General features: G+C 37.8%; 2 protein-coding genes across 3 annotated transcripts; both read left to right on the top strand.

Annotated features, from left to right (window-relative positions):
- The first annotated feature begins 10,175 nt into the window (after positions 1 to 10,175).
- Positions 10,176 to 11,334, top strand: LOC133296128 (protein ALP1-like). Its single transcript, XM_061495075.1, has 3 exons — positions 10,176 to 10,706; positions 10,802 to 11,027; positions 11,129 to 11,334. Exons 1-3 carry the CDS (start codon positions 10,176 to 10,178, stop codon positions 11,332 to 11,334), a joined length of 963 nt encoding a protein of 320 aa, XP_061351059.1.
- Positions 11,335 to 18,977: 7,643 nt separating this feature from the next.
- LOC133296129 (uncharacterized) lies at positions 18,978 to 59,410 on the top strand. Of its 2 annotated transcripts, XM_061495077.1 has the most exons (9): positions 18,978 to 19,114; positions 25,243 to 25,368; positions 28,074 to 28,101; positions 29,701 to 29,945; positions 42,460 to 42,615; positions 42,725 to 42,881; positions 50,243 to 50,382; positions 56,581 to 56,616; positions 58,396 to 59,410. In XM_061495077.1, the coding sequence occupies exons 2-9, from the start codon at positions 25,282 to 25,284 to the stop codon at positions 59,239 to 59,241; spliced, it is 1,695 nt and encodes a 564-aa protein (XP_061351061.1). In that variant the 5' UTR covers positions 18,978 to 19,114; positions 25,243 to 25,281; the 3' UTR covers positions 59,242 to 59,410. The 2 variants fall into 2 exon arrangements, with proteins under 2 accessions (XP_061351061.1, XP_061351060.1); XM_061495076.1 differs by lacking the exon at positions 28,074 to 28,101 and having other exon boundaries at positions 25,243 to 25,360.
- Positions 59,411 to 68,526: the final 9,116 nt, after the last annotated feature.

Raw genomic sequence — 68,526 nt, forward strand, 5'->3', positions numbered from 1 at the left:
AGTGGACCAATAAGGTGCAAGAGTGTGTTGACAAAGTGATAAACTTTAAGAAAAATCTAGAATGATGGAAACTTGTAAGTAACTTAGGATATTTCTATAAAACCAATCAGCCACCTATTTCCTTAAGACTTTCACAAAATTTTCTCTCTTTTCCCTTTTCTTTGTGCTCTTTCATGGCTGAACATGGTTCTTGAAAAAGGGCCAAGTCATATCTCACAAACTAAACACTTTTAAGTTAAAGTTTCTAGATGAATCTTGTAGTTTAAGAACTTGTAAACATAACCATGTAATTAGTTTCTCAAGAGGGGCTGAGTAAAGGTTTTATGCTCTCAAAAGTCATGAAGGTGTGGCTGACTTGGTGTGTAAATTTGATGGTTTCAAGGGTTTAAAGTGTGGAGATTAACCTATTGTTGCTTTGGAAGCTATCTAAGATAACCTACTTGAATTCTAGTGGTTTAATCTTGCGGTTTCATCTTTGTTCTTTCTATTTGATGTCTGAAAAGATGATGTCTTAACCTTGAATATTTTATAAGGTTTTGATGGGGATTGATGTTTAAGATTGATGTCTTAACCCAGGAAAGTTTAAAACGTTAGGCATAACAGCCAGCAATGATGATAACGTCTCGGTTATTTCAAGCTATGCCCAAATTTTTCTCTGGGCTAGCAGAGACTCTCATGCTTATTTCTCTTTGGGAATCTAATAATTGTATTAGATATATTTTAAGTTAAACCTTACATTATAGTTTTACTCTTTGAATTTTAATAGTTATGTTAAATATATTTTTGGTATGAGAGTATGATAAGTTTAGATTTGCACTTGTCCTTGTTACATGTGAGCCAGTAACATTTCTCCAAATTGGCTTTAAATCAACTTATGCAATATTTATGTGATTATAATAAATAATTCAATGTGATTTTTGGCGATTTCGTTACTATAGAAATATTTTAATATATATATATATATATATATATATATATATATGTATATATAGATATATATATTAGAAATTTGAGGGTATTACGAATCTAAATTTCTATACTCCTAGATCATGCGTTGAAGAATTTAGGTACCAAGTCCAAGATTTACCTCAGCCGCCATCAAATGTTGAAAACTACAAATTGTACACATAAAAGGTCATCTTACCCTACTAAGGTACACACATGAAGGATTGTCAATACCTTACAAGTCAAACTCATCTCGACCCTGTAAGTGGAGTGAAAAATGCCTAAGTATTATCCTAGGGGCCGTTTGGTACGGGAGAATTTTTTTTTTATCCGGAAATCATGATATTCAGGAATACAATAGAAAAGTGAGTTTTCCGGGAATGTTAAGAAAAAGTTGTTTGGTAAATCAAAATATTACCAGGAATATTTACTTAAAATTCCTGAATCTATGTTTGGTTGATTGTATTAAATTAATGGGAAAATATAGTGATTTTACGAAATTAACCTTGTGATTCATTTTTTTATAATGTTTTTTGTTTTATCATCCCCCACCTCTCTCTATGTCGTCCAGGTCCGGCACGGTGTGGTTTTCATATTTTGAAGGGACTCAAGTTTATAACCAAAACTGATGGTGGTGCAGGATAGGTTGAGGTTGTGAAACAATTTGAAGTGCTGACTGCTTCCACTGATGGGTATCTTCATCGTTCTTTCTTTGGAAAATGCATTGGTATTATAGAATTCAAACCCAATCTTAGTTCAAATGTTTGTTGAAGTTTAAAGTATGGTTTATGGAGTAGTTTCTGAAGATATGTTTGGATTTAGCGATGAACAAGGAATCTGAGGCCTTTGCAGGGGAGCTTTTTGATGCTCTTGGTCGGAGGAGAGATATTCATGGGATGCAAGGGCACGATAAACGAAAGGGTAAAAAAGTCCAAAAAATTGTTAATAATTTTCCCAACAAACCTGATTATGGAAATACTACCCTTTTTTTTGGTATTTTTAGTTGGTATTTTGGTTCAGAATTTGCACTACAATGAAAATCCTCAGGAAATTGGAATCATGGGAAAAAATATGGATCTCTTTTTTTTGTATATCAAAAAAAAAAAAAATATATATATATATATGGATCTCTTGTACCAAACATAGGTATATTACAATCCTAATAACACTTTTCCAGTATTCTAAAAAAAATACCCCTACCAAACAGCCCCTAAAGGCCTTTAACACCTTGACCAAGGTACTCACTATAAGGCAAACCTAAAATTCATCAAGGATCAAACACATCCCAACTAAAGAAATGAACACACCATAACCATCGATGGATCACCACAAATCCATACAAAAACACAGAGTCCTCAAGGATAATCCTAAAATGCCAGCAAGCTCAACTAAGGCACACATCGGACGATCTTCACCCTAAGGCTATTGATTTTTTTTTGGATAAATCACATGTATCTTCCTCGACAGATAATTCTGTTCGTGGCATGTTCAAGATTAAGGCTTTACCCCTCCCAAAAATGGTACTGGAGAGGATAGAACACATGCTCTCACCTTACCTGCTCATCTCTCATACACTAACTAAACTACCATCATTTGGTATACCATACGGCTATTGATGATTGGGCCTTTTACAACTCAGCTAGGAAACAAAACTTAGAACAGGTGAACTGTTTGAAGATGGGCATACATTAGACAAAGTCAATAGACCCCAAGAAAAAAACTCATGATAGTAACAAACATCAATTCGATGTATCAACGCCTCTAGTGTCAAACCTGGAAAAGGGCGTTGAACCTCAAACCAAGTTGTAGAGGATATAAAACATCTCCTACAACTCAACACCCCAAGTCTTCAACTCAGGCTTGCCAGAGGATAAACATTCTAAACCGTATTGGGTCGCGCCGTCTGGGGTCAATTGCTTCTTGCAACTTGGCACTCCAACATAGCATAGCATGAGCTAGGGGCAATTATTCTTGATTTGAATGATATACTTATTAAATCCCAATTAAGTGCCCATTTAATGGGCTTTTATTTTTAGAGTAAATACCTTTTTTCGCCCTAGGTAAAAAAAAGTCACATTTCAGTGTCTAAATTTTGAAAAAAAGGGACACGTTTGTCCTTCTGTTACTGGGAATGTGACGGCCCACTTGACGGAGGCCAACTGGAACGTTAAGTGGCTGAGTCACTAACGTCACAACCACGTGGACATAATACGATGTCGTTCAGATAGATGCCTTGTGTCTAGTTGGATGTTTGGACAAGTGACCCTTGCATGAAAGGGTTAGTGACCCAATATAGTCCCTGTCAAATTAGGAACCCTAAATCAACCTAAACCATGAAAAAAACCCCAAAAGCTCCCCACGATGAAGATTGAAAAGAGTGTCAAGTAGAAGGTGTTTACTGGCTATTTTCTGGTGCGTAGAAGAAGATGAGTATGTCATCTGGCTTGGGGGGATCAAGCGGGAGTACGTCTTTTGGGTGTAGAACAACCTCACGGATTGGCGGTCGAAGGTGCAAATGTGGGAGGCAAACAATCGTCTATACCTCCAAAACAGAGAGAAACCCAAATAGGGCATTCTTTGGGTGCCCTAATTTCAAGGTATACATTTCTAAATTGAGTTTTGATAAATTGGAATATTTGCTTACCGTGGTTTGCAATTTTGGCAGGATAAGAAACCCTTTTGTAATTTTTTTAGATGGGTAGATGACGTATGTAATGAAAGGCTGGAGCTTGAAGATGGAAGAATCAACAAGGTGGAGTTGGATGTTGCTGAAATGAAATTCAAGCTGAAGTATGTGGACATGATGATGAGTGAGCAATTGCAAGCTAAGTTGAATGACCAAGCTGTGAAGATTAGTGAGCAAGAACTGAGTATCAAGGTGCAGGAAAGAAAGCTGAATGACCTATACCTGAAGATGGTGGAGGAGTTAGATAGGATGGACAAGGAAATTAGGCATGTTGGTAGGGCAGCTAGGGTCTTGGTTGCTGATTGTGTAGGGTTTTTGATGATTTGTTTTTTGATTGCAATTGTTGTAACAATGAAATGTAGTGTACGAAATGTGTTTTTTCTTCAATGAAATGTAATGACAATGTAGTTCTGTTTTTTGATGATTAAAGTTCACAAGATGCTATGATTATATGGCAATGTAGTTTTGTTTTTTGTGCTATAAAATGTGTTTTTGTGTATACTGCTAACTTCATGATATAATACAGTAAATGTCAATAGCAATTGAACAAAGTTATGGAGTAATACAGCCCATTCCCATACATCATATAAAGTTTATTCCTATTATGATTCCACTGTCATGATGGGGCATAACCATTTTTATCTGCACAGTGAGGGTGGACAGATGTTATGTGGTGGTACATGGTCATTACAGATAAATGACAGTTGGATGTAGTGAAATATCCAGTCAAATGGTATGTTGCAAATGGGAATTTGAGAGGTGGACATTGGTACGTAATGATGAAAACTAAACCCCAATTTGGTCCCTGACAATATGTATCGGGGGCCAATTTGGTCCTGAGCAAATGCTATCGGGGCCCTATTTGGTCCCTGACAGTTTAAAAATGGACATGAGCTGTTTAGAGAAAAGAGGTATTGCCAGTAACACAAACATTTAAAAATCTCATTTTAAAAGCTGCATTTTAACCTATGACACATTGGATTGCAGCATATGACAGATTGTAGCAAATGACAGTACATAAATGAATTCAGCACAGGAACTTGTAGTTAAAAATGTAGAAAATATTTAAGAACCGAATTCCCAATGTAGCAAACATGACCTGAAGGAAATTATAGTAAAAAATTTGACAGTACACAAACATAATGCAGGAAAAATTGGACATGGTAGCAATGGAACTCAAACCACATATGTAACTTCAAACCAGCAAATACCAAACCCAACATTTAACACCTGCATTGTAACTCATTGAATCACAAACTTTTTCCAAAAACATATACACAGAATCAAAAAGACTCATACAGAGATTCAAAAAGCACCATACAGAGACATATTGCAGCAAAGGGAAGAAAATGATATAAAAAAAGGAACTTGTAGTCATTTACAATTCGAAACCCTTCCTTCAAAATTACAAGCCTGCCAAAAAGAGAACTTGTAGTTCACATAATCCATTCTAAAACATCCTTCAAACTATTCCCCTATTGTTTTTTTTTTTGCTTCAAAATACACCCATATAGAGACATATTGTGATTCAAAAAAAAGCAAGTACTTCACCTAAAGGCCTTAAATACAAAAAAGTAATGGGGGTACAGCTGACAGTTCATACAATTCAAAAAATTGGGTACTAAGGACCATTGTTGCCTATACAACAAAAATTGAACCCCTATACAAAAAGCTGATCATGTTCATTCAAGCTGGTCTTGGTGGCCTAAACCCAGGTGTGGCCACGAATGCCATAAGCCTGCTCCTTGTGCCACTGCTTGTTGCATTGGCAGTTTCAGTTGACAATTGTTGTGCTGGTGGTGGGGCAGTAGGTGGTGGGCTGTTGCCCCTAATGGCTTCCTCAGCTGCCTGGGACTGCCTTGAAGGTCTTCCTTGACTCAGAGGGATCTCCTCTTCATGTCTTGCTGCTATGTTGACATTAATTGCATGTGAAGGTGCTGCTGCTCTCCTCCCTCTCTTGCTTGCAGCTGGTCCCTTACAGGTCTTGGCATAGTGACCAGACTGCCCACATTTAGCACACTTTGCAGCACGTGTCCTCTTTAATTTTTTGGTTTTGCTGTCATGCTCTTCAGTTTGATCCTTCTTCCTATGCTTTTTGGGACGGCCAATTGGCCTTTTCAGTGGTGGAGGAATGAGTTTAGGCTCAGATGATGCAGGCCAATACTGATCAGAATTGACAGGGTTCAAGGTATGTGCATAAGTGGCATGCAAAGCATCCACTGTCAGCCATTGATGGACATAAAGCTCTGCTGGTTCATTCTTGTGACATATTGCAGCAATTGCATGCTCATATGACAATCCAGTGAGCTGCCACACATTACATGCACAAGTCTTGTACGTTAGATTGACTCCAACCCTTTCACCTTTTCCAGTCACTTCGTATAAATCTTGCTCCAAGTTCCCTATCCAAAATCTCAGGAACTGCAATGCAACCATCAAAATATATGTCTATTTTGTTCCCATTACTTGAGGCAGCCTTGACCATTTGCAAAACATCTGAATCCTTTTCAAGAAGATGCAACCCAACCTCTAAATCACTCTCACCAGGCTTCAACCACCACATCTGCCTACATTTGTGGTAACCATACCCCTTGAACAGAGCTTCAAGGTCACGAAGGTTTACATAGTCTGAATTCATTTCAGGTAAATCATTCACTCTGCCATTCACATAATTCAGCTTTCCTTCATCATTCCTAACCAACACACCCCCATGATGATATTTTATCACTATATATTCATTCATCTGCATAGAAAACAGAACATAATCATTTTTTACACTACCTTAATATTATTTTACAGTATCATACAACCAATCAATTATTTTCAATATTACTATAATACTGTAACAGTCACGATTATTTTAAATGGCTGCATTGCTAAAAATTTGGGGTTTTTTTTGTAATCACTACACATGGCAACTTAAAATAACAACAGGGGGACCACATGCAACAAGTTCCAAAAATATTCTACCAAAGGGGACCCCATAAAAAAACCCTAACCATCTCTTGCCCTAAACCGCACATGGGGGACCACATTAAGCAAAAACACAATGACCAAAAAGGATAGAGGGACCACAGAAAATAAAGAAATGGTTTCTCTCACGTACCTTGCACGAATGTCACCACAGTCACAACCGTTTTAAGGATCTTCACCCTAAACCACACTACTTCCAAAAGCTTGCAACTGCAGAAGACACGTACAGCAACAAAGCACCGTAGGTCACCAACCTTCACCGAAAACGAAGCTCACGAGCTGAGGAAATGGCAGGTATGGACAAGTTACTTGTTGTCTGATTGTGTTAACTGAGTCAACAACAAAGGTTCAATAAGTCTATCTTCATCAAACGACGTCGTCCCCTTCTACACACCTGATACAGCCTTCCAATGTAAGACGACGTCGTTCCTTTCTCCTCCACGTGGTTGTGACGTTAGTGACTCAGCCACTTAACGTTCTAGCTGGCCTCCGTCAAGTGGGTCGTCACATTCCCAGTGACAGAAGGACAAACGTGTCCCTTTTTTCAAAAATTAGACACTGAAATGTGACTTTTTTTTACCTAGGGACTAAATTGTGCCGCGTGAAAATTTCCAGGGACGAAAAATGGTATTTACTCTTATTTTTAAAAAAGTTACTTTTTTAAAAAATAATTTTTTTTTGAGAATTTTTAGATATTTGGATAACAACTTTTAAAAAAAGCAAAATTTAAAATAAAAGTTAAAATGCTGCTTTTTTTATAGCCAGTAGTTGGTTGCTTTTGAAAAAAGCAGAAATTAAAAGAGAATATAAATTTGTTTTTTGGAAAAAAGAGAATATAAATTTTTAAAATATAATTTTAACCTTATCCTATCATACCTATTTTATCTCTCATTATACCACGATCATGCTATTTTATCTCTCTTTTATTGTAATTATATATATAAAAGTGCTTTTTTTATTTTAATGTCCAAACAACTTTTTTATGTAAAAGTAATTTTCAGATCATATATCCAAACATAAAATAACTTTACCTTTTAAAAAAAACAAAGCATAAAAAATTATTTTTTTAAAAGCTCATCCAAACGAGCCCAGTTTGCTTTATTCAAAATCTTAATCCCTAGTGATTATAATGCCGTTCATTAAATACGTAACAAGCTACAATTATGATATTTGTTACCTCTACAATCTCTGTAAAGATCATCTCCACAATCCTTCGCTTACAATCATTATAATTTCCACTATCTCTGTCAAGATTCTCTCAATGATCTTTGGAAATGGATGATCTTCTCTCTTCTATAAGGTGGTGTTTGGTTCAGGGGAACCAAACATTTCCCCATGCAAATGAACATGGTGATCTAGGAATTACACGTTTGGTAGAGGGATTCAAGCAAGTTCCATAGCTTTAGCAAATGCATAGCATTCTAGCATTTGGTCATACTTAGCCAGGCAACGTCACTGTTTGCAAAGCGAAGTTGGGGGTGGGTTTGTTGAGAAAGCCGTGTAAGTTGCAATTTGCACAAATTTTGCAGACGAAAATACCCTCTGAAACTTGAGAAGATATTTTTATCATCCTTGTGTGGTCAGCAAAGCCCGTGTGTATTTCTTAGTGCAGAAGCTAAAAATTCCTTGTGATGGGTTGAAGAGCAAATCTTCAGACGGTGAGGCTTGATCGGCACAAACATTGCATGTTGGTTCTGACGAGACTCTTGCTTTTTGTGGTTGACAGTGTCCAAAGGTAAGCATCGTTGAACAATGGTTCCTTGTATTTGGGAACCATTTCCCGAACTATCGACCTGACCCTTTCCCTCTTTGTTTATGTTGAGGTGACAAAATGCATGGACGATCGAACCAGTGGTTTTGTCAGACCGGAGTTTGACGTTTGTATCTTGCTATTTTGTAGATCCTGCATCCTTAGTTAACCGTATCTAGTTGCACAGGGGAGACTCGTGAGACACATACCATTACTGACCGTTTTTACTTGCTGTCCACCGTAGATTTGTTTGTGGTTAACTCCGATCGGGTAAGTATTTCACGGGTCATTACCTATGAGAACCAGTTTGGGTTTTATTTAGATACAGGGGATTGGTAAGGTAATGTTTATATCAGTTATGGTCTGTTAGTTTTGTATGTGTGCTTTCTCTCTTTGACATTTTATATGTCACTTGTCTGTCTTTACATGTCTTGTTGCTACTAATAAACTTCGAACTTTGTTTTCGTTGTATACTGCTGAGATAACCACATTGCTTCTGTACCATTTGACTACCACCGCATATACAGGAACTTTGTCTGTATTTTATTGCCCTTGATTAAGTTACCTAAACCCACTAACCTTACCGTCTCTTTATTGGGATGTAAAGAGTCAGTTTAAAGATTCTTGATCTGTGGTGTGTTTCAGTTTTTGTTTTTTTGTTTTTAAGTTATGGAATGTTATTGCAATCTTGAAGTGGATGTATTGGTATGGTAAGACAAAAGATGTCATTACTTTTCCTGATCGTTCACAAATGTCATCCCAATCTAAAATGAATACTGTTATCTTTCCTACTCCCACCATCTTTTTTTGTACGTCAAATCTTCATATTTGAAGTAAAAACCAACAAGTGAAATCATCATAATCTTCATATTCAGCAAGCATGTTTTACTGTATTTGATTGAATTAATCCTCACAAGTGAAATCATCATCCTCTTATGTATATAATATAAGAGTACATATATATTAGTTGAATTACCTGATCCTTATGTATGTATGTATATATATATATATATATATATATATATATATATATATATATATATATATAAAGTTGATTCCCAAGTCCTGCCCAAGCAACTGACCTGCATTCTACAAGGAAAAACTAGTCACTTCAGCAGGCATGTTACTAATACATAAGGATGTGATGTTTGTATATTGTATTGTATGTACATAATCTAAATTTGGTGTACATCAAAGACAGTTAAACTACATAACAACACGAACAACTATATTAGACTATCTTAAGAAAGCAAGTAACAACATAATAGGGATGATTCTCATGTTTAAAAAAAAAAATAATGGACATGATTCTATGGTCCTGCTTTAGGCAAGTGCCAATTGCCACAAATAAGTGACTACTAAATAAAAGGATTTCAAAGAGAAACTCAGAAGCCATGAACTGCCCCTACTTGTCTGGACCTGGAATATATATTGATGCTTTATGTTTGAAAATAATTTTTAAAGTGTTTTTTGGAAATATTTATTTGTTACAGTTTAAAATGAAAGTAAAATGTATAATTAACTCTTAAATGTCATATTTTCTGTTTTGATTAAGGCTCATGTTTGATTGTTGACAAAAACGTATTACTTTGGTTAGAATTGTTATTCCCACTTCTTTGTTTGGTTGTTGTTCTGGTGCGTGTGTGCGTGTCTGCTTATATTTTTTTTATTTAGCCGAAAACGTTGTTGGATTGGTTATTGCGATGGAATAGGAGAATCTTACATAATTTTGACAACCTTGTGACTTATTTCCGCCGTACATTTGTAATATTTTATGTTTACTGACTAATCTTAATGTTTTTATCCTTCACGTGTTAGATAATGGCAAACGACAATGGAATGGAGTTTAGTGTCATTCTCATACTGATTACTCATTTGGAGTGTTTGAGTCAACTGACTAACATGTTTGTCAGTATATGTGCCGTGTTGTTACGCATTGCTGAAAATCGGAGAAATAGACGCAGGGCAGTGGCATACAATTTTTGTGGTAGGGCTAGGGTCAGGGAAGTAAACTTCCTTAGGATTGTTCATATAAGTGACACGGCTTGTATCGAGAATACAAGGATGGATAGGAGGTGCTTTCATAACTTGTGTGGGTTGCTTAAAACTGTTGGCCAACTTCAACCGACACGACATATGGGTGTTGAGGAGATGGTTGCAATTTTTCTCCACATCTTGGCTCACGATGTCAAGAACAGGATAATTAAAAGACAATTCATGCGGTCAGGGGAAACCATCAGTAGACAGTTCTCTAATGTGTTGCTGGCAGTGTTACGTTGTCATAATGTTCTGCTTAAGCGACCAGAGCCAATCCCGGAAAACTCAACTGATGAAAAGTGGAAGTGGTTCAAGGTAAGACAGTTGTGGCTGTACAGTTATACCCCTTGCTATAAGATTCACTCATCTAGCGTATGACTATCTTATTAATTTTGTGATACGTATTATAGAATTGTTTAGGAGCTCTTGATGGGACACACATAAAGATTAATCCCTTACAAGCAGATAAGGCCAGATACCGGACTCGAAAGGGTGAAATTGCAACTAATGTTTTAGGGGTTTGTTCTCAAGATGGTCAATTTATATTCGTCTTGCCTGGTTGGGAGGGTTCAGCTGCAGATTCTAGGGTGCTAAGAGATGACATAGCTCGTACAAACGGTTTGAAGGTTCCTAAAGGTATTCCCTATGACTCTTTGTAATTCCTGATTATATTGACAAAAAACTTAACTTACGATATGGCCCGAATTGATATATGTTCATCGTATCTTTTGTTGTAGGGTATTATTACCTATGTGATGCTGGTTACATGAATGGGGAAGGTTTCCTTGCGCCGTATAGAGGACAACGATATCATCTTAGCGAATGGAGGCACGATGCCCAACCAAGAACAGCTCAAGAATTTTTTAATATGAAACACTCCTCTGCAAGGAACGTCATTGAACGAGTCTTTGGAATGCTAAAAGGGCGTTGGGCAATTGTTTGATCGAAATCATTCTATCCCGTTAAAACGCAATGTAGGATTATCAGCGCATGTTGCTTGCTTCACAACCATATAAGGAGAGAGATGTCAGTGGACCCATTGGAAGCTGAAGAAGTCGACATGAATACTGCTGAAGATGACCTGGGAGGTGTTGATTTGATTACTCATGTGGAGTCATCTAATGCATGGACAGCCAGAAGGGATGAAATGGCACATACCATGTTTAACACGTGGAGGAATCGTGCTTGATTTGCAGCACATAATTGCATGATGTGTTCAATTTGTGTTTTATTAGTGTTGTCTGGCTTGTAAACTTTAATGAATTTGCGGTGGATGGTTGTAATATCACTGAAACCTTAAAAACTGCTTCAACCTGTATTTGTCATGTATGCTGCTATGGATGTTTGTTTAGTTTGTGGTGTTTACTCTTTTGTCGACATTTGTTATTACTTCATATTCTTAACCTCATGTCATACAATTCATCAATATATGTTCCCTAATTTTATTGACTTATGGCAGATCTTGTGTTTGTTGGATTCAAGTTATGGGTGAGGACAACCAGAATTCAAAAACCAAACGTAATCACACTTGGACTGCCGAGGAGGATAAGATCCTCATTGATTGTCTAACTGAGGTGGCTGGATGTTTTAGAGGTGAGAACGGGTTTAAACCAGGCTTCTCTAATGCAATAGAGAAGATGATGCATGGTAAGATACCTAACTGTACACTGAAAGCTATCCCGCACGTCACCTCCAGGGTGAAATTGTTGAAAAAACAATACAATGTTATTGCTGAAATGACCGGACATGGTGGTGGGAGTGGTTTCGGTTGGAATGACGCCAAGAAGATGGTTGACGTCGAGAAGGACATTTTCGAAGAATGGTTGAAGGTAACATTGATTTTCACTTAAGTTATTAACTTTTACTAACTTTCATTACGCAGTTGCATTCATATTCCATTTATAACAAATATTCTTATTGCGCAGTCTCACCCTTCTGCAAAGGGTCTTTGGAATAAGCCATTCCCGTACTTTGACATATTGGGAACCATATTTGGCAAGGATGCAGCAACAGAAGGTAATTCGGAGTTGATGGGGGAATCGGTCCATGCAATGGAGCAGAATGCTGAATGCAATGCGGAGAATGTGAATGCTTTTGACGACTATCTAAACTTTACAGGGGACTACATACCCACACCATTGGAAGAGCTAGTGATCCCTGAGATCCCAGTTGAAGAAGTTGTGCCATCCTCAGATGTGTCTACTGCTACTGTCAAAAAGGGAAAGAAACGTGATAGACCTGAAGATCCATTGGTTGCTCCTATAGTTGATGTCATGAAAGATATTAATCAAAACTATCGCAAGACTACTGATAGCATTGACAAGTTGGTTGCCTGCTTTCAACATCAAGCTGATGGGAGCATAAGGCGGATGTCAATTATGGAAGAGCTGGAAAAAATTGGAGATCTTACTGATTCACAGATGGTTCAACTTGCTGTCTTGTTGGGAAAGGATACAACTTTGACAGATGTTTTCATGCAATGCAATGATCAGCGAAAGAAGTGTATGCTGGCTGGGTTGTTGTCTAATTCTCTATAAACGGGTTGTGCAGAATTTTTTGGAGTGTATGTGTATATAACCATACAGATTATGGTACCTTTTGGTGTGGTTTGATGTGCTTTTGGGAGAAGCTACATACTTTCAAATATTTAAATTGCAACAAGTCAGAAAAATAGAGCTTGCCTAGTTGGGAGAACATGAACACTGCTACTCAGTTTTTGTGTGGATGCAGGAACACTATTGTCATGTTTGCTCAATTAGGAATCGTATTAATCAATTACTGTTTTAATAATAGGTGCTATTGCTTAAGGATATGCTGGTTAGGTAAATTATGATGCTTTTGGAGAGTGGTTTGTAGGCCTGGCCAAGGGAATATGAGTAACATGTTCATAGTCATGCTTACAGCAACACTTTGGGTATTGCATCACTCAGAATCGGTAGATGCTCTTTAACTCATAATTTTTTGTTTCTGGTTCCAAGAAGGACATAAATGAAAAGGTATGCTAAATTTTGATTGTAGAAGCTCATTCTCTAATTATATTTAAACTGTTTATTAGTTTATGTTATGCACTATGTTTATAAACAGACTGCAAATAACATTGAATTGTTCCTTTCGATTTAACACTCCAATTACTGACTACAAACATTGAATGTTGCGAGTGTATGGTTGGAAAGATACCATTCCTGAATGCTACTGTTTTTGAAGCACAGCTGCTCATGTTACTAAAAACATGATGTTTATATTATTCTGGTGCTACTTTCTAGTCAAATACAACCATGTCATTGGTCCTATGAACATAACAGCATGGTAATTTAAGTGTTTATATATGCAGATACCAGTAAAGAAGGACAACAAATGTGGAGACAGATTGCACAACATGACATTGGCTATCCAGTGGTGTAATTGGCTGTGGATCATTTGTCATGTATGCCATGTGCCACCCCTACGTTGGCTAACTTCAATGTCAAGCTGTTTCAAGAATGGGAGTGCATTGGACTACTGACTACAAGTGTATGTTGTAGACAATGTTCATTGTGCTTTGGAATGAAGCTCATATATTGGGAAATTGATTATGTTGTAATTTAAGTGTTGTTACACATGTCATTGATAATGTTTAACATCTGCACTGTTGTATTATAAGATCAGAAAGCTTAAAGTACCTTTGAATTTATGATGATATCGTATGCTAATCGTGGTGAATCTTTCTCAAATTTTCGATTGCAACCAGCCAAGATGAGCCATATTGTCAATCATTCATTGTTAGTTTATTCTTTCAATGTTTTTTTATAACATATATAGTAAACATATCAACCAACAAGGTTTATAAATCCGGATATGATGTCCTTTATGAGTACCATACCAACTCCCATCCATCGTGATTCACCTCGAGTTGGGAGTGCTTTTGAATTTGATGTTACGCATGTTTTTGTCTAAAAAAATACATCCTTAAGGACATGAGTTTGTCTTAATGAATAAAGTAAACACTTAATAAAATAAGTTGAGATCACAATTTCAGCCACAAACAGAAAAAGGAAAAGAAATCTTCAGTAGTGTGTAACTGGGATCAGCATTAAAGATTGATTTTTCCAGGAAGCAGAGTTCTACATGGGTTCAAAACTGAGGAGTGGAAGAAAGCAAACTGAACCGCCGCACATTAAAACATGAGAGACACAGTCACAAGACAAACTAAAAAAAAATCATTCCACCACTGTAGAACGAAAAATTTTGACATTAAGCTACCACTAGGTGATGTACTACACAATGTCAACCTTGTCCTAATTGTCTCTGTCCTATTTTAACCCCAAATTCTCATTCAGTTTGTAATTAATTGGCCATCATCACCTTAACAAATTCATCATAATTTATTTTGCCATCACCATGAACATCAGCCTCTCGATTCATGTCATCAACATGATCATCAGTGACCTTCTCTCCAAGATTGGTCATCACATGGCGCAGCTCAGAAGCAGAAATTAAACCATTCTGATCCACGTCTTTAACTCTGAATGCCTCTTTCACCTCCTGCTCAGCCACTTGTAGTTTTTCTTGGGATCCCTTTACTGGTTCTTCTGGACCTTTCCTGCACTTGTGGAACCTCAAGCTCAGGATTCTCAATGCCATCACTGACACTCCTTGTCCTAAGTAATGGGTGAGGGGTCAGAAATTGCAAATTTTTTTGGGAGGTCAAAATATGGTGTGTCATTGGTTTCAGCTGAGGGATCAGAAATTGCAACTGTGTTTGGTAACTAAATTTGTTGTGATTTGTCTTGAGAATCCTTCCCTGGTTCTTCTGATTTTTCCTGCACTTCAGCAACTGCAGGCTCAGGCTTAGGCTTGTCTATTTTTTGGGAACATGTTTCCAAATATTCAATTTCTTTCACTAACTTTGCTTCTGATTCTAATACAGGAATATACTCAGTTGGATTGGTTATTTCTTCAATGAATTCAGCAGATGCTTGAGGAATGTTGTCTGGCTTTTGGCTGCATCAGAGGCTGGTGCAATCAAACTTTTCTCCAACACATTGTCTGCACCAGTTGCTTCTGATGACAGAGAACCATAAATCTTTTCTACTGAAATGTTATTACTTCATGTTTAAATAATCAAAGACATATGAGCTACTAATTTTACCACACCTCCAATCAAAAGTGGGAATGTCTCTATATATATAGTTGGTTAGATACCCATTATAGTGTTTGCTTGGATCTTCATCAAACAAAGGAATAATGCTAAAAACTGAAATGCCAACCTGATTGTACAACAACTCAGAATCTGTAATAGCATAAACCCTGCGGATCTTGTTCCCCGTAGCTTCTAGCAAACCATCCATGATCATCAAGTAGTCAATGAGTGGATCCTCTGCATAAAAAGCAAGCCTTTTCTGCACCCGAATAACAGGAAGACTTGATGCTATTTCCATGAACCCTCCAATTCCAGAAAACCCAGAACCAGAATTGACAACCGCAGATATTGACAAGCCCTTTCAGATCAGGGTGTTGAAAATTGATCAAGCTCATCCTTCAAATTTTCCTCCTGAACTTCTTTGCATACTTCATCATAATTGTCAAAACAACTGCAAAGCTCATCTTCCTCTTCCTCTCTTCCAACACCATCTAAAACTGCCTGATCCTCCATTTTCCCAATTTAAAACCACATAACCTGAAACACCATCTCACACACAGTTCAATCCATACAACAAATATAACAAAATCTGGTTCATACCATTCAACAAATTTGACAAAATCTGGCCAAAACAAGGTTGCACATAAACCTCACAAACAGATGGTTCAACTTAAATTAAATAAACTTACATACAAACAAATATAATACTTAACAACCATAGTCATAGAAGGTTCAACAAATATACAACAAACCCTAAACCATTACAACTTGGAAATGCACTTTCACTTTAGCATCCCATACGACTGTTTCACTTCAACCACATTTTATCGCTTTCCACATAATAATCCCAAAAGTTATGACAATTACAATAACCAAAACAACTAATCTTTTATTCATATTTTCATTCTTCACACAAGTCCGGCAGGTGGGTTCTTCAAACCATTCAAAGAAATGACAATCTTGCGTTGTCCTGAAGTTAGGGCATCCAAAAAACTGTCTCTTATAATTTCTGGCCGTATGAGACGTACGCAATGCAGCCGGCACTCCACAGTAGCACATCTTCACCCTCGATGTGTATAACGATGAAGAATGCCCAGAAATTATGCTTTCAGACCCACCAATTCCAGATCCGTTTCCACCCATGCTTCCTTCAAATAATGGTCTCCTCCCTTGCATACTAGTCGCGAACCGAAACTGCGGTCAGTTAGAATAAAGTCACAAATTGACAGTCAGATAATACAAAATATTCATACAAACGAACAACATTGCAAATACAACTCTATCTCTGATATATAATTATTATATCTCAATTGTTACGGTCATCAGACATTGATAGTGCGTAAGGTTCGTTTGACTGCAGTACATTAAAACAATGTATGCAACCCACTTAACATGGTTTTCTCCTTCTTAATGGCTTGTTTTCATATCTTTTTGCTGGTCAATATGTGAAGAAATACAGCTGCAAGAAAACAATAAATAAATCACTGTACCCTGCAAGCGACTTATTTTACTTAAATCGGTCACATGCCAGAAACGAAGATGTAAACGTAACAATCAATTAATATATATATATATATATATATATATATATATGTATATATATATATCAGCAGCTGGGTTTACATAAATCTTAATTTTCAACAGAATCTTTCGATTTCAAAAAGGTTTGACACCCACAACATTCCAACACACAATCAAAACGAAATGCAGACGATTTACAAGCTTAGGGAAGGCAACATGTTTTACATCTATGAGGAAGGATTAACTTGACTTACCAACAAATATGGTGCCAAGAACCAAGTGGAACCCTAACTTGCACAGGAACGTTCACTGAACAACACCACCGTCATGTCCAACCTCGGTTGTGCCTGTTCACAGAGAGTTGAGGACCTCAAGCCGACGAAGCTCCCACTTCACCTCGCCTGGTTTAAGAAATGCACTGAACTTGATGGGGAGTGACGAAACGGTCACGTGGAGGACGTTGCGTTTTTGAACTTGGATGACAAATGGCGAACACACTGGCCACATGTACGCATAATAGCATATTTGTATTGGGGTTATATTTGTCATTTCATTCTATTTACCCATCCAAATTTTATCATCAACCAAACATAGGTTTTATACACTTTCATAAATTTCCCGAGTAAAATTTCGTTCAACCAAACTACTTTTTTTAAACTTCCCTATCTATTTCACTTTCCCTGTAGATCCCTAGTAATTACATTTTCCCGGTGAACCAAAAATATCCCATGAACCAAACACCACCTAAATGCAAAGGTGAAGCCTTCGAATATTGAGCATCAAATTATATGTAGGTGCATTACCACTTCTCGACCATTGGAGCGCATAGAGGAGCCACCTTCAACAACCATCGGATCCCCATCAATAAGACTAGAAGTGGCATCTCAATTGGTTCAAATAACATTGACCGAACAAATATATTAAAAATTATGAAATTACACTAAAACAATAATTTATTTAACGAAATCCTAGCATTTTTCACAAAAAACGAAAAATGAAAATGATTGATCAGACACGAATGTATATTAGATTAATAAAAAATTCTTAAATTTATGCCAATTCTTTTATTTTTATAATAAAAATACATTTATAACTTTCCAAATGAATAAAAAACTCGAGAATATATTTATAATTAAAAAATTGGAAAAGTATTTTTCCAGATCTCCAGTAAGCTTAAAACGACGTCATTTTGAGTTATAAGATTAAAAAATTATAATGATATAGACTAAAATAATCCTGCAATATATTATAATTACAAAAACACTTTGATTTTCGCCTCAAAACGACGTCGTTTTGAGCTCTCTGGAAATAACTTATTTCTATTGATTGAAGAAATCCTTTGTTCTTAAAAAATTACACTTAAATAAAACAATTGATATAAGGAAAAATATTTGTCCTTTTAAATGATATAACTTTGTGTCATTTTAGATCATAACAGTTGATTTTCGTCAATCAACGATTATGATTTATTGGATTTTATTGAGAATTACTAATTAATTAATAAGTTTGACCCAATAAATTTTAACTATTGATTGACGGAAATCTGGTTAGGATTTAAAATGATACAAAATTATATTCTTTAAAAGAAAAAATTAATTAATTAATTAGTAATTCGTAATAAATCTAATAATTTTGTATCATTTTAGATCCTAAATGTTAATTTTCGTCAATCAACAGTTAAAATTTATTAGGTGAAATTTATTAATTAATTAGTAATTCGTAATAAAATTCAATAAATTCTAATAATTGATTGACGAAAATTAATTATTAGAATCTAAAATAACACAAAATTATAACATTTAAAAGGATAAATTTCTCACAAGAACCGTTAACATTTTCTATTTACTCCACAGGTAAAATTGTAATTCTACTTTATGATTTTTTCGTTCTCTTCAATTTTTTTACAACGCAAATAGAAAAACATTTTCTCGTTTCAAAACAGAGCAGATTCTTCTCTATTTCGTTTCATCTTCTTCACTGGTTATTCATCTACACACACTGAAGGAGGAGGAGGAAGAAGAAGAAGCAGAAGGGCAAAAAGACAACTACGAGAGAAGCTCGTGTTCTTCTCTCCTTAACCTTTGTAAGTGGATCTAACCCTATCTCACTACCATGCCTAGCTGCTCCTGTTTGTGCCTCTGAATGTTGTTTCTTTTCAATCTGAAACCTGTTTCATTTTTCTTTTCACAATTTTGAAAAACTTGAGTGTTCTCGGTGTTTATCTTGTTCGAAACCAACAATTTTTAGTATGTGAGTTTATCGTATGTTTTATGAAGGGGTTATACATAGAAATAGAGTAGAAGTGCGCATAAACTTTGTGAGGAAGTATTTTAGATATCATATAACGAACACCTCTGTTGTTAGATGAAGATATAGTAGGTATCTTAAACAGTATTGGTAAGCTATTTATTTGATATTATAGGCTAGTGAAGACAATACTGAAGTATAGACATAGAAATTATGTCACGAATTACGAATAGTGATCCAAAATAAATTAAAACAATTTTGAAAATCTGTTGGACCAATATCCTAAAATGAATTATTTAAAAGCAATAGTTAATAAATTTTTGACAACTCAGTTTGGGTATGGTACTCATTCGGGTAACAAAGCAACTTCATAATATAATGACTACTCTAGTTTGAGGTTTACACTGCTTTTTCTTGGGGAAAGGTGAATTTGTATTTTCTGGTTAATTGATACAGTGTTATCTATGATGAATTCACATAACAAGTGGTATTACGTAGTCTTCTAATTCTAGATACAACAAAGTTATCAAATGCGGATTGCGGCATGTCGCGGCCAACCCTGAAAAACGCTATAGCGCTATAGCGGATTGCAGTTACGGAAATAGCGAAATAGATATATGACAAAAATAATGAGAAAAAGAAACATTTTTTAAAGGCAGATATAGAAGAAGTGATAGAAAGAAACACAGATAGACTAAAAAACCCCTTAAAATTTTTTAGTTACACAATTAAATTTAGGACAAAATTGACATTTTGCTTTATGACAGCAATATGGCCGCGATTTAGCTGCAAATGCGATCGCAATGGCCGTTATTGCGTTCTGGTGCGACGCGACTCGGTTTCTTGCGGCGAGGCACCGCAACGTCCATACGGCGCGACTCATGACGCTATTGTGGTGCAATTAACTACTATGAGATACAATAAGGAAAGGAGATGGGATTTTTATCATTTGCAAGTCACTAGAAGGAACTCACTAATTGGAAATTGCTCACTACTTTTTCCTTTATTATTGATATAATTTACAATGGTCGACTGACTATTGTAAATTGATTATGGAAGTGAAAATCACCTAGATTTGATTTGGTTGATGGAGCTGAATATATGATATCTCTTGGATTTTGTGCTCTGTCTTTCTGAGGATGCTCTTGCACAAGGAAAGGTATAGGGACTAAGGAAGAGTTGTGGTGAGGATTCTTTGTGGGTTTTTTTGGTGTTGGTGTTTCCTCAGTTGAAGTAGCATTATTTTAGCTTTCTTTGCTTGTGGTATGTTTAGAAATATCTTAGGGAGCTTGTGTAACTTTTCATAAGTCCATAAAATTTATTGCTACTACAGTACAACCGTAAGGATTATTGATTGGAAGGGGTTGGTCCTAGGTGGAGGAGGTGGATCTTAGGTTTTCTTTCAATGTTCACTTTCTTTCAATAGTGAACCTAAAATCTTGGTTTGGAGGTCCAAGGAGAGTTTGACAAGGTGATACTGTATTACATTTTTTATTTACTTTAGCTGTGCAGTTGCCTTGTTGGATGATTTGCAGGGTAGTTGATAGAGCTTTATAAGTGGTCTAAGAGTATGATTGGAGGAGGTTGTGGATCCTAATTGCAGTTTGTTGATGACATATTGACAGACTCTTATTGTTGATGGTGTATAATGTTCAATTTTTGAAAAAAATTTCCCTTCTAATTTTTGAAAATATTTTCACAGTTGGGTAGTAATTTGATGAATGGACCAAATGGTGGCTTGGGTAATATTATTCTGGAAACTTTCCCCCTCATGCAACTTTTTCTTGCTTTTGGTCCAGATGGCCCCGTACATATTTTTTAGTTCCTTCAAGGGGAAATACATGAGCCTTTTGATATTTTTTAGTTCCTTCTATAAGAGAGGTTGATGTATTAGCCCTGTTCAGGTGTGCTTGTCCAGAATCTATCTTTATTATCTATCTTATCCTTGTTGGGCCTGAGACTAGGTTATCAATAGCACCAATATCACGTGCTATCCTATGGTGTGGGTAGTGGCACCCAGCTGCTATTTCTACAGTTGGCAAAGTGGATTGAACCTGATGAGTCAACCCACCAACCTGCCTTAACAGGATGGGTTGGGTTGTATATTTCAATCCACCAACCCAACACAATCCGTCCTGCATGTAGGCGGGTCAAAGCGGGTTAGGACCGGTGGGAAGGTTCAATCCGCGGGTTAGTGTTTTTTATTTTATTTTTTTTCATTTCAACTTGTCATCTTCATATATATCATATCGTTTCTTCACCAACATATTCATGACTTTAGTGCTATATATATTATGTACGACACATTTGACTTTTTTATTTGCATATGAAGTAGTTTTGTTGCAAAATTGCAACATCTATGGCTGTCTCCAATGGTGAGTTCACTACCATTACAACTGAAGATCGAACTGAACAAAATAAAAAGACAAGCGTTTCCACGCAACATATTATCATTCAAGGAATTTTATAATAATAATATTTGTAGAAATTTGCACACCGACACACACTTCTTATTTAATCCCACAAGTCATTATCCCAATATAAGTTCTTTATATATATATTTTTAATATTAAATGACACATTAGGAAAAAATGAAACTTTTCATTTTATTTTTTTAGTCAAAACGGTGGACTGGTATTTCCAACAAACTCACCAATGGCGGGTCAACCCACCCCATTTTTGGCAGGTTGAGGGTGGGGAGGGGCGGGTTGACTTGTTTTGCCTACCTTAACTATTTCCCCTGCACGACGCTACGATTGCAGTAGCATCCGCAGTCGCAGGTAGCGGATTGTAGTGCTATGGTGAAGGAAGGGCTAATCCCATTTTTCCTTGTGTAACTGGTGTCCTATCATTCATATTAAGGGGGTATAATCGACTTTTAACCCCCTTTTTAAGTTGGAAACTTCATCTGGACTGTCTCTCTTGACTGGTATTCTGACTCATTTTCTGGTAAGCCCATCAACATCTGGCGACTCCTCTCCTTGACTCTGTTTCCGGCTATCCACTTTCTCCTTTGTTTTGCAAGTATTTTCTCTCCGAGTTGGTATTTTCTGCTCTGTTCGGAACTATTGAGAGTATTTTCTTCTTTGTTCTGTTCAGAATTCCAGCAAGGAAATATGCATTTGACAGTATTTAGATCCTTCCTTTGTGTTCCTTGAATTTATTTAATTTAGTTCCTTGCAATGAATTCCTGTTGCTTCCTTTATGTTCCTTGAATCCTTGTTTGGAATGGAAGTGACAATAGAATTAATTATGAAAGAATGTCTTTAATTTTGGGTAATTTTTATTTTTAAGCATCTATATATATGTAGTATAGTTTAGTATAGAATTTATGTTGATTTCAATGTAGCAGCTACACTGCCACCCGCGCTATACTGCTATAGCATTTTGGGGGGCCCGCTACCTGCAATTGATAGCTATGGCCTGACAGCCTAGATGAGATTATGATGGATTTTTTTGGATTGAAGGGGGGCTGAAGAAAAGAGATCATCTGGTTAGCTGGAAGTCTGTTGTAGAACCAAGAAAGAGAGGACTTTAGGCATTCGCAATTTGGTGTTGAAAGGCATTGCTTTTGCTTGTAAATTTCTTTTGGGTCATTTTTAAAGGCAACTTTTCTATGTTGTATGCCACCAGCCTACTAGAGTTAGTATCATAAACATCAGAATGGGAGAAAATGAGATGCTAACCAAACAATTATGGCAACTCACTCATGTCCTTGGCAAAACATCTTTCAGGGATATTTATTTTATGGTAGGCTATAGCTTTCATGCTATATTTGGGGACAATCATTGGGTAGAGATATTTCTTTTCCTGGGGCATTTGTTAGCTCTTTTGTAGTTTAAATTACATAATTTCCAACTCCAAATTTTTTAACAATATTTATCATCCCAATATATCTTGAAAGTTCCATTTTTTAGGAATCTTGAAGCTAAAGAAACTTCTGACTCTGAGATTTAGATAGTGCACTTGTACAACATTTATAATTTATTATTTGCATTACTATGTTGTTATTATGCATAGAAATTCTTGACCATGATCTTCTTTGTGACATTGCTCAGATGAACTATAATTGCATCTTTTGCTTTTCATAATATTGGATGTTGTTAGTATTGAAAGATGTAAAACAAAGGTTTTTCTGAAAACTGATACATTTGATTTACATTGATAGTGGGTATTTATACAAGAGTAAATGAGAAAAAAATAGATAATGACTCAGCAATGAGTCATCAGCCCTATCCTGTCTATAGAAGCAAATTCAAAAATTCAAATTCCTATTAAAGGAAAAAATCAATCACTAATTAAAATAAAAAATGGAAAGATTTTCTACAGTTAGTCAGTGCTGAAATAGATTTTAGAGGTTAAGGAAACAAATAGGAGGCTGAGTCAAAAGACTAGTATTAAAGGATAGTGTCTATTTGTCCTGATAAGATGTTTTACGTTGAGAGTTTCAAAGAGAAAAGGATATGAGAGGGGAGTTAAAGAAGTTTTGTTTAGCCATTTTATGTTGAATTTTTATTTCTTATTTCCGCTTCTGTGGATGTCTCTGTTTCTACATGTTTTGTCTTGTGGATGATGTTAGATGCATCCCTCTTTACCTTTGCCTCATAAATTATAAATGTGTTAGGATTCTTGAACAAAGACAACCTCAGAGTAGATGTTAAAAAGGAATTTCAGAACAAGAAATAAGAAGGTTGCAGAAAAAATACTCAAGAATGCTTATTGTATTGAAGAGATTGATGAGCAGGGATTAAGATCCGTTACAAGGGTTTCCCCTTCTGAACTTAGCCACACGACTATGTTCACTTTCCAACTAACAAAACTAAAGCTTACACTACTTTCTGTCTTATTTAACCACTCAACATAATATCCCTTAATATCCTCTTTACATTCCTATGCTCTAACTAACTGCCTCAAGCTAACTATCTCAACGAACTACTCCCCTCTTCTCCTGCTTATTTCTTCTTTTATATACTTTCCAATTCTGCCTCTCTTGACCAAGTTCAACAAAATGTATTTAATCTTTGGCTTTATTTTCAAATGAACTTATCATTCTCCAAAAAATGTAAAGAGAGAGAAATGTAAAGAGAGAGAATGCCTGGTGGGTTGACAGTTCTACTTACATCTTTTATTTCAAAAAAAAGAATCAGAGGGTACTTGGTCTTGTGTCAGTGAATTTTGCCTACTGTCATTTCATCCGTTGTTGTGATGATGTCATTATGTACTCTGTTTAATTTGGTGCTGTTTCCATTGAATAAATGCATGATGCTCTACCTCATACACTAGTGGCAAGTTCATGTTGACCTTTACTTGGGCACATGTTAGTATTTTTTCTTTCTTTTAATTCAGGAACAGTTGGACACTTGTTCTTCACTTGTAATAAAAGGTGGCTATTTTCTTAATGGAACGATGTATTTATTTTATTTTATTTGTTGGGGAGCGGTTGGTGAGCACAGGTTTGCATTTATACTTTGGAGCTGTTTTATTAAGGCTTGAAAGCAAGGGGGCTAAAATTATTCTGATAATGTGTAGTTTATGCATTCTTTTTGTGTATTTGGTTGGAATGGAGTGGAATGCTTTCATCTTTGAGGTTGTCGTTTTGACCTCAACTTGCTGTATGAGATAGTATTGTTTTTATGATCTTATCAGTGTTCTTCTAATGGCTGTTTTGAAGGAGTTTCCATTTCAGATATACATCATGCTTACATTCTTGATTTTTCCATTTTCTTTGATGTATTTTGCTTTTTCTGTGCGGAGTATATATTATCCTCCCTATAGCTGTTGTTTCCATTCTTTTTTAGTAATAAAATTTCCTTATCTACCAAACTCCTTATTGAGTTGATATTAAATTTTAGAAGCTCATTGGCTTTTTCATGATGAATTTACATCATTTTGATTATGCGTTTTTGTTTCATTCTATGCATCAACTCCTTTATTTAGTTGATATCCATTTCCTGTGAATTATAGGAAAATCTCTGGGATATGTAAAGCTTGGCAAAAAGCAGAATGGGCAACGACATATTTGATGGGCAGATATTAGCAGAGAAGTTGTTGAAACTCAACAATTCGCAACAAAGCATTGAATGTATCCAGCATTGCTCCCTCTTATTTTTTGTTTGTTTGTTGTTTTAATTACAATACTTCTTTTAGTTATTTCTGCATTATCAAGCTGCCAGTACTTATATTATGGGAATAAATCCTTCCATGGCGCTATTGGTTCATTATAGTGCATTGGGTACTGTTAGAATATCAGATATGATATGATTAGATTTGATTAGATATGATTGGATTCTGTCTTATCCGTAAATAGTCTGACTGTATTCTGACTGTATTAGGATTAGGTTTGGATTAGGTTTGGGCCTTACACTTAAGCCCATTAGGGTCTCTATATATTGTAACTCCCTGACACAGATCAATACACAATGTATTCTTTTACATTTAACTTGGTATCAGAGCTCTTTCGTTCTAGGAACCCTCGCTTCCGCTCAGAAACCTTGTTTTTTGCTTTAAAAACCTAAGCCCACTGCTTAGGAGTCCTCTTTCTTGCCGTGCGTCCTTCCGGCAAGCCTTCTAGGGCTGTAAACAGCCTCTGAGTGATTTTTCCAAACGCGTCAGCACCTTCGACGGCCACCGGAACCACCGCCCGCCGTCAGAATCACTGTTCAGGCAACCGAAGACTTTTTCCGGCGACTTTTCCGACCAAACTTCACGCGATCAGGACCGTCTCTTCCCGGCGACCAGGTCTGTGGTGGTCCGGTCAGCAACGCATCTCCCACGCGCCGTCACGCGCCACCTGTCTTCACTGCGCGTGGGCTTCACGCGGCACCTTCTGCCGGCGCGTGAGCACTATTCCGGCGGTTTTTTCCGGCCGGTCTTGGACAGAGAAGCTCGCCTTCTCCTCCCCTTTCTGGATCTGTGATTGTTTCTTTGTGGGTCTGACCTTAGACGCGTGGTTCTTCTTGATTGGATATCGTTTGCCTTCGTTTACGGCTTTTATATTTTATCTTTAAATGACAGCAGCATCTCCTGATCTCTCGGAGGTTAACTCTCCTTCTATTGTTGCAAATATAGCTCAGTCAGACAAAGCATCATTTGGTTCAGGTTCGGACTGTGCTGCACTCCAAACCCCTCTCAGGAAGGCTTCTCCTCAGTCTCAGCCTTATACTGGTAATCCCGTTGCTTGTGTTTCTCATTCTACATCACTTGGCACTTGGATATTTGACTCCGGTGCTACCGATCATCTCTGTGGTAATAAGGAACTCTTTACATCTCTTACTTATTCTGATCATTTACCGTCTTTTACCCTTGCGGATGGAACCAAAGCCCCAGTTTGTGGGATTGGACAAGCTCGTCCGACCTCTACCTTGGCCCTGACATCTGTCTATTACATTCCTGGCATCCCTTATAACTTAATTTCTATTAGTAAGTTGATCCACTCCCTCACTTGCACCATTACTTTCTCTAACCATTCTGTTTCTGTGCAGGATCTGGGTACGGGGAAAATGATTGGAGTGGGTCGTGAGTCACGGGGGCTTTATTATCTGGATGTGCCTCGTCCTTCAGTAGCATGCTCTCTCACAGAATCTCCACAACTTATCCACAGTCGCCTTGGTCATCCAAGTCTTTCAAAGTTGCAGAAAATGGTTCCTCTTTTGTCCGGTCTTCGGTCTTTAGATTGTGTGTCATGTCAACAAGGGAAGCATACACGCTCCTCTTTTGCCAGTCGAGTCAATAAACGAGCTGATGCCCCTTTCTCTCTTGTTCATTCAGATATCTGGGGTCCAAGTCGTACCTTGTCTGTTTTAGGTTTTCGGTATTTCGTTACCTTTATTGATGATTTTTCCCGTTGCACTTGGACCTATTTAATGAAAAATCGTTCTGAGTTATTTTCCATTTATAAAAAGTTTTCTACTGAGATCCATACTCAATTTGGTGTTTCTATTCGTATTCTACGTAGTGATAATGCTAAGGAATATGTTTCTATTGATTTTTCTAATTTCTTGGCCACGCAAGGTACTTTACATCAAACTACTTGTCCTCACACTCCACAACAAAATGGGGTGGCTGAACGTAAAAACAGACATCTCATTGAAACTGCCCGTACCCTTCTTATTCATATGCAGGTTCCTCTTCACTTCTGGGCAGATGCTGTACTCATCTCTTGTTTTCTCATCAATCGCATGCCTTCATCTGTGCTCCACAATGACATTCCTCATAATCTATTGCTTCCAGATGTTCCTCTTTATCCTCTAACTCCACATGTCTTTGGTTGTACTTGTTTTGTTCATGATCTCACTCCTGGTAAGGATAAGTTAACATCCAAAGCCTTTCAGTGTATCTTTCTTGGTTATTCTCGTCTTCAAAAGGGTTATCGTTGTTATTCTCCCGACCTTAAGCGTTGCTTAGTTTCCGCTGATGTCACTTTTCTTGATCAACAACCCTTTAATTCTATCCCATCTCAGATGTCACAGGTTGATCATGTACTTCCTGTCCCTTTTCTTGACTTGTCTTTGCCAGCTGCAGGTGCTTCTATTCCAGATGAGCAACCTATTGCTTCTATACCTGAGGACCGTCCACTTCTCACCTATCAGCGTCGCAAAACTGTGCCTCCTGTCGACTCGACTCTTGCTGGCTCATCGCCCACTGCTGTTGCTTCTTCCCCTCCGGATCCTTCATCAGAGACTCTTCCCATTGCTCAAAGAAAAGGTACACGTGCTACTCGTAACCCTTATCCTCTTTATACCTTTTTGAGTTATGACCGTCTTTCTTCACCTCATTTCACCTTTGTTTCTAGTCTTTCTTCTATTTCTATTCCTAAGACCACAGGTGAAGCACTTTCCCATCCAGGGTGGCGCCAAGCAATGCTTGATGAGATGACTGCACTTCATTCCAATGGCACTTGGGACCTTGTTTCTGCTCCTCCAGATAAGTCTATAGTTGGTTGTCGCTGGGTTTTTACTGTGAACGTTGGACCTGATGGCCATATTGATCGTCTCAAGGCACGTTTAGTTGCCAAGGGTTTTACTCAAATCTTTGGCCTTGATTATAGCGATACATTTTCTCCGGTCGCTAAGATGGCGTCAGTCCGCCTCTTTCTTGCCCTTGCTGCTGTTCGTCACTGGCCACTCCTTCAACTTGACATCAAAAATGCCTTTCTTCATGGTGATTTACAAGAAGAAGTTTACATGGAGCAACCACCTGGTTTTGTTGCTCAGGGGGAGTCTGGAAAGGTGTGTCGGATCAGGGAAATACAGAAATTTGTGGTTACTCAGATGCCGATTGGGCAGGATCACCCTCGGACAGACGCTCTACTTCTGGTTATTGTGTCTTCTTCGGAGGAAACTTAATCTCATGGAAAAGCAAGAAACAACCTGTTGTTTCCCGATCTAGTGCAGAAGCTGAGTATCGTGCAATGGCAAATACTACCTGTGAGTTGATCTGGTTAAAGCAGTTGATTCAGGAGCTTCATCTTTGTGAACAGAAACAACCCATGACACTCATCTGTGATAATCAAGCTGCGCTACATATATCTTCTAATCCTGTTTTTCATGAGAGGACCAAACATATAGAGATTGATTGTCACTTCATTCGGGAAAAGATTCAGTCAGGAGAAATCAAGACAGCTTTTGTCAACTCGTCTAATCAACTAGCAGATGTTTTTACTAAAGCTCTTAGAGGTCCTCGGGTTGAATACATTTGTAACAAGCTTGGTGCTCATAATATATACGCACCAGCTTGAGGGGGAGTGTTAGAATATTAGATATGATATGATTAGATTTGATTAGATATGATTGGATTCTGTCTTATCCGTAAATAGTCTGACTGTATTCTGACTGTATTAGGATTAGGTTTGGATTAGGTTTGAGCCTTACACTTAAGCCCATTAGGGTCTCTATATATTGTAACTCCCTGACACAGATCAATACACAATGTATTCTTTTACATTTAACTGGTACTGTAACACTGCACTGTGGTTTGGACATAAAAAAGTATATCTAACAAAATGCAGCCTATATCTTCATTCCGTACTTTCTATTTTCTTGATTTTGTGCATGGGTTTACATCACATCATTTGACATGTTTTCATTTCTTAGTATACAAGTAAGATCGTATGTGTATTTTTTACGTTTTTTTTAAGAAATTGAATGCATTGTTTCTATGCCACCTATAGAGGCCAAAACAACTTGTTTAGCACCAGATTTATCAGTATGCCGGTCACATGTTGCATTTAGCAATTGGTAATGGACATTTTTCCCCGCTAGCTAAATAAATTTCTAAAAGTAATATTATTTTCAATATTAATGTGATTTATTTTTTTCAATCTCTTTTTTTTTTTTTTTTTTTTTTCACATGATTTCCCCCTTCCTATTTTTGTTTGAGTTTGATTGTTGTATTGCCATTTGTATTTCTTAAACATCCAATCAGCGTTATCCCGTTTGTGTATTTCTCACCGGAAGAGAGCAAAAGAAATAGTTGAAACGTGGGATAAATTATTCAGCTCTTCCCAGAAAGAGCAGCGTATCTCTTTTCTATACTTGGCTAATGACATCTTGCAAAATAGTAGGCGGAAGGGAAGTGAATTTGTTAATGAATTCTGGAAAGTTCTTCCAGATGCTCTCAGGCGTGTTTATGAAAGTGATGAAAATGGAAAGAAATCAGTAACCAGACTTGTAAGTCCTATTCTCACTTGTCATTAGTTCTGTCAATCAATTGTATTACAATGCACAGTATAGTAATGTTTTCATTCTCTGCTTATATTGTAATGCTACAGACTTATGGGTGCCTGGCTTGGATAATTTTTTGGTGTCTTCATTTTTTTGGTGTTCCCCCCTTTATTAGAACTAATATTGAACTGAACTGCTATGGATGAAAGAATGATTAACTTCTTGGTTAAAGAGCCTACTTCTGTGTATTAGGCTGTATGATTTGTTTTGTTTTTTAATAAGATTTTGTTAATGGTGTAAATTACTGGTGCAGCATATATTGAGCAGAACTCTTGTTCTTCTAGATGTGGAAATATTTCCTGAAAAATTTGAAGTTTATGTTGTCCTAAATATGGCCATTATTTTTTTTTAAGTTCTATTTTTTATTTTGATATAAAGCTTGGGAGAATCTCACTACAAAAGCTAGGCATTGTGGTGGGAGAGTCCAAGACCATATAAAACCTCCATTGGAGTCCCATATTTCTGATGTGCGACTCAAGTCCCATACCTTGCAATTGGATCCTTACAATCCACCTTGCAATTGTCTCTAGTCCTTTGACTAGTTCCCATCGAACACTACAATACCTGTGTTACCACCTGCGCCCACTTGTTTGCCACAAGAGACATGGTGGAAGGCTCTAATACCAGCGGATGGTTACTGATATTAACAAAGGAAAATAATCAAAAATTTAGTAAGCAAGCTCCAATTACCGTGATAGGAAATAGAAAATGGAGAGTATTGAAAAGAAGTTTCTGTATATTGATCTTGAATAATTTACATGAGTGAGTATTTATACAAGAAAGAATCGCTAAGAATGACTAAGCGATGACTAATCAATCCTAATTACAATCAATTCTAATCAATCACAATCAATCCTAATCAATCATTATCAATCCTAATTAATAGGAAATAAAAACGGAAACATGTTTGAATTCTGATTTTCTACACTCCCCCTCAAGTTGGGAGGTAAATATTGATCATTCCCAACTTGCCAATCAAGTCTTCGAATGCTGGACGGTGTAGGCCCTTGGTAAGGATATCTGCCGTTTGCTCTTTGGTTGGAACATATATCAAACGCACATTTCCATCATCTAATTTTTCTTTGATGAAGTGACGATCAACTTCCACGTGCTTTGTTCGATCATGATGCACAAGATTTTGAGCAATGCTAACAGCTGCCTTGTTGTCACAATATAGTTTTATTGGTAGGGAATATGAAATCTTCAACTCTTGAAGAAGTCTTCTCAACCAGATTCCTTCACAAACTCCATGAGCTAAAGTTCGAAATTCTGCTTCAGCACTACTTCTTGCAACCACTGTTTGCTTTTTGCTTCTCCAAGTAACAAGATTTCCCTACACGTAGGTGCAATAGCCTGAGGTAGATCTCCTGTCTACTGATGAGCCTGCCCAATCTGCATCAGTGTAGATTTCAATTGTCCTTTTATACCCCTTTTTAAAGAATAATCCTCTTCCTGGAGTATTCTTGAGGTATCTAAGCACCCTATAGACTGCACTAAGATGCTTCTCCTTGGGTGAGTGCATGAATTGACTAATCATACTCACCGCAAAGGCAATGTCAGGACGCGTAAGAGATAAGTAGATTAGTTTACCAACCAATCGCTGATATTGTTCTTTATCCACCTCATTCCCATCTTCAATACCTAACTTGGTATTAGGTTCCACAGGTGTCTCAGCAGGTTTACACCCTAACATTCCTGTTTCCAACAAAAGATCTAGAACATATTTCTTTTGTGTTAGAGTGATGCCTGTTTTGCTCCTAGCAACTTCCATACCAATATTTGAGTGCCAAGGTCTTTGAGTTCAAATTGAGCTGCTAGAAATTTCTTCAAGGTGTTCAATTCCTCAATATCATCACCTGTAAGAATTATATCATCTACATATACAATAAGAATAGCAATTTTACCATCCTTAGAGTGTTTGTGGAAGAGAGTATGATCAGTCTGTGCTCTGGGAGATTGTTTCAATCCATATAGAGACTTTTTTAGTTTACACACTGATCCATTTCCCTTTTCAAAACCAGGTGGAGGATCCATATAGACTTCTTCATGTAAGTCACCATTTAGGAATGCATTCTTCACATCTAACTGTTGCAGAGGCCAATCTAGATTGGCAGCAAGAGATAAGAGAACTCAGATGGTATTGACTTTAGCAACCGGAGCAAAAGTCTCATGATAATCTATCCCATGAGTCTGAGTGAAATCCTTTGCAACCAATCTTGCCTTGTATCTGTTGATGCTATTATCTGCATTGAATTTTATTGTAAACACCCATTTGCATCCTACTGCCTATTTTCCTTTGGGTAGGGTCACTATCTCCCAAGTTCCATTTCTTTCTAAAGCATTCATTTCTTCAAAGACAGCATCCCTCCATTTTTTATCATGAGAGCCTCATGTATATTTCTCGGTATCTTTGTACTATCCAACATAGTATTGAAAGCACGAAACCCTGGGGACAACTTTCCATATGAAATATGATTAGAAATAGGATGAGTAGTACAAGATCGAGTACCTTTTTTGAGAGCAATGGGCAAGTGTAGATCATTTTCACCATGACACTCAAGTATTGGGGTGCTGGAACTAGAACATGGTTCAGAATCCTGGCAGTGTAGAGGCTCAAGGTTATTCACACTTTGAGGAGGCTTTTGCCTGCTATAAACTTGTCCCCATTTTGAGGAGGCTCCTGATGGTGAGGATTCTGTAGCTCCCCCTGTTTCCAAAAGTAGAGGTAATACCGTGGCATCAGTAGGTTCCCATGACTGATCTTCATTTACTCCTATAGACTCCCCCTGAAGAGAAGTCGAGGGGAAGAAAGGGTCATTTTCAGAAAAAGTGACATCCATAGAGACAAAGACCTTACGAAGAGAGGGTGAATAACACTTATAGCCACGTTGAGTAGGAGAATAACCAATAAAGACACACTGAAGAGACTTAGGATCAAGCTTAGACCGTTGATGGGAGGGAATATGGACAAATACAACGCAACCAAATAACTTGAGAGGTAAGGAAGAGACACCTCGGAAGGAAGGGAAGATACGAACAAGACTAGAAAGAGGAGACTGAAATTTAGAATGCGAGATGACATTCGATTTATCAGATACGAGGCAGTGAGAACTGCCTCTCCCCAAAGATATTTAGGAACACTCGTGGTAAACATAAGAGCCCGAGCAACTTCAAGGAGATGTCGGTTTTTTCTTTCCGCAACTCCGTTTTGTTGGGGTGTGTCAGGACACGAGCTTTGGTGAAGGATGCCATGTTGGGAAAGATATTCTCCAAGAATAGAGTTAAAATACTCTTTGCCATTATCTGTACGAAGAATTTGTATAGCAACTTGGAATTGGGTTTGAACCATGGCATGAAATTTTTTAAACACGGATGCAGCATCGGACTTATCCTTTAGAAGATACGCCTAACAGACTCGAGAATGGTCATCAATGAAGGTAATGAACCATCGAGTACCTGAAATATTTTTAACACGGGCTGGACCCCATATGTCACTATGAATTAAGGAAAACGGGGACGAGTCATGGTGAACTTTAAAAGGATAATGAGCACGGGTATGCTTGGCAAGTTGACAAATATCACAAGAAAACAAACTTGGACTTTTATTAATAAATAAGTTTGGCAACAACTTCTGAAGATAAATAAAATTTGGATGACCTAGCCTACGATGCCACAGCATAACATCATCACATGAATCAAAAGGAAACATAGAGTTTTTTTCTACGAAACAGCTTCATGAGTCACATCCTCCTCAAAGTAGTAAAGTCCATCATCCTCTCTAGCACTGCCAATCATCCTCTCCGAGTCCTGTTCCTGAAAAACACAACTATATGGAAAGAATTTAGCAAAGCAATGCAACTCAGAGGTGAGCTTGCTAATGGAAATGAGATTACAAGTCAGAGAAGGAACATAAAGAACTGATGTCAAAGTAATCAGCTCAGAAAGTTTAATGGTTCCGTGTCCCGCAATCTGGGAAAAACTGCCATCGGCGATCTTGACCCGAGAAGGTTCAGAATATGGAGTGTATGAACAAAACAAGCCAAGATTACCTGTCATATGATCAGAGGCTCCAGAATCAAGGATCCAATGATTTTGACTATCAACATGGAAAGCTGTGCCTTGCTGGACCACATGACTAGTGGCCTTAGGAGGTTGAGTCAAAAGTCTCTGAAGTTGTTCAAACTGAGTCTTGCTAAGAAAGCACCATCAGAGTCAGAGGATGCATGAGGCTCATCAACCTTGTCATCAGTAGAGACCTGATATGCACGACCTTTATTTTGTCCTTTGGGCTTCCAATTTGCAGGTTTCCCGTGGATTTCCCAACATTTCTCACGGGTATGACCAATTTTATTGCAGTGGGTGCACCATGGACGACCATCCCGTTTTGATTCTCCGGAGGAACGGTCAATGGTACGGTTGGCAGCTAATGCAGACATATTATCAGACTGATCAAGCGACTCGTTTTCTCCCAGCATAACTCTCCGTCTACTGGCTTCTCGACGAACTTCAGCAAAGGCGTCAGCAAGTGAAGGTAACGGTCGCTGCCCCAATATTCGACCACGAACCTCATCAAGATCTCGATTGAGTCCGGCAAGGAAATCATACAGTCTTTCCTTCTCCAAGTGTTTTTTAAATTGGGTATTAGCTTCCAATCCCTTAAGATCAGATGCATAATAAAGATCCAATTCCTGCCATAAATTCGTCAGTGCAGTAAAATATTCAGTAACAGTCATACCCCTTTGACGAAAGTCTCTCAACTTATTTCTCAGTTCAAAAACTTGAGAGGTATTCTCCAGATCGGAGTAATTCTGTTGAACAGCATCCCAAATTTCCTTGGCAGTATCAAAGAACAGATAGGTTTGGCCAATCTGTGGTTCTATGGAATTAGTCAGCCAAGCCATGACCAAGGAATTATTAATCTCCCAATCGTCATAATCAGGAGAATTCTCAGTAGGTTTCTTAATTTTTCCCTCAAGATAGCCCATCTTACCCTTTGCCCGGATGACCAACTTAACTGATTGAAACCATTGCAGAAAATTCTTACTGTTCAACCGGTGATTGGTGATCTGCAAACCTAAGTTGTCTCTAGAGGACTGAGAATTTGGGGCAGATGAGGAGGCGAAAAAGTGTTTGGAGGAAGCCATGAATAGAAAGAGAAGGGTTGACCGTTGATGAAAAATCAAGTTTTGTAAATTTTTGATCTGACCTCTGGAACAGGAAGGGGATAAGCCGGCGAGAAGGTCTGTGCAAGTCGCGGCGGAAAAAGACGTTGGGAAGGCGGCGCGTGGAGCTCACGCGCCGGAGAATGGCCGCGCTTGTGACGGCGCGTGGCGGTGCGTGCGGCGGTTGACAGCGATGGGTCCAGCGGCGGTCGACTCGTCCGATCCTTCTGAGTCGAATGGTCACCTCACTTTCTTGATCGGAGGTCAGTAGACTAGGTTTCTGTGTTGGACAGATTCAAGGAGGTGTTTAGGAGGTGTTTGACGGTGATGGAAGTGTTTGGATGGTTATTTCAGCTTTGAATTAGGGTAGGAACGAACCCGCTCTTGATACCATATTGAAAAGAAGTTTCTGTATATTGATCTTGAATAATTTACATGAGTGAGTATTTATACAAGAAAGAATCGCTAAGAATGACTAAGCGATGACTAATCAATCCTAATTACAATCAATTCTAATCAATCACAATCAATCCTAATCAATCATAATCAATCATAATTAATAGGAAATAAAAACGGAAACATGTTTGAATTCTGATTTTCTACAGAGAGACAAGTGTAGAAAATCAGAATTCAAATATGTTTCCGTTTTTATTTCCTATTAATTAGGATTGATTATGATTGATTAGGATTGATTATGATTGATTAGAATTGATTGTGATTAGGATTGATTAGTCATCGCTGAGTGGTTCTGAGCGATTCTTTCTTGTATAAATACACACTCATGTAACTTATTCAATATCAATATACAGAAACCTTTTTTCAATATGGTATCAAGAGCGGGTTCGTTCCTACCCTAAATCAGCCACCTTCAAGGCTCAAATCATCCAAAAAACCACCCAAACACAATCCAACCTAAACCCAAATCCCAGAAACCATACCTACAGACCTCCAATCGAGAAGGTGGAGGTACCATTCAACTCAGAAGGCTCCGACGAGTTGAACGCAGCCGGACCCGTCGCCGTCAGACCGCCCACGCGCCGCCACATGCGCGGTCACTCTTCGGCGCGTGTAGTCCACGCGTCGCCTTTCCGGACTCTTTTTCCGGCGTGAGCTGCCAAGAACACCTCGTCGGCCTCGTCTGTCCCTGTTCCAGTGGTCAGATATAAAATCAGAGAAATTTTTTTTTTGGGTCCACGTCAAAACCTTCACTTTCTATTCATGGCTTCCTCGAATCGTTCTTTTGCCTCCTCATCTGCTCCAAATTCTCAGCCCTCTGGAGACAACTTAGGTTTGCAGATCACTAATCACCGGTTGAACGGTAAGAATTTTCTGCAATGGTTTCAATCGGTTAAGTTGGTCATCCGGGCAAAGGGTAAGATGGGCTATCTCGAGGGAAAAATTAAGAAACCTATTGAGGATTCTCCTGATTATGACAATTGGGAGATTAATAATTCCTTGGTCATGGCTTGACTGACTAATTCCATGGAACCACTGATTGGCCAAACCTATCTGTTCTTCGATACTGCCAAGGAAATTTGGGATGCTGTTCAAAAAAATTACTCAGACCTGGAGAATACCTCTCAAGTCTTTGAACTGAGAAATAAGTTGAGAGACTTTCGTCAAAGGGGTATGACTATTACTGAATATTTTACTGCTCTAACAAATTTATGGCAGGAATTGGATCTTTATTATGTATCCGATCTTAAAGGATTGGAAGCTAATACCCAATTTAAGAAACACTTGGAGAAGGAAAGACTGTATGATTTCCTTGCCGGACTCAACCGAGATCTTGATGAGGTTCGTGGTCGAATATTGGGGCAGCGACCGTTACCCTCACTTGCTGACGCCTTTGCTGAAGTTCGTAGAGAAGCCAGTAGACAGAGAGTTATGCTGGGAGAAAAGGAGTCGCTTGTCTGCATTAGCTGCCAACCGTACCATTGACCGTTCCTCCGGAGAATCAAGACTGGATGGTCGTCCATGGTGCACTCACTGCAATAAAATTGGTCATACCCGTGAGAAATGTTGGGAAATCCGCGGGAAACCTGCAAATTGGAAGCCCAAAGGACAAAATAAAGGTCGTGCATATCCGGTTTCTACTGATGACAAGGTTGATGACCCTCATGCATCCTCTGACTCTGATGGTGTCTTTCTTAGCAAGACTCAGTTTGAACAACTTTAGAGACTTTTGACTCAACCTCCTAAGGCCACTAGTAATGTGGTCCAGCAAGGTACAACTTTCCATGTTGATAGTCAAAATCATTGAATCCTTGATTCTGGAGCCTCTGATCATATGACAGGTAATCTTGGCTTGTTTTGTTCATACACTCCATATTCTGAACCCTCTAGGGTCAAGATTGCCGATGGCAGTTTTTCCCAGATTGCGGGACACGGAACCATTAAACTTTCTGAGCTGATTAATTTGACATCAGTTCTTTATGTTCCTTTTCTGGCTTGTAATCTCATTTCCATAAGCAAGCTGACTTCTGAGTTGCATTGCTTTGCTAAATTCTTTCCACATGGTTGTGTTTTTCAGGAACAGGACTCGGAGAGGATGATTGGTAGTGCTAGAGAGGATGGTGGACTTTACTACTTTGAGGAGGATGTGACTTATGAAATTGTTTTCGTAGAAAAAAACTCTATGTTTCCTTTTGATTCATGTAATGATGTTATGCTGTGGCACCGTAGGCTAGGCCATCCCAATTTTATTTATCTTCAGAAGTTGTTACCAAACTTATTTATTAATAAAAGTCCTTGTTTGTTTTCTTGTGATATTTGTCAACTTGCCAAGCATACTCATGCTCCTTATCCTTCTAAAGTTCACCATGACTCTTCCCCATTTTCCTTAATACATAGTGACATATGGGGTCCAGCCCGTGTTAAAAATATTTCAGGTACTCGATGGTTTATTACTTTCATTGATGACCATTCCCGAGTTTGTTGGGTATATCTTCTAAAGGACAAGTCCGATGCTGCATCCGTGTTTAAAAAATTTCATGCCATGGTTCAAACCCAATTCCAAGTTGCTATACAAATTCTTCGTACAGATAATGGCAAAGAGTATTTTAACTCTATTCTTGGAGAATATCTTTCCCAACATGGCATCCTTCACCAAAGCTCGTGTCCTGACACACCCCAACAAAACGGAGTTGCGGAAAGAAAAAACCGACATCTCCTTGAAGTTGCTCGGGCTCTTATGTTTACCACGAGTGTTCCTAAATATCTTTGGGGAGAGGCAGTTCTCACTGCCTCGTATCTGATAAATCGAATGTCATCTCGCATTCTAAATTTCAGTCTCCTCTTTCTAGTCTTGTTCGTATCTTCCCTTCCTTCCGAGGTGTCTCTTCCTTACCTCTCAAGTTATTTGGTTGCGTTGTATTTGTCCATATTCCCTCCCATCAACGGTCTAAGCTTGATCCTAAGTCTCTCCAGTGTGTCTTTATTGGTTATTCTCCTACTCAACGTGGCTATAAGTGTTATTCACCCTCTCTTCGTAAGGTCTTTGTCTCTATGGATGTCACCTTTTCTGAGAATGACCCTTTCTTCCCCGTGACTTCTCTTCAGGGGGAGTCTATAGGAGTAGATGAAGATCAGTCATGGGAACCTACTAATGCCACAGTATTACCTCTACTTTTGGAAACAGGGGGAGCTAAAGAATCCTCATCATCAGGAGCCTCCTCAAAATGGGGACAAGTTCATAGCAGGCGAAAGCCTCCTCAAAGTATGAATAACCCAAAGCCTCTGCACTGCTAGGATTCTGAACCATGTTCTAGTTCCAGCACCCCAACACTTGAGTGCCATGGTGAAAATGATCTACACTTGCCCATTGCTCTCAGAAAAGGTACTCGATCTTGTACTACTCATCCTATTTCTAATCATATTTCATATGGAAAGTTGTCCCCAGGGTTCCGTGCTTTCCAATACTATGTTGGACGAGAAATATACATGAGGCTCTCGATGATCAAAAATGGAGGGATGCTGTCTTTGAAGAAATGAATGCTTTAGAAAGAAATGGAACTTGGGAGATAGTGACCCTACCCAAGGGAAAATAGGCAGTAGGATGCAAATGGGTGTTTACCATAAAATTCAATACAGATAATAGCATCAACAAATACAAGGCAAGATTGGTTGCAAAGGGTTTCACTCAGACTCATTGGATAGATTATCATGAGACTTTTGCTCCGGTTGCTTAAGTCAATAACATCCGAGTTCTCTTATCTCTTGTTGCCAACCTAGATTGGCCTCTGCAACAGTTAGATGTGAAGAATGCATTCCTAAATGGTGACTTACATGAAGAAGTCTATATGGATCCTCCACCTGGTTTTGAAAAGGGAAATGGATCAGTGTGTAAACTAAAAAGGTCTCTATATGGATTGAAACAGTCTCCTAGAGAATGATTCGACAAATTCACACAAGCAGTCAAAAGAAGAGGCTTCATTCAAGCACAGACTGATCATACTCTCTTCCACAAACACTCTAAGGATGGTAAAATTGCTATTCTTATTGTATATGTAGATGATATAATTCTTACAGGTGATGATATTGAGAAATTGAACACTTTGAAGAAATTTCTAGCAGCTCAATTTGAACTCAAGGATCTTGGCACTCTCAAATATTTTCTTGGTATGGAAGTTGCTAGGAGCAAAACAGGCATCACTCTCACACAAGAGAAATATGTTCTAGATCTTTTGTTGGAAACAAGAATGTTAGGGTGTAAGCCTGCTGAGACACCTGTGGAACCTAATAGCAAGTTAGGTATTGAAGATGGGAATGAGGTGGATAAAAAACAATGTTAGTGATTGGTTGGTAAACTAATTTACTTATCTCATACGCGTCCTGACATTGCCTTTGCGGTGAGTATGATTAGTCAATTCATGCACTCACCCAAGGAGAAACATCTTAGTGCAGTCTATAGGGTGCTTAGATACCTCAAGAACACTCCAGGAAGAGGATTATTCTTTAAAAAGGGGTATAAAAGGACAATTGAAATCTACACTGATGCAGATTGGGCAGGCTTATTAGTAGACATGAGATCTACCTCAGGCTATTGCACCTACGTGTAGGGAAATCTTGTTACTTGAAGAAGCAAAAAGCAAACAGTGGTTGCAAGAAGTAGTGCTGAAGCAGAATTTCGAGTTTTAGCTCATGGAGTTTGTGAAGGAATCTGGTTGAGAAGACTTCTTCAAGAGTTGAAGATTTCATATTCCCTACCAATAAAACTATATTGTGACAACAAGGCAGCTGTTAGCATTGCTCAAAATCCTGTGCATCATGATCGAACAAAGGATGTGGAAGTTGATCGTCACTTCATCAAAGAAAAATTAGATGATGGAATTGTGCGTATGATATATGTTCCAACCAAAGAGCAAACTGCAGATATCCTTACCAAGGGCCTACACCGTCCAGCATTCGAAGACTTGATTGGCAAGTTGGGAATGATCAACATTTACCTCCCAACTTGAGGGGGAGTATAGAAAATCAGAATTCAAATATGTTTCCGTTTTTATTTCCTATTAATTAGGATTGATTATGATTGATTGTGATTAGGATTGATTAGTCATCGCTGAGTCGTTCTTAGCGATTCTTTCGTGTATAAATACACACTCATGTAACTTATTCAATATCAATATACAGAAACCTTTTTTCAATAACAAGTATGGAAATAGAAGAAGCAAGAAGAAAATTAGAGAATCAAGGTGCCATCTCTGCCCAAGTGGCCAAAGCCGACCCAAACTACCAATGTGACAGATTATTAGTATTAGTATAGGGGTTAGTGCTTTGTCTATCACATCAAACCAATATCAATTTTAGATTATTCATTAGCTTATTCTCTCTTTTCCTTCTTCCCTACCTAAATCCCTATAATTTCAACAGTTACAATATGTGTTTCATTGGTTTTGTCTAGATGATGAGGCTAAGTTTTTGTGGCGGTCTGCAATATTCTCTTGTATATCTTGTTGGTTCTTTGGGTTTTTTTGACTTTTGTGCCCTTAATTAAATAAAAAATAACCATAATGTCCCCGGATTTAAACTATTTAAAAAAATTGACCTTCCCCCCAAACATTTAATCGATTATGATGTTGTTATCGATTATAGTATCATCATAATCGATTAAATGTTGCGCTGTGTAATCGATTACATTGACTTTGATATGTTTGAGGTGAAATATAATCATATTGAGTTTTCATTCCTTGCCAGAGTTAAATTAAATAGGCATGCATGAAGACAGGAAGAGGAGACAAAGGATCTCCTTCCCAAGCGTTGATTGTTTCTCTTATATGTCATCAAAAGTAGAATGAATTAAACATGTATATAAGACCAAAAACACAAGGCATATATCAGGTAAAGCTATATAAGAAAATGTATAAGAGAACAGAGAAAAGAGTACACACTTTTGTGAGAAGGACACGCTGATGTTAGAATTTCAAACTCTCCTGCATCTACTAGAACAATCTACATGACTTGAGTAATTTTTCCACCGACAATCTAGGAAAATCCATTGATTAGAAGATGGATCCAGAAGCTGTTAGAATAGTCAAAGTGGGCAACAATAAAAAATTGGTGGCTGATATATACATGTGTTAAGTAGGTAATATTATAATATATTTTTGGTAACAAATGACGGTTAATACACCTATATATATGTGGGTTGGTGTATCCTTAAAAGTGTAAGAGAATAGAAAAAGGAAGGAGAGAGTGCCGAAGCACCATATAATAGAAAAGAAAAAAGAAAAGGAGAAGTGAGGTTACAGTGAGTTGTAAAAACAGAGTATCGAAGTAACCCCAGATCCAGCGCTCTAAATCGTACTGCACATCAAACCCTTGATCCAGCGCTTTCTTTAACGCACCAACTCTACCCTCAGAGTCCCAAACAACATTCCGTGTAACTTGCACTTGAACACTAACCCGGCAGTTCAGAAGGCCTGGGAACTTCTGAAGCTGAGTTCCATTGACCACATAAAAAGCATGTTTATTGCTTTCATTCTCTCACGTAAAAGTGTTCCCCACAATTGAATTCTCAGAAGGAAATTCGTAGAATATAGTGACATTGAATTTTTGTGAGCCAACTTGAACTGAAGTGGTTTGGTTATCCATGCACGTGAGCTTGAACCCATCGCTGCCACAAAAATGGGGTCAGTTCCCTCCCCAGAAAGGATAGGATAAGCTTGAACCCATCAGAACCATATATTACTTTCCTTTCTGTTATATTAGTGTTTTAAATATTTATAATTTTTCTTAATGAAGTAAATTTTCTTTTTAATTTTTCTTATACCTACCATTTCATTATCTCTTATGTTTAGGTTGACATATGGGAGGAGAGGAAGGTTTTTGGTTCACGGGGTCAGAGTCTTAAGGATGAAATGATGGGTAAGAATCCCCTTCCATCATCTACAAGCAATGGAAAGAGTTCAAATCCTATCAAGATAGTGAAGAGGGATGCCCACTCAGTGAGATTAGTAAGCAAGTTGTTGCAACATTGTCTGATCTTTGGTTTATTGCCTATTAGGTTTTGCTTTGGCATTTTTTATCTTAAGGTATGTCATTACTTGATCGTCTTCATTGCAGAAACTGGCTGTTGGGTGTCTGCCAGAAAAAATACTGACAGCATTGCATTCTGTTCTTGATGAACATCTTAATGAGGAAGCTACCCTAAACAGTTGTAATGCTGCTATATGTCAAGTGGGTAAACTTGTAGAAGATGTTGATTATATATTGGCTCAAGGTAAGAAGATGGGGAAGTGGGACTTGATATTAATTATTTGAAAATTTGTTTTTTAAGTGTTATTCTTCTGGGCCATTTGTTGATGGTCTTAGACAAAAGAGAGATGGCTATCATAACTGAAACACTAATTTTGAAACATAAAAATATCAGGCTGTGGTGAAAGGCTCAGAAACATGGTTTGGTCATGCTTGATAGTGACCATTTAGAAGTGAGATTGATAGTGTGTAAAAGGAATGGAGCAAAATAGGAATTAGATGTCCTATGTTTTGCCCTGTTAATAGCAAAGGTGGGAAGAATGTCTAATGTATTCTTTAATATGTTTGATTGAGGTGACAAATAAATAAAGGGTATACTTTCTATGATGAACAAACTATCCCAAAAGTATAAGCTATAAGGTGTGTAAAGAACCAATTCAACGCAAAAGTTTAAGCTCTTGGGTGAGGACCTCTTTAATGGTTTATATTATACTCTAACACGTCCCCTCACAAGAGAGTCCATTGGGCTTGAAAAGTGGATGATGCATCAGGCCCAACCTACCTGTGCTAAGAAATTCCATAAGAGAAAGTGGGAGGAGGTGAGGATCGATCTCGTGACACCGAGAATCAGAACCAATTCAACCCAAAAGCTTAAGCTGTTAGGTGAGTACCTCTTTAATGGTTTATATTATACTCTAACAGGGTGAAATTACATAAATGGTTTGATATCTAATATGCCTCCTCATGCAAGAACCCTTCGGGCTTGTAGTGGGAAAATGCATAGGCCTTCTCTATCTTGCGTTGAAATTTAAATTTAACTTAGAAGAATGGGAGCAACAAGGATCAAACTCAAAATTATATGGTCATAGATGCTCTAATATCATGTCATGAATAAGGAGGAAAAATAAAGATATATGATGAAAATCAGGTGCCTAAATAGTACTATGGAGGTTGAATATATAGAGTTATTGTAATAAAATACAAAATTTACGAGTGGACGTGTCGATCCTTGCTAACCGACATTGACAATCACCGGACGCACCCTCACGTGTCTAATCTCTGGTCTTCCTATTCTCTTTTCTTCGCTCTCCCACACGTCCTCTCCATATATCTGGTGTTTTCCATCTTTGCTTGCACTTCGTTGGTGTCTGTCTGGCCCTTTCCTCCACTGCCTAAGTGCTCACGTCCTCTTCTTATATTTATCTTCTCCAGCCTTTTTCTCTTGTCCAGTGTGACCTATGATTGAATCTGGTCTCTTAGATGCATCTAAAGTTGTTCTGAAGGCTGAGCCCTCTGTTTTCACCATGTTAATGCTCTTCTTTCCACTAACAATTTTGATGATAGCAACTATGACAGGCGGGCTTTGAATATTAAACTTTGGCTTAATGAGCAAGATTACGTAGACCACCTCACCACCAAGGCTGAGTCTATGTTGTTAATCATCCTAGGTGGACTAAGATCGATGACCAATTGTGTAGCGTCATAAAATCCACTATTCATCCATCTTTGAAATAGATCTTCGAGGCTTATGTCTTGTCTTGTAGTATGCCAAGGTCTTTTATACTAATGATACTTAGTGCCTTTATCACCTTCCATAATGTTGTAAGTGTCATTACGCCTTGGAAGTTTGATGCCCTATCTTTGCATATTTGGGGAAGATTCATGGGGTTCCAATGATTTCAATGAATTATTGCCCTCTGCAGATACACTAGTGTAGGAACTTGAGCAACATAGTACATTTTTCATGCTATTAGTCCTTTATGTTTTGTCTTCAGAGTACTTTTCCAATCATGATCATATTTTGGGCTTACCCACTAACTCCACTCTAAACACAACTTGGTCCTTTTTGCTCATGATCCCATCAAAGGTCTAGGGGTGTCAAAACGGGTCGACACAATACGAATACACGCAATTCGAACACGACACAATTTGTTTGCAGGTTGACACGAAACGAATGACGCGCAAACTATGGGTCAAAATGGTAATTGACCAAGAAAAAACAAAAATAATAATAAGAAAAAAAATATGGGTCGAATTCGTATTGACATGACACGACACGCGACACGACACGAAATTTTTTGCGGGTCAACCCGAACACGAATTTTCGTGTCTTGTCGTGGGTCGACTCGCATGTCATAACCTGTTTTGACACCTCTAATCAAAGCAACCCTATAAACTTGACCTATATCCTTCTCTTGTTGATTCTTCTACCCTTGTGTCCAAGTGTTATGGCTGTGGTCGTAAGTCCAACAAATGTTGTCCTCAATGCGACCATTGCCCCATGTTAGGCCATACCATTGATAGTGTTGGGCCTTTCATGGCCCCTTCCTCATTCCAACCTTGCGCGTGGCTCTTTGTCAGTACCCCCTATATCCGTTGAACACTCGATACTATTTATGACTACCTATGCTAACTTTCCGAAATGGTTTGGGCAACGCCAAACTTCTAGTTTCACCGCTTCTGTTGCCCACACGGGTATTTCTTTCACTTGTCTCTCTTGGTCATCACCTTTGGGACCATGGTTCTTAAATTTTGATGTTATTGATCATATCTCTGGTAATAAATCTCTTTTCTCGGACATCTCTATCTCTGGTTATTTTCCCACAGTCACTTTAGCTAATGGTTCTAAAACACAATCCAAAGAGGTTGATATCAACCACCACCTTCCTTTTATTTTTGTTGATTTTGTTCTATATGTTCCTGGTTCTCCATTTGACTCGCTTTCCATTAGTCATATCACATGTTGTCTTGATTGTGTTGTCTTTTTTACTAAAGATTCTATGTTTTACCTGGACTAGAGTTTGGGATGGATGATTAGTGTCAGATGTGAGTCTTATGGGTTCTACTTGCTCTTTAACTCCTCTGGTGTTTGCTCCATTACGAACTCCCCTCTTACTATTCATGCCGAGTTAGGTCATTCGAGTTTTGACAAATTGCAGTGATGGGTGCCAAGCCGGTTGAAGGTGTCTAGTTTTCCTTGCCAGTCTTGTTAGCCTTGCAAAAGATTTTTATTGGTTCCTTAGTCAGTGTAGTTCCCTGCCAAGAGAATGTTCTTGAATTTTCCTATATCAAATTTGGTATTCAGAGGCATTAGCTTATGAACCATACTATGAAGTTGTGGGAGAGAGTTATTGAGTATTGGCTGAGAATAGAGATCAATGTCTCTATAAATCAATTTTGATGTATGCCAAGAAGATCTATCATGGAGGTTATTTTCTTGATACGACAATTGATCGAAAGTTTTCGAGAAAAAAGAAAGATCTACCTATGGTATTTATTGATCTTGAGAAAACATATAAAAAGGTTCTAAGATAGGTTCTAATGGTGGATTCTTGATAATAAAAAAGTCTTGTCAAAGTATGTAGAGTCAATCAAAGATATGTTTGATGGAATTACTACATGCGTGAAGTAATACAACATCAAATTGTTTTCTTATCAAAGCAGGTTTACCCAAGGTATTGCTTTGAATCCTTAACTTTTTGCCCCAGTTATGGATGAGCTAACATAATATATCCAAAACGAGATGCCACGATGTATGCTATTTGCAGATAATATTGTGCTTATTGATGAGACTAAGGCTGGTGTTAACAAAATATTAGAGTTGTGGAGAAGCATGTTAGAGTCTAAATTATTTTTGTGTTTAGTCGGATTAAGACTGATTATATAAAATGAGTTTACTACGACAAGAGGATATCAAGATTCTGTGTATATACTAGGACGGGAGATCAACATTAACATCAACAACACCTTTATCCCAAACTAATTGGGGTCGGTGGTAGATGAACCCAAATGAAAGGTACGAAGGGATAAAAAAATAAAAAATAATAATAATATATATAAAATTATAAAAGTAAAAATAAAAGGGGTGTAAAATAAATAAATAAAATAAAAGAAGAAGAAGAAGATGAGGAAGGGGAAAAAAGATAAACGAAAGGAAGGGGAAAAGAAGAAGATGGGGGAGATGAAAAGGAAAAAGACTAAAAAGGGACCATCTGAAACATAGGAATAACAACGAGTCTAACCCTCCATCATGCTAATAGCTTTTCTCCATTTTGTCCTAAGGTACACTGTGCGCCAATCTATATCCCACTCTATTAAGTCTTGTTTTACTATCTTCCTCCAAGTAAGTTTCGGTCTATCTCTACCTTTCTTTGTGTTGAGCTCTTGGTAACAAACTTTTATTTTTACGGGAGCTTCCAGGTGCCTTTTCATTACGTGCCCAAACCATTTCAATCTATGTTCTCTCATCTTTTTAGCCACCCGTAGTACTCCTACCTTACGTCGAATATCTTAATTTCTTATCTTATCCATCTTCGTATAATCACACATCCACCTTAACATCCTCATCTCTGCTACACCCATTTTATGTGCATGTTGCCTATGTGCTGGCCAACATTCAGCTCCATATAACATTGTAGGCCTTACTGCTGTTCTATAGAATTTTCCTTTTAGCTTAAGGGGAATTTTGCGGTCACACAAAAACCCAGAAGCACTATGTCATTTCGTCCACTCTGCTCTGATTCTATGATTTACATCCTCATTAATCTCTCCGCCTTTTTGCGAAATGGATCCCATGTATTTAAAAGCATCTTTCTTGGGTACCTCTTGATCGAGTAGATGTGCAGGATCTTGGTCTACATCTCTTACCAGATAAAACTCACACTTCATATACTCATTCTTGCTCTGGCTTAACGTGAATCTTTTAGACTCCATTGTGCTTCTCCACAATTCAAGTTTTCTATTAACATCGTCTTTGGTCTCATCAATAAGCACAATATCAACTGCAAAAAGCATACACCATGGCAGTTCCTCTTGGATATTTTTGTTAGTTCATTTATAACTAAGGCAAAGAGATAAAGACTTAGAGCCGAACCTTGGTGTACACCTACCGTGATGGGCAAATAACTTGATGTTCCATTACAAGCTTTCACACATGTAGTAGCCCTATCATACATATCCATAATTGCCTTTGCATACTTTGATGGAAAAATGCTAGGATGGGAGATACAGAAGAAAAATGCTTTTAGAAAAATGTGGAATAAGGCCTTGGGCACTCCCACCCTTTGAGTTAGCTTTTGGGGTGGTGTATCCCAAGGTTCTTTACATGGTATCAAAGCCTCGCTGTCCCCCACTTTCTCTTGTGGTGTTTCTTAGCACAGGTAGGCTGGGCCTGTTGCACTGTCCACTCTTCTAGCCCAATGGGCTCTCGTGTGAGGGGGCATGTTAAGATATATAGTCCCACATTGGTTGTATGTGCAACTAATGTGGAGTTTATAAGGCTTTGGGTACTCCCACCCTTTGAGCTAGCTTTTGGGGTGGTGTATCCCAAGATTCTTTACAAATATAGATTGAGATGGTTTTAGCATATTATTCGAAGACTGCAAGATCTTCTCGTAAGAACAAAACTTTGTTTCCAAGAGCATGACACAGAGACGAAGAAGTTGGCTAAAACTTAAAGGAAAAGTAGTAAAAAAAAAAAGATTTAATAAAAGAGGGAAATATATTGGCTTATGGTGTGTCTTTGGATAGAGTGGAGGAAAGCTATTAGCATTGTGGAGGGCTAGATCCATTTTTTTCTATATCCCAAACAACCTTTTTTTAGTTATTTTTCCATATATTTATTTATTTATATTTCTCTAATTTACTTTCCTTCTTATTTATTTTTATTTTCTATTTTTTCTTCTTTTCTTGCTGGTTATTTGGGCTCATTGGCTGCTAACCCTAACTAGTTTGGGAGAAAGGTGTTGTTGATGTTGAAATTTGTTATTTAGAGCCTAATTTTGATCCTGCTACTGCTTTCTGTTCACTACTTTGATTTTCAATCTCACTTCTATCTTTGGTTCACGACCTTAATTTTCGTGCTAGTCACAAACTTCACAATTTCTTTGTCGTTCTTTGTCAAATTGGAGATGAGAAAATACAATATTCTCCCTGTAGAAACTCTTTGGATGTGCAAAATACGTTCAATTCTCCAAAGGTGAGTTCTTCTAGAGAGGGAGGTGCAGAATAGAGAAGCAAATTTGTGTAGTATTGTGTTATTGAGGAGTTATTATTTTATGGCAAGAAAATTTGGGAAAATATGTTCTTGGAAAATAATATTGTGTTACGATTTCTTATTTGTTTAGGATTTCATAGTTTAGGAAATTAATATTTGATTAGGTTTATTAGGACTTATCTAGGACTTTTTATTTGATTTAAGATTTCATATTTAATTAGGATTTATCTAGGATTTTTATTATTTTTGGGTTATAAATACCCGTTAGGTATATATATTGGAGGAACAATTTGCCCTAGTGGAACACTCATTTTATGAGATAGGGATTATGAATACCCTATTGTAAAATATGCAAAACAATATTGTCATGAACCAACTTACCACACTAGCTGAGTAGACTATATCAGGATGGGTAATTGTGACACGATTAAGCTTGTTAACCTGCTTCCTACATCGCTCTAAGTCTGGAAGAATATTACCATCACCTGTGAAAAATTAACATTCAGATTATGGGTGTTTCAGATGGCCTAACTCTCCAAACAGGTCAAGGATATAGTTTATTTGAGAAAAGAAAGACATCCCTTACTACAGGCTACCTTAATACCCATGAATTACTTCAGAGTACCAATACCACTCTGGACTGATTCAAGAAGAAATAACCATGCCATCCATGATAGAAAATTTCTTGGATGTGAGGTATGACTCTAGACAGCCTCCAAATAAGCTGTAATGCACCAAACGGTCCCTGGAGAGCATGTTCCAACCAGAAAAGCTAGCTTGAAGCCCTAAAAGATCCCCTCAGCATCTGACTCTACCTTCGTTGCACACACCTCTCTAGCCTGCCACAATTCTTTTGGTCAACATCATTGGTCTAAGCTGCACCTCATGGGGTTGCAATATTAAACAAGAAATCCACCAAGTTATCACTCGCCCAGAAAGGATGATTGATCTCCATGGAGTAGAGTGACCAAGGCTGGTAAAGAAAATGTTTTTCCTTTTTTGGTAAACAGTTAGATCTGTTTTCGGACCTTGTTTGAACTTAGCTCTTGATACATGTAGAAAAGGAATTAAGAGAGTGAAACAATGGAGAGAAAGTAAAGAGAGAGAAGAATGGTACTCTAATGGGATGCACCCACTTGTTTACTGTCAGGCTCTCCATGTGTGTATATAAATACTTGGTAATTTAATTGTAGTACAAGAGTGTTTCAACTGTACAATCCTCGCCTGGCCAAAACATAAAATTCAGTAATACATTATTTTATTCCAGCACTCTTACAAAACTATCTTAAATTCTTGCTGTAATTAATTTTGACCAGATTTATTGTGCAAGAGCTTAATAATTAATGAATTCACTTGTACTGATATTGCATATTGATTTGATATCACTTCAGGAAATCAGCTGGGATCCACATTGGTGAATGACTTGCAAGAGCAGGAAAAGGAGCTTAAGCAATATATGATGCAACTTGAAAATGCTGAGGCTGCCCGGGGTACTTTGCTTTCCCAGCTTAGAGACGCATTGCAGGAACAGGTGCAGTTATTTTTGTAAATATGCTTGTCATGAACCAATTCTCCTAAACGCTTAAGCTATTAGGTGGAGACACATAAATGATTTTATATTATATTTCTAATTGTTAAATATGATTAGATATGATTAGTCTGATTAGATATTATTAGTCTGTAATTATTCTGATTATATTGTGATTGTATTAGGTCTGGGCCTTTCCTATAAGCCCATTAGAGTCTCTATATATTGTAACTCTCTGAATTAGATTAATACACAACATATTATTTTATATTCAAGTTGGTACCAGAGATCTTTCGTTCTGGGGACCTTCGCTTCCGCTTAGAAACCTTGTTTTCGCCTTAAAACCTAAGCCCACTGCTTAGGAGTCATCCTTCCTTTGCCGTGTATCCTTCCGGCAAGACATCAAGGACCGTTAGTCCCTTCCGAGCAATTTCCGAACGCGTCAGCACCTCCGACGGTCACCGGAACAACCATCCGCCATTGTTCAGGCCGCCAGAGCACTTTTCCGGCGAGTTTTCAGCTCGATTAGCACGCGATCAGAACGCTCTTCCTCCGGCGACCTACTCTGCAGAAGGCCCATCACCGGCGGCCAAGTCACGCGCCCTCATGCGCGGCTGAGCTTCTCTGCGTGTGGTCCTCACACGCTGCCTCTCACCAGCGCGTGAGCACTGTTCCAGTGGCTTTTTCCGGCCACTCCAAGACAGAACAACTCGCCTTCCTCCCCTCTTCTCCGATCTGGTCTTCATTCGTTGTGGGTCTCGTCCGTTCAGAAGATATCAATGATTCTTTGCTTTCCGGTCATTGTTTCAAGTGCTGTGCATTCTTATTTTTTGATATCAGTGATAACCCACTGTTCATCGTCATTGTTCTTAGTGCTGGAATTTTCTATTTGAGTCTGTTTTATTTTTTATTTGGTAATCTGTGTTTTTTTGGTCCTTTTATTTGTTTCTGGTCATCTTTATTTAAGTTTTTGATGGAGGGCACATCCAAAAATAGTACTGGAGTCATCTCCAGTACTACCCCATCCATTACAACAATGAAACTGACCAGATTTGCTACTTACAAGACCTGGTCTACCTTAGTTAAGATCTGGTTTACTGGTCAGGGACACGGTCCACATCTCACAACTAAGTCTGCCGATATTTCAAAAGACCAGACATCTGAATGGGACAAGATTGATGCTTAACTGCTAAGTATCCTTTGGCAGTCCATTAATCGGACGATTATAGACATTTTCATCTCCTTTGAGACCTGCTATGACGTATGGGAGGAAGCTAAAAACCTCTACACCAATGACATTCAACAACTTTATTCAATTGTGTCTCAGATAATGGAATTGCGCAAATCTCCAGAGTCTCGAATGGAAACTTATATTGGTAAGATACGTTCTTTGATGCAAGAATTCTGGGCTATGTTACCTCATGCCACAGATGCCTCTGCGTACAAGAAGCAGGTGGAGCGCTTTTGCAGGTGGAGCGCTTCTTTATGGTCATAACTCTCTCCGGTCTTTCTGAGGAGTTAGAAAGTGTTCGTGAGAATATTCTAACCAGTGCTGAGACTCCTAGCCTGTCACACACTTTCCAACGCCTTCTGAATCTTAAGGACAAACCAACAGCTCCCACACATGTGCCAGCTACCGATTCCACTGCATTCTTTTCTCGCTCCAATGATTCTTGGAACAGTGGACGCGGACGTGGTCGTGGACAGGGTGACCGCGGACAGAGGCCTCGTTGCAATTATTGCCAGAATCTTGGACATTTTGAAGAACGCTACTACAGGAAGTACCCTCACTTGAAACCACCGACTGCCAACTTTGCTCAGACTGATGTTACACCACCTCCTACTGGATCAGTAACTCTTTCCAGTGCCGAATATGAGGCACTTCTCAAGAAGGTTTCCTCTCAGCATCCTTCTCAAGACACTGGTAATCATGTTGCTTGCCTTTCTCAATCATCTCTTAGACCTTGGATAATAGACTCAGATGCTACTCATCACCTTTGTGGTAATAAGGATCTTTTCACTTCCCTTTCTTATTCTAATAATTTACCCTCTGTTACTCTTGCTGATGGTACTAAGGCTCCTGCTCGTGGAATTGGGGAAGCCAACCCAACTCCCTTTTTAGCTTTGACCTCTGTTTATTATATACCCGACATTCCTTTTAATTTAATCTCTGTTAGCCAGTTGATTTAGTCTCTTTCATGTACTGTTACCTTCTCTAAACAATCCTTCTCTATGCAGGATCCGGGTACGGGGAAGACGATTGGAGCGGGCATTGATTCACGAGGTCTTTACTATCTGATTGCACCACCTTTTCCAGTAGCATGTTCTCTCACAGAGTCTCCTGAGCTAATTCACAGTCATCTGGGTCATCCAAGCCTCTCCAAGCTTCAGCATATGGTTCCTTTTTTGTCTAGTCTTAAGTCTTTAAATTGCCAGTCTTGTCAGCAAGGAAAACACACTCGCTCCTCCTTTGCTAATAGAGTCAATAAACGAGCTGATGCTCCTTTTTCTATTGTTCATTCTGACATTTGGGGTCCGAATCGAACAATGTCTGTTTTGGGTTTTCAGTATTTTGTTGCCTTTATTGATGATTTCTCTCGTTGTACTTGGGTATATTTTATGAAAAATCGTTCTGAATTATCTTCAATTTATCAAAAATTTTGTGCTGAAATAACTACTCAATTTGGTGCTTCTATTCAAATCTTGCGCAGTGATAATGCAAGAGAATATGTGTCTTTTGAATTTTCTAATTTTTTGGAGAAACGTGGAACGATACACCAGACCACTTGCCCACACACTCCACAACAAAATGGAGTGGCCGAACGTAAAAATAGACATTTGGTTGAAACTGCACGTACCTTACTAATTCACATGAATGTTCCACTCCGTTTTTGGACAGATGCTATGATCACCTCTTGCTTTCTCATCAATCGCATGCCCTCTTCCGTACTTAATAATGAAGTTCCACATAGTGTTTTATTTCCAAGAGCATCTTCCTATCCTCTACCTCCACATGTATTTGGATGTACGTGCTTTGTTCATGATCTTACTCCAGGTAAAGATAAGTTAACATCCAAAGCTTTCAAGTGTGTTTTCGTTGGATACACTCGTTTTCAAAAGGGGTATCGTTGCTACTCTCCTGATCTCAAGCGTTATATTGTTTTAGCTGATGTCACTTTCCTTGATCAATAACCTTTTCATTTTATCCCGTCTCAGATAACACAGGTCGATCGTGTTCTTCCTATTCCTTGTCTTGATTTGTCTTTACCAGTTGCAGGTGACTCTATCCCGGAGGAGCTACCCCTTGCCTCCATCCCTGAGGACCGTCCTTTTCTCACCTATCAGCGTCGTCAGCCTGCACCTCCAGCAGATTTGACTCTGACTGACTCACCGCCTGCTCCAGTCGACTCTTCCCCTCCGGATCCTCCATCAGAGATTACTCCCATTGCCCTTCGCAAAGGTATTCGATCCACTCGCAACCTTCATCCACTTTATAGTTTCTTGAGTTATGATAGACTTTCTTTACCACATTTTACTTTTGTTTCTAGTATTTCGTCTGTTTCTATTCCTAAAACCGCAGGTGAAGCACTATCTCATCCGGGTTGGCGTCAGGCAATGATTGATGAAATGCAAGCACTTCACTCCAATGGCACCTGGGATCTTGTTCCTGCTCCTCCCGGAAAGTCAGTAGTCGGCTGTCGATGGGTATTCACTGTCAAAGTTGGTCTTGATGGCACTGTTGATCACCTCAAAGCTCGTTTGGTGGCCAAAGGTTACACTCAGATATTTGGTCTTGACTATGGGGATACTTTTTCTCCTGTTGCCAAGATGGCATCCGTCCGCCTATTTCTTGCCCTTGCTGCTGTTCGTCACTGGCCACTCCTTCAACTTGACATCAAAAATGCCTTTCTTCATGGCGATTTGCAAGAAGAAGTTTACATGGAGCAACCACATGGTTTTGTTGCTCAGGGGGAGTCTGGACAAGTGTGTCATCTTCAAAAATCCTTATATGGTCTCAAGCAGCCTCCTCGAGCATGGTTCAGTCGCTTCAGTTTTGCCGTTCACGCGTTTGGCTTAATCCGCAGTAAAGTTGATCATTCTGTATTTTATAGGATTACATATTCTGATAAGTGCATCTATTTGTTAGTCTATGTTGATGACATCATTCTCACCGGAAGTGATCAAGACGGAATTCGTCAGTTAAAACAACATTTATTCAGTGCATTTCAAACAAAGGACCTTGGGAAGCTGCGTTACTTCTTGGGAATTGAGGTGGCGCAATCTAGACAGGGCATTTCTATTTGTCAAAGGAAGTATGCCTTGGATATCCTCGAAGAAACTGGTATGTTGGGGAGTAAACCAGTTGATACACCCATGGATCCTAATGTCAAGTTATTGCCCGGACAGGGGAAGCTGTTATCTGATCCTGGACGTTATCGGAGGCTAATTGGGAAGCTCAATTATCTTACTGTGACTAGGCCAGATATTTCTTTTGCTGTTAGTACGGCTAGTCAGTTTCTTGATTCCCCTTGTGATTCACATTGGGATGCTGCTGTGAAGATCCTCCGATACATCAAAGGAGCACCAGGAAAAGGTTTGTTGTATTCAGATCAGGGAAATACAGAAATTTGTGGTTATTCAGATGCTGATTGGGCAGGATCACCCTCGGACAGGCGCTCTACTTCCGGCTATTGTGTCTTCTTTGGAGGAAACTTAATTTCATGGAAGAGCAAGAAACAACCTGTAGTTGCTCGGTCTAGTGCAGAAGCTGAGTATCGTGCAATGGCATATACTACGTGTGAGTTAATCTGGTTAAAGCAGTTGATTCAGGAACTTAATCTTTGTGAACAGAAACAACCCATGACACTCATCTGTGATAATCAAGCTGCGCTACATATATCCTCTAATCTTGTCTTTCATGAGAGGACCAAACATATAGAGATTGATTGTCACTTCATTCGAGAAAAGATTCAATCAGGAGAAATCAAGACTGCTTTCGTCAACTCCTCTGATCAACTCGCGGATGTCTTCACTAAAGCTCTTAGAGGTCCTCGGGTTCAATCCATTTGTAATAAGCTTGGTGCTCACAATATATACGCACCAGCTTGAGGGGGAGTGTTAGATATGATTAGATATGATTAGTCTGATTAGATATGATTAGTCTGTAATTATTCTGATTATATTCTGATTGTATTAGGTCTGGGCCTTTCCTATAAGCCCATTAGAGTCGTTATATATTGTAACTCTCTGAATTAGATCAATACACAACATATTATTTTATATTCAAGTGTAATATACTCCCTCACACAAAAGTCTTTTGGACTTAAAGCATGGACGATGCACAACCCTATCTTGTGCTGAAATCCAACTTTTTATCAGAAGAATAGGGATGCCAAGGATCTAACTCTTAGAGGCTTGATTAATTTTACATTAGTTCTATTTATTTTGTGCTGAAATCCATCCTGATACTGTGTCATGAACTTGTTAGAATTAATTTTAAATTAATTCTATTTATGAATAAGAAATTTGATTTTATAAATGTGTTGCTTTGTCACTGAATGAATGTGTCTTTTTGCTACTAAATGAGTGTTGTTTAAATCATAACTGTAAAGAACCAATTCAACCCAAAAGCTTAAGCTGTTGGGTGAGGTTACATTAATGATTTTATATATCTCAACAATAACCTTATGTTTTTTATAAATAAATGGGGATTCATAATTTTCAGATACAAGTTTTCCCTATTATTTTTTTTGTACATTTTTTGCATTTGCATCCATCTACTCTAGTGCGATTGGTCAGACATAGATTGAGTTCGATGGTGCTGTTCTATATGGAAGTGCCACCACAAGAACAGAGGTAATCCGTTCTATCTTGGAAGACAATTGTCCATGAATCTTGGGCACTATTGAAAGGGAAATTTGTTTTAAGGACACAGTATCAAACATTGGGCTCAGGATTTTTCTTTGTTGTTTTTATATGTTTTCGTTCGATATGCTATAACTTCGTGTTATTTCATTTTTCAATTTTTAAACAAAGATCATCCTCATAATTATTTGGCATTGTTTTTCATAACAGAACTAACTCTTCTAAAAGCTTAACCTGTTAGGTGAAGACATATGAATGATTTTATATTACATATCTAACAATTCTCATATTTCAAAGATGCGATTGATGACTGCTTGCTAACCTCATGTTTTTCAGGAATCAAGGCAAGAACTTGTTCATACCCAATTGCTAGTAAGAATATGTCTTCTATCTCTGTCTTTGCCCTCCATGAGTGTTATATTATTCTTTTTTCCTTAAAATGTTTTAATTCGAAGGGTTTGTGGCCTTCTTGATATACTACAGTACTAATATATTTCATTGACGAAGAATCAGGCCAACTTTTCATTAACTTTCACCTTATTATCCGATGTCTGGGTTTTGCATTTTGTGAATATAATTTTGGATTTTTCCATTGGTTCATCTTTTACTCAATCAATCTGGTTTGAGCCAGACAGGATCACAAAGGCGACATGGTTCTCCCTACTAATTTTTTAACACAGTGGCATACCCAGAACGCAAACACGATACCCCTGGTTAAGCTAGAATAATCCCGTGCCAGTTGATTCATGGTGAATATAATTTTGGTCACTGATAAAAATTAGAAAATAATTGTGCAAAGTGTGTTTAGAATGTTTTCCTGTGAGTTCATTTGTTGTTTGAATAAATAGTGAATCAAATTCATTTTGGTTTTCTACGTAAAGAAAGAATAAAAATCACCAATGACCACAAGTCTCCTGTGGGCTTTTCATCAAAAGAAACTATTTCCCTCTCTTTTCTTTTAATTATTATTGATATATTTACCTGCTCTCATGTCTTAAATTTTTTTTTTTGTTAGTAAAATCCTACAAATTGATTGTCATGCACAATTGGTCAAGCTGTGTATTAAATAAATCACGGCAACTTCCACTTTCATCTCAAGTTTGTTATAAATGATAAGTTTGCGCAGCACTGTTGTCCATATTATTTCTGTTTTGTTCCCACTATTTTGCACCCTTTGCTCTTCATCTGCATCTTAATAGGCAGTTAGGCATCACAAGCTTAAGAAGTGGCATGTGGTGGTTTTGTCTTTTTTCCTCCCATTTTGTCCTTCCTTCCATCTCTTTCTTTCTCCTTCGTAGCAGTGGGCAGAAAATCAACTTATCTTTTCTTGAGCATGCTTGGTCTTCCATAATTGTTTTGAAGTCCTTGTTTTGCAAGTTTTTGGTGGTCTTTGCCTCATGGATTTTTTTGCCTACATATATGTTTCCTTGCGAGTTAAATGTCCGTTTGGCTTGCCAGATTACTAAAAGTATCTATTTGCTTCTTTCTAAGAGAGTAGTTGATAGAGGTGTTTACATTAGTATACAATTTTTTTGATATATAAGAAATTTATTGACACGGAGAGAAAAAAGAAAAGGAATCCTCCTGAACAAAATAAAAAAACATAAAACATACATGGAAAAATAGATCAGTGTAACAAAGCTTTCCAATTCCTTATCACATACCCCAGAAAAAAGGCCTAGATTTTAAACCAAATATATGCCGACAGCCTAATCTTTTTCCAAGTCAAGTAATGTGCCAAAGAATCCTCCTCAAAAAGCCACTAGGATTGGTCTAGTGGTGATGAGTTTTGATAGTTTGTATTAGGTTGTGTTCAATTCTCACTATTGTATCCAAAAAAAAAAAAAGAATCCTCCTAAAAGATACGATAGATCTGCTCCAACCAGATACATTTTAATACAAAATAATTTTGTAGGAAATTTGTTTTAAATGTTTATGGACAAACCATTTAGAATACAATGATTAGCTGGTTAATTAGCACCTGATAAGCAGTTTAAAATTTCTCTCCATGACCATTAAACATAACATAGTTGGAAACTCCACAGTTACTGCATATTTGCTAACTAAGATTCTTGGATGGTTAAGTTCGTGAAGTCTTACATTGGTGTCAATTAATCCCATTTTATTGTCTGCATCTTTACTGTGGTGCAGGCTGCACGAGGCCAGATTGAGCAAGCAGCCAGTATCATGAAGAGGCTTAACCAAGCACCAGAAGCCACGAGGGTGTTGGAACAAAATCTTCCATCAGTTCAACTAAACAACACCCCTCCTCAGCCTTCTTTCACCCAACCTTCTATATCTTATGCTCCGCTCCAAACTACTGAAGAAGATAAGAAGGCAGCAGCAGCTGCTGTTGCTGCTAAGCTTGCTGCCTCTACATCCTCTGCCTTCATGCTTACATCTGTTCTTTCTTCCCTCGTTGCTGAAGAAGCTGCTGCCTCCATGAATGGCAGCTTGAATTCTACTGGATTTACTTCAGGATTACCTCCTGGTTTCAATCCAGAGAAAAGGCCCAGGCTTGAAAAACAAATGCCTGTTTCTGATGTTAATGGTTCTGATACAGGAAGCTCTTCTTTTTTCGCCACATCACAGCAACCATCAGTGGCAAATTTGCCACTGACAACATCAACCAGCTTGCAACCCATATCACAACCCAATCAATTACAAGCTCCATTTCCTTCAGTGCCCCCACCTCCTCCTCATTCCCCGGCAAATCCACCAGCAAATCAATATGTCCAACCTACTGGCTTGATGGTTGGGGGAATTCCTTATGGATATGGATCAAACAACCTACCACCTCCACCTCCTTTGCCTCCATATGTGGCAATGGGGTTATCAAGGCCAAGCACTCAACCATCACAATCACAGCAGTCACAGGCTCAGCAGGCACAGCAGCAACAGCAGTCATCGACTGGAGGATTTTACAGGCCACCAGGCATAGGGTTTTATGGGCAAAACCATCCATCAACACCACCAGCGCCAGTACCTAGACAGTGAGCATTGTTCAAAGACCAACAGCTAAGATTGCTGCAAGCTTTGTATCAAGTTCCTTTGAGAAATTTCTGTACGCTGAGGATTTTCCTGGAGGCTGTGTAACAATGTAAATTATTAGAAAATTAGATGTTGCAAGAATTCTGTAACATTACACACCCCCCCCCCCCCCCCCCCCCCCCCCACACACCACCCCACCCCCCCTTCTATTTTTTCTTTTGCCGTTTTCTGTTAAATCTTAGTTGTAGCTTTTGATATCGTTGGCTGATACCTGAGATCTACATAGCCAGAGTCAATTACTATTTAAAAGCATGAACCTGATGGGGTCCTCAGTAATTGGTCTGAAACACTGAATACCCTTGTTATGGGGTATCATGAATGTGGACATCCTAACTTTCCAAAAAATAAAAAAATATGAATGTGGACCTCCTCTTTCTGCTTGAAGCTGCTATTGGCATGACGCATGAACATTAGTGGCTGGTGTTAGTTTCCTCTTCTAGATGAGTGGCTTTTATTGCTCACCTTTCTCCTGGGATACTATCATAGAAGGTTGGAGGTTAATGTATTGTAATATCAATTGGCAAGATATGCTAGCATTTTTGTTGGCATGATAAAATCTGAGCACTGGATTTCGGAGAAAATTGAGGGCCCTATCATAACAAGGACAATTCATCAACATGGAATGCCCTTGTCGATAATATTTTCAATGCTCATGTAGTATATAATGCACCCACTTAAAGTGGAAAAATATAGTGATTCATATGATGTCAGGGAGGTCATGTGAGACGAGAGAATGCATTAGAAAAAAAGCGAGGAAAGGATAGTTGTTAATTTGTCTAAGGACGATTGTGGGGTCTTACTTGATCTCATGACACTTAATCGAAAGCAACTCACTTACCCAATTGCATTTATGAAAAAATTTGGCAAGAAATGAGTGTAAATGCTTTAATGTGAGGGGCTGTATGTATTATAGGGGCACTAGCCATATTATTATAATTTGTTTAATAACCTTATTTTGCAAATAATTTTAAAACTTTAAAATATAAAGAATCTATTGTATGAAATTTTGCAATGAAAATAAATAATTTTGAAAAAATTGTATGATAATTAAGATTTTTTTTTTTTTTTTTGGTAAAATAAAATGAATTTTGTATGCACTGGGGTGCTTGCTTCAAGGTTCTGTTTTGGTGGCCAAGGGTCTCAAGTATCTCTACCACCATTGTAATTAGGGCGAACAAAACTAACTCGGCTTGACGGGACTAAACGAGGCATGTGTGCTGAATTTTATAGCATACTCTCAAAAGTGGGGCAGGACGAGCTAGTTCATTTTTTGGCAGGTTGATAGTGGTGAAGAGCGAGTTAGTGTAAAATGAGTTCGAGCTGGCGGGCCAATTCGCCCTTCCCGCCAAACGGGGAGGAGCGAGCCAAGTTCTTCAGTTCACTTTCAAAAGCGGGGTGTGGCAGATTGACTATCTTTTGTTGGGTTAATGGCAAGGTGTGCTGGGCCAGGCGCTCACTTTGCCACCTCTAATTGCGACTAGGCAGAGTCACAGAGAGTTATACAGTGAAGGTTTTGGACTTGGATACTTTGTTAGAGATTGGGAGGGGTAATGATTTTGGAAGGGATTGGTGGTAGAAGTAAAAGAGTGCAAGAAGTAGTTGGGATGCAAGGGAAACTATGTTGCACCGACACCGACACGGGATACGACACAACACGATACTATGACACGTTAATTCTAAAAAATGTTAAGTTTCGATACGTTAGGACACATTTTGATATTATATAATTTTTTAAATTTATGTAGTGTATATTATATTTAATATTCAATAATTTAACAAAAAATAAAGTTAAACTTATAATACCCATCAATTTTTCAAAGAAACATAAGATATCACATATGTTTATATTAAACTTAATAAAATAGTAATCGTAATATAACGAATCTAATAGTTGGAACTCTAAATACAACGCAATGTAACCCTTGAACCTTTTTTGAGTCTTTGCAACTAGTATTGGAGTGTTATGAAGTGTCAATGAGTGTTGGGAAGTGTCGGACACGACATGTCAGGAATTTTGAAGTGTCAGTGCTTTATAGATGGGAGAAAAATGGTTCTTGGAAGGAAGAGGGAATAAGTAGAAAAAAAGTACTGTTTTAGTTTTTTCATAATTTTTGCGTGCGGGATAAAAAAATTGTCTCTTGATTTAGTGAGAGAATTTATTTATTTTTCTTGGGCTTCACCCCTTTTTTTGTTTTGTATTTTGACCATTTTTTAAATGAGATATGGAACAAAGAGTTTTGTCGGGTACAATCCTTTATTTTTAACACTTTACCTTTGTATTTCTATTGTTGTGAGGTGCTTAAAAGATCCAAATAATGATTAAAAAATTGCATTTGAATTTTGAAGTACGATGGAAACCTTGCTTAGATAAAAAGTAATTTCGTCCTATTCTTCTGTAAGCACTGTTATTTTTAGTTTTTATAATTTCAACTCATTTAAATTTTAATTTCTATAGTTATTGTTTACCAAAAAAAAAAAAAATTCTATAGTCATTGTTTTGGGTTATATACCCTGTTTTTTATTTATTTTTTTAAATGCTGATGTTCATCGTTAAGTTATTAGTGGTTATACTTTTCATTTACTTGGTTTTAATCTTATAAATTTACTTGTTAGTATATTAAATTGCAGGCATCTTGGGGCAACTCCCACCAAAGGAGAAAATACGAGAATTTTTTTTTTCATGTCTTATTAATTTTTCATATCAAATTCTATAATAGAAAATATTTTATTTATAAAATGATTTTTTATGTTTAGTTAAAAAGATAAAATAAAATAAAATTTGGATTTGCATAAATGTTGACCGTGTGACGGAAAACGTTGATAGCGTATCTCGGAGTGTTGACCGTGTGTCTCAAAACGTTAACTGCTGGTTGGAACGTCTCAGTGTCCGACATGTATTTTTCAAAAAAAAAATGCCGTATTCGTGCCTCATTGACAATTGTAATGGATCGACATAGTAGACTTCAAGGCTGACTACATGAATGAGTCCAAACCCACTCTTAGATATAAAATCTTTTGTAAAATGAGATTTCATCTCAGGTTGGCTACGTGAACCAGTAGTCTATGTTGGGTTTGCTCTTTTACTAAAGCCCAAATGGGTTATTAGTATGAGAAGAGCCCAAGGAACCTAGAGCCCAATGAGCTAGGGTTTCTTGGAACCCATATAAATAGTACCTCTTAAGTCATCAGCCTCCAAGGTCTTTTTTGTGAGAAAGAGGCAAGCTCTGAATCTAATGAGTGCCCACACACTTCCCCTTCCTCCTCGAGAGATAGTTTGGAAGATCTGCCACAGTCCAGCTTCAAGGAGGTTGTTCGTGCTGCGGCGCTGAGGTGAGCTGTTCGTGAAGAGGAATCCTACAAGGGAAGATTCTACACGAGACCTGCGCACCGAGAGGTAATTGTGAAACAAGGATGATTCGGTAAGCATACCAATGTACTAGGTCCTAAACCGCTTCCGCATAAATCTAAGATTTCCTACAATTGGTATCAGAGCCTTGGCTGTACATTGGTATGTGAATCTAGTTTCACTATTCATGTAATTAGTTTTGCTTCTTGAAATGTGGCACCTAGGGTTCTAGGATTATGGTATGAATCTAGCATGTGTACTTTATAATTCATTTTCATAAAAGTTTAAATTTTAATCGGTAAAAATGCTTTAATCCATGGTTAGGGTCTCTCGTGTATTTCTCGATTTGTAACAAGGAGGCTAATCCCATATGATTAGGTTTCCTCCTTGCTGTTTTTGTTTATTTTTGGAATTTCTGTGTATTTTTTTCAATATTTTGTAAAAGTTCAAGATCGAGAAATCGCGAGGAAGATGCGCAGTCATCACTGTCGGAGACTTTTCGACGACTTCCCGATCTCGGAACGGGACGATCTATATATGGTTGGAAAGAGGACGGAAAGACGAACGCAACGGTGGGTGGATCACCGCCATTGGAGCCTTCACGCTCCTCCACGCGCCCCCACAAGCGGATGAGAGTGGCCGCCACTCTCCGGAAAATAATGGGAGAGTGAGGGAGCGTCCGGCCACCTTTTTGCGTGGTTCCGGCGGCGGTGCATTCGTCTCTACGTGGCGGTCCTTCCCCTGGAGTTTCAGCCTGATTTGACTTCGGGTGACGGCGCGGCAGACCTGACGGCTAGGGTTCCTCTTTCGCGTCCTAGGGTTTCTCGCCAAAGGATTGGGTCTTTGGGCTTTTGGGCCCATGGAAACCCTAAAGGGGCTTGAGACAGATACTATGGGTTAGGCCAAAGTCGAATTCCAAAGTTGTATTATTTAATTTTATTTTATTTTATTTTATTTTATTTTCTTTAAAATAGGAAGACCATGGATTAAAGTAATTATGATTTATAATTTAATGCTTTTATTGATTGGTATAAATTATATGATTGATAACATGCTTTATTGCGATAACATGCCATATAGAATAGGTGGTGTCATATTGTTGCATAACTTGTATGATTGCATGAGCATAATAGCTATTATGTCTTCAGCGACTAGTATGATAGTTATTATGGGATTATTTTGATTTTAAATCATCCTAAGAAATTAATTAATAATTATTATGATTTTTATTAAAAATCTAGATTAATAATTGAATTAATTAATTTTGGATAATTAACATCAAGACAAATAATCGTTATGGAAATTATTTTGATTTCAAATTATCCTCATAAATGATAATTATTATGATTGTTGCAATCTAGATTAATAATTAAGTCAGCTATTTGGATGATTTAAATCTAGAAAAATAATTAGAGAAAATTTCCTAAGAGAATTCTTTTATTTTGCGAGTAATTTGTGGGTTTTCTGAAATGGTCATGGAATAACACACGCTGCATACAACATTCATGTATCATGATTGTTTGAAGCACACGCTGACGTAAAGTGACCGGATTTCAGGACCTTAATGCTTTCAAAATTATGTTAAGCTTAGTGCACGTTTATCGGCGCTATTACTTATATAGTTTTTGAAATCAAACAAAGAATACTCTCAATTAAATAATTCTTGGAAATTAGAAAATGTTGCTTATGTTGAATGGAAGGAGATTTAAATTAAGAGATTAATTTAACCTTCAAGCGCATTATAGGACCATTAATAAAATAATCATGTGAAGTCCCATCGAATAAGCATGATTGGATTTTATTAGATTGGATTTAAATATCTATGGGAGGAGATTTAAATTAAGAAATTAATTTAACCTCTAGGCGCATTGTGGGCCTATCAATAAAATAATCATGTGAGGCCCCAACGGATTAGCATGATTGGATTTTATTGGGCCTTAATAATTTCAAATTTTTAATAAAGTATTGTACGACCCATCGTCGATAATACTAAGTTATTAAAGATAATTTTGAAATTAAACAATGAATTCGACTGGGCTTATGAAAATTCTCAAACAAAAATGTTGAATGGGTGAAGGTTTTAAAAATTTATTAATTTTAAAACCTGTGGGCTCCATTTGTGGGTTTATTAGTGAAATGGTTATCGCTGAAGCCCCATCGGATAAGGATAATCAGATTTCACTAGATTAAATCTTAATAATTTCAAAATTTTAGTAAAGTATTGTACGGCCCATCGTCGGCAATGCTTAGACACTAAGGATAATTTTGAAATTAAACAATGGTTAATTACATTCAACTTTGGTAAAATTGTTAACCCTCCCATCGAGTCTCTGGCAATGGCACTGAAGGCCCAAATAACAATTTTGGTTTTTACAAGTGACTTGCCCATCGTAAGCCTTGTAAAGATAAACTGAAGGATTGTTAACAATAAACAAGAGTAGTTATGAGAATCTACTTGCACTTCGTTTGTTTATTGCATTATTTGTTTGTAATTGTGTGCTTTATATGTTTTTCAGAAAATATCTTAGAAATGATTTTGAGTCGAAAACCTCTAGATGGTACCAACTCTGAATAAGTGAAAAGCAAATTTTTTGATATTGTTCTAAAACATGGAAGCTAAAATTTGTCCTGACAATGCGAGGGCCATAGCAACCTGCAGAGGATGCGTCTAAGGAAACTAAGATGCATTTCTCAGATTAGGAAATGGCAGATATGGTAGTTCGCTGCTATATTATAGTCAGTCTTTCCAAATACTTGCAGAAGCAAGTGTACATGATTAAGAGTGGAGTAGAAATGCTTCAGACTCTTAATGACATGTTTGCTGCGTCTAGCAGCTTTGCTAGACAGAATGCAGTCGGTGCAGGTTTTGCTAAGAGTCTTGTTAAATCCAAAGGGAAACCCAAGGGTGGTAACAAGAACAAAATGACGTGGTTATCAGTAGTCAAACCAGTTGCTATGAAGAAGCCGCAAGGCAAGTTCTTCAAGTGCAGACTGAAGGAATACTGAAAGAAAAATTGCCCATAGGTGATGAAAAGAACCAGACATGGGCATATCTAGGCCTGATCAGTGAATGAATTATTTATTCAGGAATCACTGATTATGTTTGTTACTCTTTGTAGTAGTTCAAACATGGATACCTGTCAGCAATGGACATAGATATTTTAAGCTTGAAAATGGGAACTTGTGTCTGCATTTGCAGTAAGACAAGTTATTTATAAGACTATGGTTTTGGGTGACTATTTATTTATTCCAGATTTCAAGAGGAATTCAATTATTGTTAGTTGTTTTGATTAAAACATGGTTTGACAATGCAATTGATTCCTCAGTTACATTTCGAAGTTCATCTTCGTCTTGTTTTGTTCTGGTACATTGTTTAAATAGTCTTTATTACCTATGTCCTATACCCTTTTTAAATTTGTTATGTTGAATGGAAGGATGATGAACAAGAAATTTCACCAAAGAAATAAAAGTTTCAAATGAAACATAACTTTGGCCTTTGTGATTGAGTCATGTTATCTCAAGTAGGAAACATGTTTTAGTTAAAAGAGGGACTGAAAGTTCAATAATCTTTTAACTAACAGCTACGTGTTAGTCCTATTTGGAAGGTAAAGTGGCCAAGCAATCCTACAAGGGCCAAAAAGGTTTGCGCAACTATTCAACTGGAACTGGTACATACTAATGTATGTGGACCAATTAGTGTTCAGACCAGAAGAGGTGAGGAGTACTTCATTATATGAATGTTTACTCTGGATTTGGACAGATGAACCAAGTGCGCCATAAGTCTAAGGCTTTTGGAAATTCCAAGAGGTTTAGTCTGAGGCAGAAAAGCATGTAGGTGTTCAAATCAAAAACCACTTTGGTCTACTAAAGTGTTTGGCTACCTGTCTGGTAATTTCAGGTCTTACCTGATTTAAGAGGGGATAGTTTTCGTAACTGTCAACTCTAAGAACGCGTTAGTTGAATGAAGTTGTAGTATGCAAAAATCAAACATTTCTAGACTTGGTGAAGATCATGTTCAGTTATTCATCTTTGCCAATGTTGTTCAAGGGAGATGCCTAAGAGAAGGAAATGTACCTTCTTCACTTGGTTCCGTCAAAGTCTGTTGTAAAGACACCTAAAGAATTATGGAAAAGGTGCAAGCCCAGATCAAACCATATTCGGATTTGGGGTGCTACGGCACACGTCCTACAACAACAGTCAAATAAGATGGAATCTTGTATGGAAGAGTGCATATCTTTTGGCTACCCTAAGAGAACTATGGATGATTTCTTCTTTAGTCTTAAGGACAAGATAATCTAAGTGAGCACTCACATGATTTTCTTAAAGGAGGACTAGATAAGAAATTATAAGCTCTTAAGTTAGGTTATTCTTGAGGAGATTTATCTCAGATCAAGAATTTTCAGAATCTGTAGAAGCTTCATCCACTGTTTCCTTGATTGTTCAAGAGGGGATAGATATATCTTTAAGTGAACAAACAAGAAACCATGATTGGAAATTTAACATGATAATATATAAGTGAAACTAGTAGAAATATTAGTATCACATGTAAAGGAACAATATCAAGGATAAGCGGATCCTCAAGAAATTGAAGATCCATCATTTGACCCACTCTTTGTTTTACCTATAAATACACAAGGTCTAGTGCAGTACATTCGTAGTGGGAGAGAACCTTGTTAACTCTCAAGTTGTCTCTTGTTGAGTGATATTGATCCTACTAGTTACGATAATGCACTAGAAGATGTTGTTGATCAAGTGTTGCTCAGGCTATGAACAATGAGATGAAATACTTGTATTTCAACTCCGTTCGGTCCTAGTAAAGACGCCAAGAGGGGTAAAACCCACAAGGTGCATGTGGACATAAAAGGCATAGAGAGGATGGACAAAAAGGTGAAAACCTTCAAAGCTAGCTTGGAGGCATGCAAATGAGTAGGAACACACGGTATGCAAGTTGTGAAAGTCTATTCCATAGACTTAAGCAAGCATCCAGGTCTTGAAACATCAGTTTTGATCAGGTTATCAAAATTTTGATTTTGAGAGAACCTTGATGAATGATGTGTATTTGTATGTAAAGGATACAACGGAAGACAGTAGCTTTTCTGGTACTTTATGTAGATGATATGCTCCTTATTAGAAACAATGTGGAGGTAATATCAAGCATAAAGAGTTGGCTAAGTTAGTGTTTTGGTATGGAAGTACTGGGGAAGCCAATTATATTCTTAGTATAAAACTCTTATGAGGCCAGAAGAATAAGTTGTTGGCATCACCTCAGGCTACTTACATTGACAAAACTCTTGCCAAAATCAACATGAGAATTCTAAGAGAAGAATTATAATTCTCAGATGTGGAATTCATCTTCCTAAGGAGTGACCAAAGACTTCTAAGAAGGAAGAATGCATGAGCAAGATATCTTATGCTTTGGCAAAGGTAGACTCACGCATATCATGTTGGGCGTTAAACCAGACATCTGTCACGCAGTGGGAGTAGTGAGATAGTACCATTTTGAACCTAGGGGAATACTAGATTATTGTTAAGCATGCTCAGATCTATTTTGGAGAACGGCTGTTATATGCTGGTATATTCTAGTGGGAGTCTTGGAGGGCAACTTTGTCTCAAAAATTCATTCTTGGATATTGGATATTGACTCAAGAAATCAACCTCGAGCTATGAGTTTTTCACTAAACTCAGATAGCATGAGAGTGGTGTTTGTGGAGAGCCCGGTCTGAGTGCCTGAACTTGTGTCGAGAGGCATGTTACTTCTTTGGGTCTTAAGAGGATCCCAGACTTGCATTAAGCAAGTGGGAGTTATTGGTTTCATTGTGCTCTTGGAGTAAGAACCATGAAACAATAAAATAATTTTCTGAATTACGTAGAAAATAGCAATATGA

The sequence above is a fragment of the Gastrolobium bilobum genome, unplaced genomic scaffold (genome assembly GCF_033153095.1).
Source record: "Gastrolobium bilobum isolate Gb01-03AN ecotype WA unplaced genomic scaffold, APGP_CSIRO_Gbil_v1 utg13107, whole genome shotgun sequence".
In the NCBI taxonomy this organism is placed as follows: Eukaryota; Viridiplantae; Streptophyta; class Magnoliopsida; order Fabales; family Fabaceae; genus Gastrolobium; species Gastrolobium bilobum.

What these genes read in the sequence shown, in the direction of transcription:
- LOC133296128 (XM_061495075.1), top strand. Translation starts at nt 10,176, where the DNA reads ATGGCAAACGACAATGGAATGGAGTTTAGTGTCATTCTCATACTGATT. An exon ending in AAAAGTGGAAGTGGTTCAAG is followed by an intron (nt 10,707 to 10,801) that starts GTAAGACAGTTG and finishes TACGTATTATAG; the next exon opens with AATTGTTTAGGAGCTCTTGA. An exon ending in CGGTTTGAAGGTTCCTAAAG is followed by an intron (nt 11,028 to 11,128) that starts GTATTCCCTATG and finishes CTTTTGTTGTAG; the next exon opens with GGTATTATTACCTATGTGAT.
- LOC133296129 (XM_061495077.1), top strand. Translation starts at nt 25,282, where the DNA reads ATGGGCAACGACATATTTGATGGGCAGATATTAGCAGAGAAGTTGTTG. An exon ending in AAAGCATTGAATGTATCCAG is followed by an intron (nt 25,369 to 28,073) that starts CATTGCTCCCTC and finishes GTTTCTAGTCTT; the next exon opens with TCTTCTATTTCTATTCCTAA. An exon ending in GAGACGCATTGCAGGAACAG is followed by an intron (nt 50,383 to 56,580) that starts GTGCAGTTATTT and finishes CATGTTTTTCAG; the next exon opens with GAATCAAGGCAAGAACTTGT.